This window comes from Panthera onca, chromosome C2 (genome assembly GCF_046562875.1).
Source record: "Panthera onca isolate mPanOnc1 chromosome C2, mPanOnc1 haplotype 2, whole genome shotgun sequence".
Taxonomy (NCBI): domain Eukaryota; kingdom Metazoa; phylum Chordata; class Mammalia; order Carnivora; family Felidae; genus Panthera; species Panthera onca.
Window position 1 is genome coordinate 27,480,886 of NC_138347.1, and position 72,089 is coordinate 27,552,974.

The following is a 72,089-nucleotide window of genomic DNA, read 5'->3' on the forward strand; positions in this document are numbered from 1 at the left end:
TTTGGTTCAGGTCATGATCTCACAGATCACGGGATCAAGCCCTGCATTGGGCTCTGTGCTGACAGTGCAGAGCCTGCTTGGGATTCTCTCTCCTCCTCTCTCTGCCCCTCCCCAGCTCACATGCACACACACTCTCTCTCTCAAAATAAATAAACAAACTTGAAAAATATCTGGGAGGATACCCACCAGGATACCCATGTTGAGTAGCCACTCCTTGGTAAAGGAGTTGGGGAAGAAAATGGGGATATTTTCTTTCTTCACTGTATTTTTAATACTAAACATAACCAAGTAAAACATTTAAAAAAATTAATTACACTAAGCATATGCATTAGTGAGTTGGATGATGCCAAATGTACAGGTATTTGGAAACATTTGGTTTACCCATTTGGGGTTTTTTTCCCCACATTCCTCCAGAGAGTTAAGATCATGTAGAACTTCCTCAATTCGTATTTAAGAAATGTTAAAATTTATAGCATCACCTTTCAACATGGAGTTATAGATATCATAGTACTTTTATTTATTTCTTCCTAAAATAGGGGCACCTGAGTGGCTCAGTTATTTGAGTATCTGACTTTGGCACAATTCATGATCTCTCAGTTTGTGACTTTAAGCTCCACATCGGGGTCTCTGGTGTTAGCACAGAGCCTGCTTTGGATCCTTTGTCCCCCTTTGTCTTTGCTCCCACCCTGCTGGTTTTCTCTCTCTCTCTCTCTCTCTCTCTTTCTCTCTCTCTCAAACTAAATAAATAAACTTCATTTCTCTCTAAAATAGCAATGAGTATTTCTGAGGTGGAAATTAAATAAAATAAATAGTAAAGTAATATAATGGGAAAAGTATAGGCATGGAAAGGAACCACAGATTGGAATCTTAGCTTTTCTGGTCTGAGATAAAATATATTCATTTATAAAACAGAGAAAATCAAACCTGGTTTGGAATGTCATTGTAACGATTAAATGAAGTAACATGTTAAAATATCTTCCTTGGCATCCAGCACAAAATATGTACTTGATGTATGTCATTTCCCTTAGTCTCCTGATAATCAGTATCTTATTCTAAATAAATTTTAGAACAAAATCATTTTCTTCTATTTATATGACTCAAATATCTGAAGATAAATATGTTACGGTGGTGGATGAATATGAAGAAAAGATGAAAATTTTAAAAAAATCCTTCTGAGAATTAAAAAAAAAGAAAAAAGCTCAACTGGTCTCTTGCATGTATGACCCCCAAGTAGAGGCAGATCAGGAAAGTGATGCATGGTTCGCTCTTGCATTGATGCCTCCACCAATGTTAGGGGAAAATGTATTTATACCTGAGAAAAATTTAGCCAAAGATTATCTTTCAACATATGAATTTAGACGGCAGTGTTAACTCTCCAATTTTATTTTGTTATTTTAAACAATTTTTTATTGTTTTTATTTTCTTTCAATTTTATTTTTGTTATTGTTTAACTGCTTATCTTGGTAGGAGGCTGGTGATTTAACACCCATCCAAGTATCTAAATCAACAGCCACCACTATGTATTAAACCTTCCTTTTTCAGGTCTTCACACTTTGGCCTAGACTAGATGAAGGTTGTAGCATTATCTACAAAGCAGATATAATTATAGCGTTGTTTCACCGGCTGGCACTTGCTGCAAAAGTTTGGTTTTGTCTCTTTGCATGTAGAAAAGGACACATGGTTGTGGGCAACATCTTCACTTCCAGCAACAGCTATTCAGGCTACCTTACCTGAAGTGGTGAGGAATGGTACCCTTGAACTTTCCTCTTTGTTGGGGAAGGAGGACCCTTACCTTTCTCCTTCACTGGAATGTTCCAAGAGCAGAAGGTGCTCCACTTTCATTGGGCTCCTCTCTGCCTAAAGACTTCTTTCCTGAAGAGGAAATCATGTGCTTTACTCTCTGTGTACCCAGAACATTGACTTTTCATCAGCTGGATTAACTTTTCTTTCAGGTCTCTCGCCAGGCAGTATCTCTACACGAAGTAAGATTTTCAAAAGAAAGTCCTGAATATATAATCTTGAATCTTCTCTGAGTTGCTTTCATGTGTCACAACAAAGACTTTGCTCCCTCAGGACCCAAAGAGAAAACTCCATTATCTTTTCCTAAACCCTGGTTAAAACAATTGTCTTCAATGTTCCTCAGTGTTTTCTAAATGAGGTCACTTGAATAAATCCCAGCTCTGGTACAGTCCAAAGAAAAATGTTCATTTTCAGGTGTTATTTGCCTGATGTCATCAGAACCCAAAAAACTATGTAAATGAAGAGGTTTCTTTTTTTGCCTTTGAGGTCAGAAAGAGTGAAACAAAATCTGCTGTGCAAGTGTTATCGTCTATACATGCTCTCTTCAATCAGTGGAATCTTTGGACTTGTTTTTTAATGTTTATTTATTTTTAGAGAGAACGAGTGTGCACGAGTGGGGAGGGGCAGAGAGAAAGAGGGACAGAGGACTCAAAGTGGGCTCTGTGCCAACAGCAGAGAGCCTGATGTGGGGCTTGAACTTACAAGCCGTGAGATCAGATCATGACTTGAACCATAACAGGATCCTTAACCAACTGGTCATCCAGGTGCCCAAGGATCTTTGTACTTTCAAATGTCTCCCCTTGTGCAATGCTTTAACCTCTAATCTCTCAAGTCTTTTAAATAGGTGGGGGATGTATTACTTCCTATTGCTGCTATAACAAATTACCACAAATTTTGTGGCTTAAAACAACCTAAATGTGTCATCCTACACTTTCAGAGGTCAGAAGTTCATAATGGTCCCAGTGAGCCAAAATCAAGATGTTGTCAGGGCTGCTTTCTCCTAAATGGTCTAGAGGAGAATCTCTTTCCTTTCCTTCCTTTGGCCACCCAAATTCCCTGCCTCATGGCCTCCTCTTCCATATTCAAAGCTAGCAAGGTTGAATCTCTGGTCATTTTTCCCCAAACCATATCTCCCTCAGACCCTGAAACCTTGTATCTCCAACCTGTTAATCCAGGGTAATGTCAGCATCTACTCATTAGCTTCCTTAATTCCATCTGCAATCATAATTCATCTTTGTCACATAATGTAACATATTTCCAATTCCTAGGGAACTGGGACATCAGCATCTCTGGGGACGCAATACTCTGTCTACCAGAGGACAAAGTCTTAAATTAACAATGGAAGATTAATATTCACAAGATCTATAAAATCTGAGTTGGGAAATTAGTCTAGGGTCAAGAATAACAACCAAACTTCCTGCCGAAGAAAGGAGTAGCATTTGAGGTGAGATTACCACACAGAAATTGTCTGGCGGTGGACGTGGGAATGGGTATATTCAGACAGACAACAGGAGAGGCCTGGGAAGCAGACCATCAACCATAACAGAAAGGGCCAGGATGTCAACCTCCAAGCCACTACCCTGATTTTCCTCCTCCCCCAGACCCAAAAGTCTTCCTGTGGCCACAGCTCTCTCACTGGCCTTGACTCTAGGTCACACTGACTGACTGGCTTATGCTGGGCTGGAGGAATTGCACACAAATACTAAACAAGCACCTGAGAGAGACATTCTCCCCCAGCATTAGTGGCTCCATGACTCCTGTACGCCCATTAATTACCAAGGGTTTAACCTGGACCTAAGAACTCAGGCTACCAGATTAGAGTATTTGCTCATTTACCAATAGTACAGATTGCTGAATCCAAATATCTGAAAGAATTCAGATAGACCCAAAGACCAAAAATATGAACATGTCACTGAAAATGCATGGCAGACTGTTGATAGGCTTGATATTTATTCCTTTTTTTTTTCTTCAGTAAGTGCAGCATATTCCTTTTCTGCTCTGAAAATCTGTCACAAACTTGTGGCTTAAAACAACAAAGTTTGGGCAGGGCTGGTTCCTTTTGGAAGCTCCATGGGAGATTCCATGGCCTTCTAAGTTCTAGCATCTGAAGTCTACCTGCATTCTGTGGGTGTTCACCCCCTCCTCCATCTTCCGACACTTCACTTATACCAGCCATCTCCTTTGAACTAGCATCACTCTTTATGAGGACCCTGTGATTATGCTGAGCCCACCTAGAATCTCCTCTGGAGATTCTTAATCACACCAGCAAAAATCTCTTCTGTCAGGTAAAGTAGCAAATTTGTGTTGCAGGATTTTTTACCTCAATACCCGGGTTTCGTTGTCTCACTGCTTCAAAGAATGAAGAGGTGGACACAAAATGAGCAGCAGGCAAAAGTTTCTTAGGGTATAAGATTAGAAAGTAAGAATAGTCAGATAAGCTCTCTTTACAGAGAGGGGACATTTGAAAGGAAATGCCCACGAACTATAGGCAAGGGTCCTTGTTTTATAAGTGTTTCGTTAGCACCCTCATCCCTTCCCTCTTGTTCCTTCTCAGACTCTACCCTTACTGGCTGGATAACTCTAGGTGCTGCATTGTCCATTCCTGATTGGCTCGACTCCATTGTGTGAGGAGTCAGATTGGTCATACTGTCCCTCATATAACAAGTTTTATGGTTTCCTTTTTTAGCTATGCATTGTGATTGTCAAATTCCTGAAGGAAACCTGAGGGGGAGTAGCTGGTGTTTACTACATTCTTAAGAGGGACCTTATGCCCAAAGGGGTTTGCTGTAGTCGGATACTCCCAGCATTGTTCCACAATATGTGTTTTTCTCCACCCAGAGACCTCAGGTACTAACCTTTCCCTCTCTGCCTACTGAATCCTATCTTCTCCTATAATATTTGTAGGTTGAGAAAATTAAGACATGAATATCTTTGAGGTTAGGAGACATTACTCTATCTACCACAGTAAAAGAGTCTTGATTTTCAGCCTCATACATGTCTAGATGGGATAAAAATCACATATCACAGTCTCCTTTGTAATTAGGTGTCACCGTGACTAAACTAATGAGATATAAGCTAAAGTGTTGTATGAAATTTGCAGGAAGTGTGCATAACAGAAAGTGGTATGCTCTGTTGCCTCCTTCCACCCTGTTGGTTGGGATGCAAATATAATGGTTGAAACATCAGTAGCCATCTTGGATCAAAGAGTTATGCCTTGACAATGGAATATATATATATATATAGGAACAACACATATAGTGGAACAACAAGATGGAAGGAATTTGGGTCTCTTTTGGAATATCAAAACAAGCCTGAACTGGCTTCTTAAATGTGAGATATCTTGAATGTGAGAGAGAAATATATTTCTCTGATTATTTGGAGTTTTCTGTTATGTATAGCCATATTTAATGCTAAGTAATACAAATACATTTTTGCATTATACAGGTTAGTATTAAACTTTCATCTTTTAGAAAATTTATACACTGGCTCTATGTGTATAAAATATTTTTTGTAAGAGAGGGATTTTGTTATAATGACAGCTAATGTGTTTATATGCAAGGAACCAAAAGGAAGTCTGTAGATAAAATTGGATTTAGGAAGATTAAATATAAATTTATATCATTGGTTAATTTCCTTTTTACTACACTGAGTAAAGAAAAATCCTAACAAGTTTATAACTTCAAAGGATTGGTCTAAAGTCTAGCACCAACTATTGACCAAAACATAATGCCAATTTAGAAAGACACACTTATGGATTTTTGCATAGGTCATCTGTGTCCTTGATAAGGACTGGCCTAATTCATTTTTTAAATTTGTGGGCTTAAAAATGAAGCTATGGCTTAAAAATTTGAAAAGAACAAGTATACCAGGAATGATATATTTTTATCTTCCCTTTACCTAGAAGGTTATTGAGTATATACTCTCTATAGCATTTTTCAGTCAATTTATGAGCTTAGAAAAAGAAAAATTCTACATTTGAACATGTCAACTTAGTAAACATGAATACCCAGATAGAATTTCTCAGACCAATTATTTCTGTATTTAGTTTACATACACACCAGTACACTGAAATGTGCATTGTCTCCAAATTAAATACAAGCACATAATGGAATCTTTTCTGCTACGTATTTATCCCATTTCTACTCATTCTAGTATTACTGAAGAGAGAACAGCTGGCTACCATCTTCTTAATGTTTGTTTTGTATAACTGCATGTAACAGACATATTTCATACATGTGAATACATGTATTTATAGTAATAGTATTTGTGAAAGACCTGCTTTTGCTTCTCTGTAAACAAATTTTTCAAATATTACATCTACATATGAATAAAATGTTAAAGGCAAATAGTACAGAATATAGTGTTTAGGAGAAAGTGTAATAAAATATCACAATTAACCAAGAGAAGCAAATTTAGAATCAAGATGACTAACAGCACAAGAAAAAAATCATTGCATGTCACAGATGGACTTGCCTCACTCCTAATACTTGACTTTTTTGCATCTACATAAATTATACCAGAGAAAGCAGAAATATAAAATGAATAATAATGGAGTATATACTAATAGCTTCCAACTTGGAAAGAAATGATCCTCTGGAAGCTTATCTAGAAGTGGATTGACTGCAATCAATTGATTGTTTTCCTTCCAACATTGTAGCATAAAAAATTTTAAGTTTTCAACAAAGTTGAAAGAATTTTACAATGCATAAGCATATCGTCCCTCACCTAGATTATCTTCTTCATGTTTACTATATTCCCTACATCAGATAACTCAAAATAATTAAATAATTACATTTTCATTCTGATGGTAGGCTGCTGTTCTAGGTCACATAAATTGAATTAAGCTTACAGCGTGGCAGTAATTTACATTAAGCTGTTTAACCTTCTCCAAGAGAGAGTTCCAGTGGTGCCTGTGCATTTGTGTAATAGAAAACTGGGAAGTGTAAGAAAGTAAAAAAGATCGGGCGCTTGGGTGGCTCAGTTGGTTGAGCATCCAACTTAGGCTCAGGTCATGATCTCACAGTTGTGTGTTCAAGCCCCTCCTCGGGCTTCAGATTCTTTGTGTCTCTCTCTCCGCCCCTCCCCCACTCACACTCTGTCTCTGTCTCTCAAAAATGAGTAAATGTTAAAAAAAATCAAAAAAAAGAAAGCAAAAGAGATGGACTAGCCACAATCATATGACCAAACGTAACCACTGTAAATACTTAAAATGACATTTTTATTTTGTTTTACATAAAACTCCTTTTTTTTATATAATAGTGATTATACTTGGTAATTTTCATAAGATTTACCTAACTTTCGCTGTCATATTTTCTTAAGAATTTTTTTATGTTTTATTTATCTTTGAGAGACAGAGCACAAGTGGGGGAGGGGCAGAGAGGGAGACACAGAATCGGAAACAGGCTCCAGGCTCTGAGCTGTCAGCACAGATCCCAACACGGGCTTGAACTCAAAGACCGCAAGATCTGAGCCAAAGTAGGATGCTTAACCAATTGAGCCACCCAGATGCCCCATGCTGTCATATTTTAAATGACAGCATATTGAAAGCATATTGAACACCAATAGCCTATTGAACGCTTGTCCCAAAATGTACTTAACCATTACTTAACCTTTCCCTTTTAATGTACCATTTGAGTGGTTCTCATTTTGTGCTATCATAAAAATGCCGAAGTGAATTATTTTGTGCTTCAGTTTTTCTCCTTCATCTGTTTTTCCTTTGATTCAGAAGTGAAATTACTGTTTTGGTAGGAGAAAATAATATTTTTATTTACCCAGTTCATATTATGCATTAATAAATACTCCACCTTTTACACCCAGTTTTGGTATCAAAGGATGAAAAAAACAATAACATGTTCCTTTCTGATATTTAAGATATGTCTCATTCCCATTTCAACAAAAATAATCTATTTCATACTTCTTTACAGGGGGAGGTCTAAAAATCCAAAAATATGTGTTTTGAGGTGTACAGTGAAAAAGAAAAGCTGGGGCGAGTATCTGTTGCTACAGATGGAGATTGAAAGATAGGAATATGACCACTCTCCACATTAGAGAGCCATCCATATATCACAAGAGATAAATTAAGCTAACCTGTACTCAACACTAATGCTGTACATCTCAATTTGACTTGGTGCTCATAAGCTATTAATATTCCATATTAAAATTATGGAAAATAAAAACAGAAAAATTGAAAGTAATTTATGGTAGCTTTTAAGTTGATGCTTCAGTGTGAGAGTTGTGTTAAGAGTAAAAAAGAGGAGTGAATAAAAGAGCATAGGAAATAAATCATTAGCTGAGAAATACAGTCGTCCTCCTTTATCTATGGGGGATATTTCCCATGATCCCCAGCAGATGATTGAAGCCATAGACGGTACTAAACCAGATATATACCTTTATATCTATGGTAAAGTTTAATTTGTAATGAGGTGCAGGATGAGATGAACAACAATGATAAAATAGAACAATTATGACAATATACTATAATGAACATTAGGTGAATTTGGTCTCTCAAAATATTATGTGATACTATATTCACCCTCTTGTAATGATACGTAATGATATAATACCTACATGATGGGATGGAGTGAGGTGAATGACGTAGATATGGTGACACAGTATACACTATTCTTGACCTTCTGATCATGCGTCAGAAGGAGGCTCATCTGCTTCTGGACTTACTTGATTGGGTTAACTGAACAGAAACCCAAGAAAACAAAAGCTCAGGGAAGGCAGACTAGCATAAAAGTGACAGGAAGTATTTGGCAGATTCAACACCAGAAAAAGCAATATATTAACAACTGAAGGCACTGAAACATCAAAACCTGTCTGTTACACATTGAATATCATTACACCATATGATCTTTGCCCTGGAATCTACAATTTTATGCCAGTGATTAAAAATCCTATTGTTTTCACAGGAGTTTCTTCAAACTCTTATTAATAAAAAGCATTCTGGTTCCTAAACACATTGATCTAATTCTGAGGTTCTAAAGCAACTTTTGAAAATCCTTTCAGTGACAACCATCAGAGAAATGGAAAGCATATTTTATATCTGGCTCAAAGGAAAAGGTCTCCCATTCAGTGTCACAAATGCAAGCTCAGTATAGAATACTGCATCATGAAATGTTACATTAAGGCCTGCTTATGTCTATCCCCAGCCCCAAGACACATGATTAGAACTCAACCATCACTACATTAAAAAAAAAATTATATGAATATATCACATTGACGGCCTGTTCATTCCCTTCTCTGTGTGTGACATTTCCCCATTCTTAATGGAAATTCTCATTGATTAACTTAATCTTGTTACGCTTTTGGTAAGTAAATTAATATGCTTAGGATGTTAAATTGGAGAATCCCTGTTCATCTGCTTTAACTTCATATTTTCACCAGGTTGACAGATTAATTTCTAAGAAAAAACCATTAGCAATAGTCTCCTCCCTGCTATTAAACATGACATATAAAATGAAAATAATTTGAAACAGCTGGAGCAAGACTTTCCAGGATAATGCGTAAGGACTATGCCAAGTGAAACATGAATCCATATCATTATGTTGGGATAAGGTTTTCTATACAGTATGAAGTTCGACATAACTTTTAGAGAATTGTCACATATCACTAGAATGGAATGTACAACAATGGAAAGCAGTTGCAGGTCTCCACTGATCTTAGTCAACTGCAAAATAAAAAGAGAGAGAGAGAGACTAGAAACTTAGGAGAAGTGACTAAAAGGATAATAAAGAAATATGTGATACACTTTTAGTATAATTGCTTTTTGGTACAAATCATTGCCATTTATCTAAAATCAATCAGATTTTAATTTTTATGTTTAGAAATCACTAAAAGCACACTACCTTAAGTTAAAGATTTATTAGAAATTCATTTCCTAATATATATTATTACCAACCAACTGGACTTTTTATTCTTTTTAATGTTTATTTATTTGTTTTGAGAGAGAGAGAGAGAGAGAGAGAGCACACGCAAACCTGTGAGGGGCAGAGAGAGAGGGAGAGAGAGAATCCCCAGCAGGCTCCACATTCAGTGTGGAGCCCGATGTGGGGCTCCATCTCATGACTGTGAGAGCATGACCTGAGCTGAAATCAAGAGTTGGACACTTAACTGTCTAAGCCACCCAGGCGTTGCCAACTGGACTTTAAGAGGAAATGCTGAACTCTTAAATCTTAGAGTTGCTGAAAATAATAGTAAAGTATTTACAGACAAATTGACATGCTACTTAGGATTTGCTTATTTTAAATAATCGATGAGAATTTCCATAAAGAATGGGGAAATACAGTACCCAGAGAAGGGGATGAACAGCCCGTCAATGTGATATATTCCTAAAGAGAGGATTGAGTAGAGAAGGTCCAACTAGCTATGTGTTGATAGTTGTGGAAGCTGGGGGATGAGTACGTGAGGGTTTTCAGATCCCTCAATCTTACATATTTGCCATCCACAAAATGGGTGTTCTTTTAAGGAAAGACCTCTATAGCATTTATTTAAACTACCTCTAGTGACAGCATATGTAAACATATGTTTGAGAGAGAAACAAAGAAAAGAATATTCAAAATGCTGAGATTACTTTGTTTCTCAATAAATGAGAAAGCACTTCTCAAGAAAATACTGAAGACAGGAAAGGAAAACTAAACAGATGTACGGGTCAACAAAAGGAACCTAGAGGTGAACAGCAAAACTTTACAAGTTGTGAGAGCTTCAGGAATTCTCATTCTGGTTCCTTCTGAGCAAACTGCAACTAAGAATGGAATTCCACATGGTTGGTGGTTAGTTTGTTGATTAACAAAAAGTTGTGTACATATTATGTGCCAACCACGATACTAGGTGCTGAGAATACCAAGCACAAAAGCTTGCCCTTTCATGAGAGAGACAGATATTCAAAAAATGATGACAATATAGATAGTAACTTGTGTAGCAGGATTATGACTAATACTATGGGAAGAGAGAGAACAATCTAATTCTTCATAGGTAAGACTGTAGCAGATTTATGAAAGAGCTGATAGAACACATGATGTCTTATTTCTAAAGTTATCTGTGTCAGAAACCATTGATTTGGGAAAAAAATCCTATTCAAATTAGATTTTCAAAAAGATACACCATAAAGATACAGAGATACTATATCTTAACAGAGAACTGCAGAAAATGGGAATAATTGCAGAAACTTCAGGAACCCAATTGCAGAAAATATGAAAAATATAGAAAAATAAACAATTATCAGACGGGAATGCTATGGCCACATAACTTCTCATCTCCACACCTTTTCTGTACTCACTTCCATTTCTTTCTACAAACCAGCTTCTCTCCTCACTCATATGCTTTTATATGAACCATATCATGGCTACCCCGAAGTGAAAGGAAACCTGCATAATTGCAGCCCAGTTTCCTACAATTAATGGACTTAGCCCCTAGGATCTCATTTCAAAATGTCTGGAGAGGGAATTTCATGAGTCATATTGGCATCAAGTTCTCTCCTTCAAATAATCTGCTGTGGAACAAGGAGGTGAGACTATTGGAGCTAAGCCCTTTTACACTGTGGCTCAGGTGTAGTCTCTCAGAAAGGAGCCTTGTACTGGTAACTACTTCCTGGTGAAGGGTTGTTTCCACTACTTGCTTGATATGTGTGTTATGGAAATTAATACGACCCTAACTTAAAGCTCTCTGAAACTGCTAAAAAAGCAAGCTCTCTGGTAATATTATACTACACTATGTTAACATAAGCTTGTGTTTTGAAAAAAAAAAATCAAACGATAAAAAACATAATTTAAGAAAGACAGAAAGTCCCTCATTTTGTTAAAAGGAGATTTGTTGATACTTTTTGATATATTACCAAAACAATACAGAGGTAACAAGAAAAACAGCATGAAGGTAGGAGTAAGGTTTAACTCATTTTAATGAAATTTCCCAACCTCAATTCCTTAGGGTTCATAAAGATTAGACAATAATTATATAAAGATACAAATGCCATGGTGCTATACTTCATCTTTCTTAAATCTAAAGATTATATGATATTGTATTCAGAACGGACAATGTTTTTTAATACAGAAAAAGTCATTAGTTATGTTTATACCATATACAGATTTCAACAAAATAGATTTTGTAAGCAAGAAAGGATAAAAAAGTTAAAAATTATTCAGAGTCAAATGTGCTTCAATTTCTTTGCCAGGGACAGTTTGGTTAACATTTCTCTAATACTTCAGCATACAAAACATATATTCTTGAGTAGTTTGCGGCAATAATGTGACCATAAGAGGGGCTATGTGTGCAAGAAATAATGTCAGATCAACAGAGAAGGTATTAGGAAAAATCTTGTGATGGGGAAGAGATAACCCCAAAATGCCATCTTGCCCATAGAGTATGAGACTGAATTAAAGCAAAACAAAGTAAGTCAAAAGGGACACACACATACACACAAGTACCACCACCACCAATGAAATATTAGAGATAAACTATCATCTAGATGTATCAAATTACAGAGTTTTAGAAAGTTATCTAGGCCACTCATGAAAGGGAATTCTGATAAAAATAGAAATTTAAGAATTGGCTTACAAATAACCCTATACCAAAAATTAACTGAAAAGACCAAACAGAAGTTAGAGGAGAAAGAGAAATCTCTCCAAAAGTATTAAAATCACATGCCACAAACTTCAAGGGACTTTTTATCAGATATGCACAATTTGGATAATTATACTCCAAAGGACACAACAGATAGGGTGTTAGTCTGATCATGCTACTCTTAACTGGAAAGGAGAAACAGAAGTGGTGGGTGGTACACATGTTTTTGAACTCTGAGGTAGAATTAAGACAAATTAGCTACACTTTTGGTTACATGGCTGGTTGTAGTCTTTGTCAGCAGCTATAACAGAATAACACAGCCAGGTGGCTTATAAACAACAGAAATTTATTTCTCCCAGTTCTGGAGTCTGGGGAGTCCAAGATCAAGGTGTCAGTAGATTCAGCATTTGGTGAGGAGGGCCTGCTTTCTAGTTGATTGATGACACTTTCTAGCTGTAACTTCATATGGCAGAAGGAGAAAGGATCTCTCTTGGGCCTCTTTTGCAGGGCACTAATCCCATTGATGATAGTTCTGCCCTGGTGACCCAATCACTCCCCAAAGACTTCACTTCTAAACACCATCACACTAGGGTCTTAGGTTCAACACATGGATATGATGGAGAGGACACACACATTCAGTCCATAGCATGGTTATAGTGGGAGGCATACTGTTTACAGCTATAAAGATGAAGACCTTACATGCGAGATGTATCCCAAAATGGAAAGGAAATTTTACATAGTGCTTTGATATTTCAATACAGTTAAATATTTTAAGGGTCCTAAATACATAAGATGTGGGAGAAAAGGTCATAAAGTATCTGAGAAAAAGGGACAGCTAGGAAGAAGAATTTAATCGATAAAGAATCCATTCAAATCAATAAGAAAAAGACAAAACATCCCAATTAAAAGAGGGCAAAAGGCTTGAATGGGCACTGCACAAAAGAATATACTGAATATATTTCCTATATTGAAATATGCATTGGGGGAAAAATAAAACTGTAACAAGCCATTCTAAACACCAAAAGAATGGCTGTTTTGAAAGAGATCATTAGTGAGAATGTAGAGCAAGTGGAACTCTTATTAACTGTTGATGCTGTTATAAAGTGGCACAAACACTTTGGAAAGCTGTTTGACATTACCTGTCAAAGCTATATGTTCATACAACCATGATCCAGTGATTTTAGCTCTAGAAAAGTACTCATATGTGAAACAAGACATCTCAAACGTGTGCATAGCTTTATTCTTACTGGTGTCAAACTTGAAACAACCCAAATGTCCATCAACAACAGAATGGATAAATAAATTCATACAAAAATACTAGATATCATTGGAAATAAACACACTCTTGCTGCATTCAAAAATCCCACAAATAAAATATTAAGCAAAAGTAGCTGGACACAGAAGAAGACATATTATGTGATGCCTTTCCATGAAGTTCAAAACAGACAAAACTAACCTATGGTGATAGAGATTAAGTGGGAGTCATTGGGTGGTGGTTCTACAGTTTTATATATTTACAAAAATTCATCTAGCTTACATACAACATGTGTAATCTAATATAATTATACTAAATTAGAATATTAAGAAAATGATTTAAGGAATTAAAACACTGGATGTGAACTAAAAATGACGATAGAAGTAGAAAAGTGCAGAATCAATATTACAGAAAATCAAATCCATTGACTCAAACCCTCCGCAATACAAGTGGAAACAAAAATGAAGAAAAACAAATACAGTCTATGAGAAAATAAGTATATGGAAGGCATATAAACATGATGCAATCTACAACTGTTAATTTTTTAATAACAGAGGAACTGAAAAAATAGTCAAATACATAATAGATAAAACCCTGACTAAGGTAAAAATGTGAATCTTCAGATGAAGAGAATTCACTGGATGATAGGCAAAAATGACAAAATACAAAGGACCTAGAGAGTCTTTAAAGTCTTAAGTTATAAGGATAAGTGAAAGATTCTTCAAACTTCTGTTCATTAGCATGACTCATCAGAAGTCTACCTTCACCCGTACGTTTTTCTGGAAAATTGGCAGAAAAAAAAGAGACACTAAGGACAAAAGCCAAACAAGTGCCAGACTTCCTCATGTACACTATTAGATGCTAAGATGTAGCTAAGACAGAAGAATGGCTGGAGATAATTGACAGAGCAAGTGGATTTGAGAACTCTATTGTCATTCCAGTTGACATTTGTTTAGCAAAGCAACAAAAAGATTGAAAATGCAGGAAATTAGAAACTATATATTAGAAACTTCATCGTTTCCTTTCCATGAGAAAAAAACAACTAGCTGAGGAAATCTAAAAATAAATCCCAATATAGAACAATTTTAGAAGTTGACAGAAAAACTACCTATACTAATTTGCTATATAGAATTGTTACTTTGAATTTTAAGACCAGAGTGTAGGTGAATTAAAGCAGATCTTTAGTTTAAATTGTACATGGTCACCAACTTAGAACAGTTTGACTTATGATTTCTCAACTTTACAATGGTGTGAAAGCTATACACATTCAGGAGAAACCAGACCTCAGATTTTGATTTTGGATCTTTTCCTGGGCTAGCAATATGTGTTATGTTAGCATGATGCTGGGCGATGGCAATGAGCCACAGCTTCTAGGCAGCCGCGTGATCACAAGGGTAAACAACCGATCCACTTACAACCATTCTGTACTCATACAAACATTCTGGTTTTCACTTACAGTCCAGTATTCAACAAATCACATGAGGTATTCAACATTTTGTTATAAAATAAGCTTTGTGTTAGATGATTTTACCCAACTATAGGCTAATGTAAGTGTTCTGAGCACGTTTAAGGTAGGCTAGGCTAAGCTATGATTGGCAGGTTAGGTGTATTAAATGCATTTTTGACCTAACAGTATTTTCAACTTATGATGGGTTTATTGGGATATACATCCATTGTAAGTCAAGGAAGTTCTATATGTTATCTGATATGTAATTTGAGAAAAACTTAACAGTTCAGTAGTATCAAATGGTAGAGGTAAGGTCGGGTGGGGGGGGGGCGGTGAGAGAAAACATAAGTTTGTTGTAATTGTATTTACAGGGTGCAGCTTCAGCTGATCAATTCCAGGGAATTTAATCTTCAAAATCTAAAGACACTGATGGTCGTCCTACAGATGCTTTGCAGCAGGAGATATAGTTTCCTGGGATGTCTATAGGATTTTGATTTGAGGATAACCTCTTTTTAATGGATTCTCCAGGCTCAGAGGATTTTTGAGATGACCTGGTCATAGAACTCTATGATTTATAGGAGAGTGGAAGTGATCATTTCCCCGTGGCCCTGTGCCTGCCCCATAGCCTCACTCCTTTTATCATCTACTCATGAAATATACTTCACAAAAGATATGGCTTATATCCTCTATCATATGTCTTACTTCTACCTCACTGTATGATGCTTAAAATAAATATTTATAGGGGCAACCAAGCATTAAATTAATTTTTAAAGTAATAAACATGTAAAGCTGGTTATACAGTAAATGGCAACATTAAGATGATATACAATGTACTATAACATTCAATGTTCAATAACATTAAATGTGAAAATGACAATAAACACACGGGATCCCAAATCTCAGAGCATATCAAAGTTTGAGATGTTGAGGGGAGGGGGAGCAGATAAGAGGAAACGCAAGTGTGTTAGCTATCTAAAGTTCCACAGAGGAAATTAACACTATTGGTTCTGAGAAGAACAGCAATCAAAAGGCTGTGTACTTTCCATTAATAAATGACACGGATAAACACAGATCTGCCACAAAAGTTTGTGTTCCAGTTGTGGCTGGGCTACCTAGAAGACTAGCAGATTATTTCAATCTTCCCAATCCCATCTTGTGGGGAAACACCTATAAGACACTGAGGGAGCAATATTGAAGTCTCATAAATATTCACGAATCTGACATCGTTGGTGAGAAAATAGAGTCACTTTAACCAAAGTAAGAACTATTATTGCTCACAAGTCAATAGATCTATATAAACAGAATGGAAAATACTTGCTTGTGTCAACAACCCAGGTCAGGGAATGACAGGAACTATTTTCTGTCTCCTTTCCCCCACCAAAACATAAATATACAACTTATAAGCAGAAACAAACCAACAAACTACAACAACAAAATACTGAAGTCCAGGGGCACCTGGGTGCCTCAGTCGGTTAAGCATCTGACTTCGGCTCAGGTCATGATCTCCCAGTTTGTGAGTTCGAATCCCACATCGGGATCACTACTGTCGGACTGTCAGTGGAGCCCACTTGGGATCCTCTGCCTCCCTCTCTATTCCCTCCCCCCCCCTTGCACTCTCCCCCAAATAAATAAATATTAGAAAACACAAACCCTGAAGTCCAGACCAATTAATTTCAAAGAAAGTTTTCCCTAAGCTCCGCTGAAGTGAGCATCAACTTTCAAAAAAGTTCTTTTTTGAAATTTTCACAGTAAGCTAAAAAAGAACAAAGCGCCAGGAGAATAAAATAATGGAGTTCTTGAGTCAAATGACCATTAGAGGATTCTCCTGTCTCCCAGAAAGTAGACTCAGTATTCCCGTTCTTCTACTCAGTCACTGGTTGGGAGCAGCTCTAGCAAACATACAATGGATTTTGCAAGACTAGGGCCCTTAGTCAATTACATTTCCCATCATTAAAAACCTGTGAATCCATGAATACCAAGCACTTAAGGCTTTTGCAAATAAACAAGTTGCATTAATAAAACTTTAGGATGGTATTTGCAAAAGCTTTTTCCATTAGGAAATTATTTTAAAATAAAAGTCTCTCTCTCTCTCTCTCCCTCTCTCTCTCACACACACACACACACACACACACACACTCACACTCACGCTGACTCATGTATATTGTTCTGACACTTTATTGACCACTGAAAAATTAGTCCAGCCCCTGAGGACAAATTGAAAGAAGGTGGATTTCTCTCTATAACTTTACCATCCCTAAAAGGATTATACCAATAAAAATAGGTAGATTGCTTACCTTGCCCCAAAGTTATTTAAATCTGAAGGGAAAAAGGAACCTAATATTTTTTCTATATGTATTACATATGTTATCTCAGACCTCCTCATAACACTATTCTGATATATGTATAATTACCTCTATTTTCAGAAATGAGGAATTGGAACTTCAAAGATTTTTAAATTGGCTTAGCACAATCATTAGGTTTTGGAGTTAGGTCTGACAGCCTTTAAATTTATTCCACTGTACTCCCTTGCAATCTTCCAAACACTTTTAGACATAGAAGAAATAGACTTCAAATTAACAGGGAAGTGAAATTTTATTATGCAATATAGCTTATTTTTCTAAAAGACACACAAGAAGAAAAATTCAGATAAGCATTTTGCTGCAAACATCCTTAGAGACTATGAAAAGGAATTCATTGCATAAACTATGAAAAGGAGAAAAGATGGAATATGATATTTGACAACCATCAACATGTTATTTACCCCAGAATCCTTATTAACCTACGTAAGAAGAGAATGATAAAATCTTTACACTGTGCAAACATAAAGCTATTGAATATACCTCATTTGTTTATCCATTCATCTATGAATGTTTATTTGAGTTAAGTTTTCAGCTACTATGAATACATTTATTATTAACAGAACATACAAGTCTTTATTGGACATATGTTTTATTTCTCTTTAATATCTACAAATGGAACTTATAAACTCTAACATACATATATACTTTTTAAATATTAGTTATTCTAATGGTTGTATAGTGCTATGTCATTGAGATTTTAATTTGCAATTCAATAATGATTAACAATATGGAACATATTTTTATGTATTTACTTGATGTTTATATATCTTCTGTTCAAATGTTTTTGGTTGAGTAGTCTATCTTATTATCTGTTTATAAGTTATAAAGTTTTTTTCAGTTTATTATATATTTTATTACGATGACACATACATACACAAAGAGATTGAACAAATGTATGTACAATGACTTGATGATAACTACCTAGAGTTAGGCCAACTTCACAAGTCAAGGACACAATCTTCCACATGACCGCTCTCACTTCATACACCAAGTGTAAGCTTGAGGGTTCCCAGGCCACTAGCACTTCTGACCAACAGGCTAAACACTGAGGGTTTTAGGATAGCACTATGCTTATTTTTATAGTTTTACTATAGCAAAAGGCATCCAAACAAGGACCAGCAAAAAGAAGAGACACACAGGGGAAGCCTGGAAATATTCTACCTGCACACACAAAAACTGAAGTTTTCTTCCCCATGGAATCAGGATGCATCTCTCCCCATGGAATCAGGATGCATCACCCTCCCTACACATTGATGAGTGACAATGTGCATGGAATATCATTAACCGGAGATGCTCATATGAGCTTCAGTGCCCAGTTTTTACTGGGGTTACATTATATAGGCATGGTGATTGATAGTTTGCTATGTAATTAAACTCAATCTCCAGCTCTCCCTCCCCTCCGTGGAGGTCAGGCTGGTATGATGTGGGCAAAGCCCCAACACTCTAATCACATGGTCCATTTTTCTGGAGTGTCTACCACTGTCTTGAGGCATTTTTTGAGCACAAACTACCTAGGGGCTCTCCACAAGTCATCTCATTAGCCTAAACTATTAGAACCCACCATGAATAACATAGAAACTCCTGTCACTCAGGAAATTCCATGGCTTTAGAGGCTACCTCTCAGGAACTGAGGACAAAAGCTAGTCAAATTCTTTATTATACAATGATGTGTAAAGCCCTTTACTTGGTACCCAGCAAATATTATTTTTGTTATTGTTGTTAACATTCATAAAATACTAATTTGACAGAGTTGAGAACAGGTCTATGATTTATCTTCTAGTCTCAGGCACAGCTAAGGATTTAACCTTTCTTAAAATTCTCCTTACACATTAACTCAAGGAATCATAGGAGCATACTGGACCCAAGATTAATCAGAACACCTCTAAGGTTACTATTTTCCAGACCATACACTTGCACTTCATTGTTGAGTTTGTTTATTGAGATTCTGCTACACTGGGAAAATGGGAGCCAACCATATACCTCTTCAAGATATAAAAGCTGAAAGGATCCACAGAGTTTACGGCTTCTCTGAATTGAAGTGTTTTAAACTTGACTTATCTTGTCTCTTGGGACCACATTCATCTAATTAATAAAGTAAGCATATCAGAAGACATACTTAGGAAATTCAAGACCTCTGATTTGTTGTTGCATTCATGCAGCATGGACCTGCGACATACCCCATCTTGAAGCTAAGTAAACTTAGCCCTGGTTGAAACATATTTTGACTTGTGAATTTGAGAATCAATCAGAACTCGAGAGCAAAGCTTCTGTTCAAGGGGAGTGCACATTACATTAATTTTCTGTGAATCACGGAGAGCCCACATTGTCATAAATGTGAAAATTTTACAGAAATCCTAGAAAAGCAAATTCAACTGTGTGATAATACTTTTAATGACGAGAAACCATCATAAAGGGGCTTAAACATGAAAAGAAATTTATTAGCCCACATAAATCAAAAGTCTGGAAGTATTATAAACTTCAGGTGGAAAACCATCTGGGAATTCCATCTGGTTCTCCATTCTCTAATCTTAATTCCTTCTTCATGTGCTTTCTGGCTTTGTCATGGGTATGAAATAGGTGTCATTGTTCCCAATGCTGAGGGGAGACCCTAGGTTCCTAGACCTGTTTTGAAAGTATAAGCAGAACTATAGTTGTATTAGTTGCATTATTAAATCAGCTTCACGTGCTGCTTTGTTCCCTACTTACTTATGTTTCATGCACCTTTTAACCTCATGCACAATTGATCATTAACTTTGTTTTTTTACTCCTACTCCCTGTTTACCCACTGACAGTAGAAACTTAATAAGGACAGGAAAGGAACATTTGTCTTGATGTATCTGATTGTACCAGGTCCCAAATAGTGCCTCATTGTCTGGAAGAATGTTTACTTCCATATTTTTCAAGCACCCCCCAACCCTTAAAGATTTCAAGAAACCTCTTACCCTCTTCTCATGTATATAAGCTTACCCTAGGCTCAACAGAGCCAATGAAGCTTTGGGAATGATCCCTCGCCTTCTTGTTGGGCTGCCCTTCTAATAAGGCAGCTTTCTTTGCTTCAAAACTGGTGTCTCAGACATTGGCTTACTGTGCATTAGGTGCACAGACAAGTTTGAGTAATGGTAACAGTATGGCACCTTCTTATGAAACCAACCAGAAAGAGTCAACATCTCAACTAAAAATATCAAGTGAAATTCATAGCTTCATTCTATAGACGCTTATGTGCTGCCCAACCCTTAACCATCACCATAGTTAAAGGAGTGCTGTGTACTAATGGCTTAGGTTCACACCCCATGTTCACTGCTAAAGCAAACAATGCAGGATGGGAAATAAGGTTACACTGGTTGGGTTTAGTTTTATTTGTTTGTTTGTCTCAAGGGTGGGGAGAATAGATATATACAGCAGCTCTTTCTTTCCTTCTCAAGTTCAGAAACAGAAAATAAACCATAAGGATAGACACATGGAGACCAACATTTCAGCCCTTTTTCTTATAGACTGAATAGAAAATATGGCTTAGATGAGGGCCCAATTGGTTTGCTCACATTTCATAGGTCTCTGGCAATGTTTATACAGGCAAATCCTATACTACTAAGCTTATCCATGCTGCCTTGCTGAGGAGGAGAAAATCTAACAAGAGAGAAAAGAGTTGAGTTGAGAACATGAGATTTCTTCCTTCTATCCATAATCAGCTATCAATCTTTGTCCATAGGAAAGTTGAGTGAGGAATACGGAGTGTTAGTCCATCCAAAATCTCTCCAAATAGAAAAATGAAGCCAAAAACCAGAAGATTCTTCACCCCCCACCCCATCAATGATGATGAGTAGCTTGAGTCATTAAGAATCTACTCTTTCAAAACCACACAGATGGTAACTCTGAAGTCTTGTTAACGATGGGTAAAGTCCCTGATGGCAGGGAGTTAATTGGCTCTGTCTACTACAGACAGTATATACACGTATCATGACAGAGACTTCCTGAAAAACATGGCAGACACATTTCTCTCTGTTCTCTCCCCAAACCTAACTAAAATGGAACTTACATAGTTAAAAAAAAATAAAAGCATTAACACACAAGACCAAGAAAATTGTCAAGGAAATAAAAGCACTCTAGTGAAGTCAATAAAAAAGTGGGAGGCATACGGATGGAGTAATAGTAACAGAAAGCTAAGTAACTTCTTGGAGAGATGCCAGGACAAATAAGCCAAATCACATCCTAAAATTCTAGAAAGTCTCAGGAATGAAGACACCCATTATCTCCAGAGAAAGGGGACTAGGGAGGTGGGGATAACCCATAAAACAGGAAGATAGGTAGAGAGCCTGAAACAAAAGTATTAGAACCAGAGATGCCCCTTTTGAGTCTGGGCAATGACATGATCTCTCACCATCACTGATGTGCTGATTTCTAGAGAAGCTGCCCCATAGAGAAAAGAAACAGCTGATAACAAGGACAAGATGTTATACTGTCAAAGGTGGGATGAGTGAAAGTCTGCATCCTGAATTACGAGAATACCCCTCCAAACCCTATCGATACCCTGACAACTACCTCAAACAGAAGACTGCTAGGAAAACTGACCAGTCCATAGGGACTGTTGGGCATCCCTTTCTAATCACCCTGCAGTAGATACAAGAGGTCTGTAAGCCTTGCCAGAGGAGACTGAGCTTCCCATAAGCATTTTGGTAAACTCTTAGATATAACTAGATTGCCTAAGCCATAAATATTTGAGTAAAGACTCTATTATTGAAGCTATTTTTCCTTCAGCTTCTTTTCAGATTTAAAAACAAACCGGCATGAGATTTAGTAGAATGGTAGAATAATTTATCAAGTTCTACAAAATTTAGCTCAGAATGTCCATAATTTTTCAGAAGGATATCACAATCACAATTTAAGAAATATGTGCAAAAATATAATAATTTCCATGAATGCCCTTAAGAATACATTGCTCAAGTTCAACATTTATTTACAAATAAAAACCAGTGAAAATGGAAATAAAATTCTGGTTACTTGTCATGATAAAGAATGTCTGTACTAAAGCAACTACCACTATAGACTGAAAGGAAATGTACATACCTATGAGAAAGGAAGAGACATATCATTATCAAGAAATTAAACTATAACATGTAGTCAAATATAAGAATGAGACAGGATAGTACTCAACAGCATTCCTAAATAACCAAGTAGGATAGTAAAAAAAATAAAAATGTATCTCATCACAATATTAACTAAAATTATAATTGTAATTTAAAATTCTAAAGGAGAAATACACATGACATACTGCAAACACTAAAAAGTTTCTATTGGAACAAAATTATACTTGACTAAATGCAAAGATATAACATGTTCCTGGATGGAAAGGGACAGTTATATATAATATTGGTCATTTTTTATTGTTTTAATTTGTAATGTTTATTTATTTTTGAGAGACAGAGCATGAGCAGGGGAGGAGAAGAGAGAGAGGGAGACGTAGAATCCAAAGCAGGCTCTAGGCTCCAGGCTCTGAGCTGTCACACAGAGCCTGATATGGGGCTTGAACCCATCAATGGCAAGATCATGACCTGAGGCAAAGTCGGACGCTTAACTGACTGAGCCACCCAGGCATCCTTAATATTGGTCATTTCTAAAATAACATAAATGTTTAAAAATAAATAAAATAAATGTTTAATAAAAACTTAATCAAAATCATAAACTCCTTCTTGGACATGGCATTCCAATGACAAATTTTACTTTGAAGATTAATTAGTAAAGAATATTTCAGAATAGCCTCAAAAGAAAAATGATGGGAGACTAGATTTACAATATTAAAATATATGCTAAATAATCAATAACTGAAATAGTCTGGTATAAAAATCAACACTTTATATAGAAAGGTTGGGAAAACTAAATACTAATCCATATATCAAAACAGAAGAAAGTGTTTTTAATTAAAATATGCTTAGATAATTTTGCAAGTTTGAGAAAAAGTTCTATTCAGAAAAATAATAACCCATTACAAAAATAATAATCCTTCCCTAAATACACTCTAAAACACTATATACCATTATACAAAACATTAAGAATATCCAGGATGCCCCAAATAGACTAAAACTGGCCACTTAGCCTATGGTGGAACAATGTGAAGGGTGGTCAATAACTTTTGGACTATTTAAGATAAAAGGTAGTTCTTCCCAAAAGAAATAAAACTAAATAAAAATTTGAAATTTCTGAATTATAGCCCTTAAATAAAAATCCAGAAAGGCTAAAATGAAAGTCTAGAGCAAATGTAATAGGAAAAAATTAAAATTAGGTATAATTATTGTTTTAAAATTAAACTGAGCAAGGGGCTCCTGAGTGGCTCAGTAGGTTAAGTTTCTGACTTTCGCTCAAGTCATGATCTCACAGCTCGCCCATGAGTTCAAGCTCCACATCGGGCTCTGGGCTGACAGCTCAGAGCCTGGAGCCTGCTTCAGATTCTGTCTCTGTCTCTCTCTGCCCCTTGCCTGCTCACGCACTCCCTCCCTCTCTCTATCGTATATAAATAGACATTTAAAAAAAGATGAAAAATAAGATATAAACTGAGCATGCAAAGGGCAAAGTCATGAACAAACAATTTACAAAATAAATACAATTTTAGTAAATAAGCATCAAAATGTTTAACTTTGATTGCATCTCAAATGCAAACTATAGATTCAGTGATATAATTGTGTACTATATTAGTAAAATTAAATTAAATGATGCATATTTTGACAGAAGATATCTTAAAATTATCCCAACCTGGAAAAGGTAAACATGTCCCCTTGCAAGGATGATACAGAAACCCACGAAGCATTTCATTTTTAAAATAGACACTAAGAATAGAGAACACAAGTCTCAGTTCATTCAAAAAAATGCTAAAATCACAATGAAATAATTCACCAAAACACAAAGTAATTTGATATTTACTGTAACTATGAAAAAAATTCCATTAATTCAGATCAATGCAGCAAATATTTACCATTAATTTGGTACATGTTAGGCATTTTTCTAGAAAATTAGAAGTTGAGAAGTAAATACACAGCCCCAATTTTTTTCCAGAAGCTTATGATCTGCTGAGTCTGAAAGGGGTACAGTAAAAAAGAAATAAATAAGCTTTAATGTAATACATTTTGTTGGAGAACAACAATACTAATATATAATGTATTGTGAGATACGAACTGTTTAAAACATTTTTTTGAAAAATGTTTGGCATTTCATATAATGAACCATAAACAGAACCTTTTATTTAGTAATTCTGTGTCTGGAAATTGTATCTAGGGAAATACATTCAAAAGGAGGAAAAATCATAATAAATTAATATCTTTATTGCAAGGTCATTTAGATGGTAAGAAACTAGAGAGGGTTCCTTAGAAAACTAGTTACATTTAATAATAATTATGAAGATTACAGCAGCCAAGAGGAAATTTTAAGACCTATGTAGGGAATACTTGAGATACATAATTTTAGTATTCTGTTAAATACATTTTAAGAGTAAATTTGGGAAAAATCTAGAAGGAAATAACATAGTAGAACCGTATGTGCTCAGAAAAGAAGTGATTTTCATTTATACTCAACATTTTTAGCTTGCCAAAAATATACACTTCCCCTGGACAAACATTCTCTAGAGCTATTTCATATGTTGGATTCTTTAATAATTAAAGAATTAATTTGTTAATACAAATTTTAGGATCCCAGAGTCCCACTTTTCTATTCCCGGGGGAAATTATGTCTTAACTTGCTACCCAGCTAACTGCTGGAGAACTGGGTGGCCGAGAAGATGGTTAATAGAAGGGAAGCCTCCAAGGATTTGGCCGACCCCTCCACCTCCAACTTAGTCCCTTGAAACTTGCCTCTCAATGCCTTCAAAACTGGACTTGGATTGGAAGGCTGAACTTCATCCAAGATTTAAAAAAATCAAAGGCAACATAGTCTTGCCCAAAAGTGTGGAAAAAGAGGGAATGGAAAACCATGTTCAATGTTGTGTATACAGAAGGAGGAAAAGCATAAAAATTCTACATATATTTACAATGTGTTCCTTCAAAAATTTACTGTGAAAAACCTGAGTACCAAACCATAGCATTGACTGCCCTACGCCCAGAAACAGTCTCCCAACCTTCTGACTAGTTAATTCCAAGAGTGGATACAGTCCTTTTTCTTGACATCTAGCCCTCACCTCCATAGCACAGCCAAATGAAACCCAAAGACACTTCAATAGTTCATAGTATACTCACAAAGTCCTAGGTGTTTGTCCTTTAGTAACCTGCATTAGGCATATTTAGTACAATCTCAATTTCTCTCTCAGGATAACCATTTTTTTCTACTTTCTCAAAGAAATGACTGATATTAAAATTTAACTCAATTTACATTACTTAAACAAGCATTTCATACCCTGCTTGCAGATTTAAATGATCTTCCATTTCTCTAAGGGCAAGGAGTAAGAGATTACTTAACTTTGTGTAATTAAAAGTCCATCTTTTTGTCATTTTAAGTCACATAGTCTTAGAACACAAAGAGAATCAACTTCATGACAAGGGATGGCATTTGGGTTTTGATGGGTTGGAAATAGAAAACATGACTCCAGAATGCATTGACTGGAGGAAAAGGACTTAGAGGCTTTATTCTGTTTTGTTGATTCAAGGAACTATACTTGGTTTAGAGTGATTTGGGGTTTCATGTGCCTGAAGTAATAAAGCAGAGAGTCAGGTTGGTAGCTGGCCACAGAAAAGTAAAGGCACTACATAGGAACCTACATCACTTGCATTGTGTGACAGGTGGCCACTCCCAACTCCCTCTTCATTTGTACACCCAGAGTGCAGGGCCGGGCCTGGTAGGTCTGGAGGCATACCAGCAACTGAGCCAGAATGGATCAGGAAGTCAGCCTGTGCCAGTTAGTATATGACATTCCCTGAACCACAGAGACCAGGTTTAGAATATGCATATGACTCAGTCTGGATCAAGATGCCAGCTATGAGGGTTTCCTAAAGAGGGAATGAAGTTTTCTCACTCTCAAAAGAAAAGTACTGGAAGATACTCTCTCTTTTGCTGTCAGGTCCTAAGGATGTCCAAACAGGATCGCTTCAACCAGTTTGCCACCAGTTGGGAACACTATTGCCAAAGGACAGAATCCATATAGAGAAGAGCAAAACCAAAGGGGTTAGAGAGAAATAGGTGGAGACACTGGCTGAAAGTTGCCCCAAATCTCTTCCTGTTTCTGGGCTTCCATGTACAGGAGCCAATGAGCACAGTTGTACTTAAAATACAAAACAACTTGTGTGTTGTGATATATATGTACATATAAGCCAACATAAAATAAATTATTTACATATATGTACTTATATATATTGAAGCTGCTGATTAAGTGAAATATGTTATAAATATAACTCACAATATCATTCTAATAACTCATAAAATCGTTCTAGTAACTTCCAAATTGCTTGATTTTTAGAAATTGGATCCCTAATATGGCTGCCTTTAGCTAAATGATGGCTCTATTTGAGTCATAATTTGACTTAAGAAACTTTATCAGACTTCCCCATAAATTTTTCATTACTATGTGACATAGTCCAAGTAGAGAAATGTTATTCATTATATTGAATCCTCTCTGTCTCTGCTAAATTAACAAAAGTTATATGCAAAATATTTCTAGCTTATAATACTTTGTGATTTTTATATATTAACTTTGTCTATTACTAATTCATGAAAATTATTTAAATATAACATTTACTGAATCTAATGTTACTGATGTTTATTAATCATTAATCCATAAACAAACTTAGTATTATTTGAAAAAGAGCTAAGACTCGATAAATTGAAAGTACTCAGAAGTGTATGTAATATTTTTTTTTAATTTTTTTAATGTTTATTTATTTTTGAGAGAGAGACAGACAGAGAGACAGAGTGTGGTGGGGGAGGGGCAGAGAGAGAGGAAGACACAGAATCTGAAGCAGGCTCCAGGCTCCAAACTGTCAATACAGAGCCCAATGCAGGGCCCAAAATCATGAACCATGAGATCATGACCTGAACCAAAGTCAGACCCTCAACTGACTGAGCCACACAGTGCCCCAAGAAGTGTGTTTAATATTTTGCATGTGATATCAATTTTATATGATTTATCAGTGAATATAATAGCTTTTTCATTGGAATTACTTTGCTTCAAATGCTATAATATGTGCCTTTATCTCTATATCTTGTTCTTTTTCCCAATTTTATTTAGTTTTATAGATTTAATAATTTTTAAAAATTATTTTAGAGATAGAACGCACAAGTGGGGAGAGGGGAAGAGGGAGAGAAAGAATCTCAGTGCAGAGCCCGATGTGGGGCTCTATCCCACCACCTTGGGATTATGACCTGGGCAGAAATCAAGAGTTTGAGGTTCAACCGACTGAGCCACCCAGGTGCCCTGATAGATTTAATCATTTTTATCATGCATTCAATTACTCTGCCAGCTTTAATAAACCAAATTTTAATATAAAGCTAAACAAAATAGTGAAAGCTATAAGACTATTGTAATTCAAACCTGAATCTCTAAAAAATTAAGTCCATTTTCCAAGTTTTTAATTATTCCTATTTCAAGTTTTTCTGGTAGTGAATAAACAACACTTAAATTTTCCAAGCCACATTTGTTCTAGTGATACCAGCTGCCCATAGAAATGCAAATACTTTCAATTTTCATTATGTGAATTCCTAGTAAGTCACTCAATTCTAATGTTCATCTAACATATGATAAGTATAAACCTCAGCAAGAAAGAAATTTAATGATTTGTGTTATTTACATCTTCTAGTGCCTTATCCAGAAATAATTAAATGTGATAATGTAGTGCCAAGTTGAAACATCCAGAAACTTTTATCAAAATCTGTCTTAAATTCCACACTCTCTCTTTCGTATTATATTATACAACTACGGAAAAATGTATCATAAGATTTTCATGCAGATATTCCTCATTTAATTTTTTTGATGACCAACAAAAAAGCTGATGGATTATTTTATAGAATATTCCTTCTAGTTTCATGATTAATGAAAATTATAAAATTGTCCTCAGCATTGAATTTTATGTTTAAGTTAATTATCAATCCCTTTTTTGTAAAACAATTGAAAAATTATCCAGGAAAATCAAAATTCTACTACCTTATGTAGATTTTTCCAAAAAAGTGACAAAGTTCCAAAAATGTTTCCAGAAATGATTATATCTTTCCCTAAATGCAGAGCCATAAATCTAGGTTATGAGAATATATATAATATATATGTATATATATACATTATATATATTAGTATTATTTTATGAAATAATGCTAATTAGTATTTTATATCTAGAAATGCTTGAATATTTCTAATATAAATTAAAGTTTCTAAATTTTTTTTGCTTCATTGATATTCTTTCAAAAAATATTTTTGGAAGTTCATATTAGTTCAAATCACTTATTATATAATAGTGATTGATGTGATATTATGTAAACTGTACTGATGACTGATTGATCATTTTCCCTCGATGATGCTTGCAAATTTTCTTTATTTGAACCATGAGCTTTAATGGAACGTGATTAACATTCTGATGAAATACATGCGCTTAGCCCTTTCAACTTTATTGACAGAAAATTTAGCATTTTTTCAATACTAAAGCAATGAAAAGCTACTTATAAATTTTGTTAATATAATCAAGTTGTTTTTCATTCAAGAAATACAAATGATTTATTTTGTATTAATTCTTGCATGCTATCAAAATGCGTTCCAGACATTTCTGATTTTTGTCCAGCATCAGAAGATAGTCCAGGAAGCAGTTTATTATTTTATTTCATAAATCTTTGTGCTCCCACAGATTCTAAAGATTCATATTTGTAACACAGGCCTCTGCTGCTATACAAACTCTCACTATCCCAATAGATTCCTATAGTAAGAGATACATGTATTTCACCGCAATAATGCTTAAAGAGCAATGACAAAATGCTGATTCTTCTAAAACGCAGAACACGTTTTAGATAATGCATATACTATGACACAGATACCCACAGTAGGTACAACTGGAAATGTTTTGGAGAGGACTAGTTTATCAATAGATACTGTGACATCAATAGATACTATGACATATCCTATAGCAACTAAGTTAATGAATTTATTATAGTTTGATTTTATCAATGGACTCACTAATTTACCACTTGCTGTATCTGTGTATTTTTTTCCATGTAACTTTGTAATGCCACCCTACCCTGCCTCTGGGCTCCAAGTGATTTGCTTGGGCCAATGTGGTATTAGTAGGTGTGATGCAAATAGAGACTTGAAAGCATGTGTGTGGCTATCTTGCTCCTCTGTCTTTACCATGAGAACATACCTGAGCTGACCTTCTGGAAGATGACACCTGTGTGGAACAGAGCTGAGTCACTCTATCCAGGCGAGGGCCATCATGAGAGATAGGAGGAAGGCCAGGCAAGATCAGAAAGACTCCTAGCTGACATGGAGCTGACAGCAGCTATCTGAACAAATCCAGCAGAGATCATCTGAGCTCAGATGAAATCATCTGAATCCTGCAAAAATCATAAGTTAAAATTTTTTATTGTTGTATGCTACTAAGATAGCAGATGGCCATAGAAAGCAGGTATAAGTTTTATCTACAAATTTCTTTTTATTAATTAATTTTACTACTTATAGCCATTACTATTATGGTCTTTAGCAATCACGGAGAAAGCATTTTGAGTCTTAAAAAACTAGTATAGCTATTCTAGAATGAATTGGCTAAACATCAGCCCAACTAATGAGTCTTAGAATGTAGTGCTGCTTGAATGGGTTTTCTGTAATCTACAGCCAAAAACAACGTGAGTGATGCTATCTGTGCTTTCATTATGGGAACAACGAGAAAGCGTTGAGTGATGGCAACACTTCAGTCTCACCAGTAAAATGGCCAATACTTTGCCTACATTTTCCACACATCTACTTGGTCTGGAAGCAAATTTTCTAATTTGAATATCAGTATCCTGCCTTCTTGCTTCCTATTGTGAGTCAAGATGATCACATGACTTCTAACAACCTAGAACACGCATAATCACTGAGATCAACATCCAATGAAGTCATATGAGGCCAGTAGAAACTTCAATACAACCAACTTACCTTTCATAAATTTGATAATTACAGAGCTAAAAATATTGGAAAGAGACAATTATACCTTAAAAGACTTTCAAAAGCTATTTTCTGGCAAATGAAATCAACATCTGTGCTGCATCTTTACACCTTTTGAGAGCAAATAAACCTGACAAATATTATCTAAATTCTAGAAAAAGAATCTGAGAAAAAGTTCACTCTGACACACGATTTGTTTCAATAAAATGACATCTAAAAAAGTAATGATATCATCAGAGTGAGGGGGGAAAAGCTTTTAAAATGCTGCACCTAAAAATTAAAACAAAACACCAGTTATCTTTTATCAAGTCAGAGAATATTTACAGTAGTGATAACCTCAGCTGGAGAGGGTAGCAAATTGTTAACAATGGTTTGGAGAACAACTTATCAATGTGAATCACAAGGCTTAAAAACGTTCATTCTTTCTGGCCAAATAGATTGTAGACGTGAGTTTTGCTGTAAAATAGCACCTCAAAACTTACTTATGTAAAGGGACAGCCATTTATTATTCTTGTCGTTGGGTAGTGGTGGTCATTCTGGACTCATTCATACATCTGCTTCAGCTACCATGCAGGGAGGCAGTTCTGCTTTGGCAGCTGACTGACATTCGGTTGGAGCAACGGGGGTAAATGGGCTCTGTGCCTCTCACTGGTCAGCAGCGGGTGTGATAGCATCTAGGATTCGAAGAATGAACAGAAGCTATAAGGCTTCTGGAGGCTTAGGCTCGGAAGTGGCACGATTGTCACTTCTGCTATATTTTATTGGTCAAAACAAGCCACGAGTTCTGAAACAAGTAAGTAGGGGAACAGATGTTCTCTCTTGATGAGTGAAGCTGAAAAAATGACATCACAAAGGGGCACGGGTGCACGAGGTGTGGAGACCCACGTCCAATTCTGCAAATTACTATCTATATTTTGACAATATTTTCTGTGGAATTATCCTAAGTATGAAGGCTGGCAGTGCCCAATGCACAAAGATAATTATACAGTAAAACTGGGGGAAATGACATTTCCAATTCTTTGCAAAAATGATCACAGAAGTTATGAAAAGTTTACCTGCAGATAATGTTAAAAATATGAAAAAGAAATACTTGTGTTATATAGTTGAAAAACAAAATAGAAATGCATCAATGTAATGAGATTACAGTTAAATCAAACACCTTGAAAGGAAATATATAAAAATGTACATAGTCAAAGTGTTTGAGGAAGAAGACTATGGGTTTTTTCAACTGGCTTATTTTCCGAAGTTATATTTCTCTCTAGTGAATATGTTTAGCCTCCAGGATGTCGGACATAAAGTGATTAAATGATAAAATCTCCTCATCTTATTCTCAGAAGACATTTTAAAGATGATACATGGAAGGTAACATCACACTTCAGAGTCGGGAGAGATGTCTTTTCTTTCTTTCCAAGTAGGAAGTGACCAAGACCACCTGGAACACCAAACCTATCATGATACTAGAGCAACCAAAGAGAACACAGGTATAGACATAGTGCACTATGGGGAGAAAGGCAGAGTACTTCAGTAGAGAAGTCCACAATTTCCATTTCACACACAAGCAAAACCTCATAGATGTTAGCTGGGAGAGACTGGCTACATCAAGCTCTACTTCGAGGAAGTACGTTAGCAAAGATTACGAAAATTCTGTCATCAGTAACGGGCGTCTTGAAGCCAAAGCACTTATTCAGCCCAGATCAAATTACACAAATCAGTAGTAGAGAAAAGATCAGAAGGACAGAAAAGTAAGGCTTTAGCTATTCCAGTTAGGAGTTATAAAGGTATGTAGTGAGAGTGATATAAAAATTACATAGGCTTAATAGCTTCTCAAATACAATTATATATAAATAGCATATAGAGCCCATAATCACAGTCATAGTCAACAAAGTAGGAACTTTTGAAGACGTAAAAAGTGGGGAATAGTAGAGTTGCAGCTTTGCTGTTCTGTGCCCATTACAATGCATAGTTGGACCCTGAGCAACTGTTTTGTTTTGTTTTTTCTTCCCTAGTCTACCTGTTCTGAGCATGTTTAGGATGATGGAGAAAATGATCTTCTGAGATCCCTTCTACTGTTAAACTTCTATGATTTGAAGACTGAGGATTGAATATTGGTTTATTAAGCACTGGGTCCTATTGGGACAGCTCAGTCATTCCTTGACTTGTTTAAATTAAGTTTAGGATATGGAAAGGTAAGCACCTCTTCCTACAGAACTATGCCTCATTCTGAAGAGAGTTGTCTTGTGCTTTTAGGTTGTTCTAGAAACAGTTGACTACAAACATTAGGCTGTAGACTATGGTGAAATAATCATGTTATCTTTGTGGCCAGTCCTCCATCTTGGTTTCCCCGTTAGTCCCTGGTCCAGAAACCAACAGCTCCTATTTCTCAGCTGGACATGTATTTTTTATACATAGCATTGATCTTGATGCCCTGCAATGCCAGACAACTATAGTTGTTGTGACAAACTAATCTGTGCTAACCCATGGCCTGTCCAACAGTGTGACTTAAGTCAAGAACGTTAGCATCAGACTGATGTTTGTGGCAATTTGTTATGACAGTGATAGAAACTAACACACATAATACAAAACCATATGTGGTTCTCTATTTCTACCTACACTTTTCTCTTTAAAATGGACTTGACCAAATTTTTAAATAGCATAGAGTAATAGATTCCCCTGTGGCACTGTATTAGAAAAGTTGTTTGTATTTTATTGCCCTGAATGTATTTTATTTATGGGAAAAACCACTTAAGGAGGAGTGACAGGAAAATAATAAAAGTCTTTAGAATTCAGAGATACACACAACAAACTAAAAATCTTCAGAGGAAATAAAAATAGCTAAGAGCAACCAGACTTAAAATATACATTGTGATGGACAAAGGAGATATATAAAATGAAAAAAATAAAACAAGCAAACAAGAGAAAGAACACTGTTTCCATTTCTACTTGATGTTTTGATTATATCCAGTCTTACAATGATTCATGTTTTATCAGATAGACCTTTAGAGACAGACATATTTTATGAGATAGATGGAGCATCTTCAGCTGTTGAACTTTTTTTTAAGGTTTTTACATAGTTAAATTGATAAATTATACTATTTCTAAATGAAAATCTGGCCAATTCATTTTTATGCCAGCTGAAATAAACAAGATTGAAATATTGACCTTTTCTCACTGTAGCGATTTTAGCAATTGTTTTATGTTCCAAGGAGGAATTTTTTTGTTTGCTATGAAATGTTTACTTTAGAAGAACACTAATCATCTCAAGTTTATCAATTATGTAAAGAACAAGATAAGGAATGAGAAAAAGCATCTGAAAATTAATTTCATAACTTTTCATAATCACTTCATCCAGCTAGCTATAGAGGACTTATGTGACAGAAAAGAAAAATCATATTTTGATGATAGAAAAGAAATAGAACAAAGGCATTTGCAAATAGTTTAAATTCTATTTCTGACCTTTCCCACAAAATACATAATTCAAATCCCTACACACTTAAGACTGCAACGATTTTTCTAATCCAACACATTTTTTTCTAGATTCTGCTTGCAGACCATATCTTAAGTCAGTAAATTAGATTCTCAAATAGGCTCTGAAGTCAGTAGAGGCAAAACTGAAATGCTAGATTACATTTAGTCTTTTAAATATATGGTGCCTTCTTTCTTTTAATAAAAAAAAACCCTTAAAAATATCAATTCTTAGATAATATGACCACAGTAAATTATCAAAATATCATATGATTCAAGTTACCCAGTTTATACCTCCTATCTATTTCATAGATCACAGCACAAGTAAATTTTCTTTGTCATTTAATCAATTCAAAACGAAAAGTATATTTTGCCCCGTCTATTGGTAAGCCAGATATGATGGCAATCTTTCATTTAAAAAACTCCCATGTGTTTTAACAGTTGAACATAGTTCATAGGGAATTAATATAATACTGTTAAAGTGGAAATTTTAATTGGCAGTCTTCATTAGAATGGTGAAAAGTTGTATCTCATTTAATCCTCTACACAAACCAGATCTTCTTTTATGTGTTTATATCATGCACAGATGCTGGAAAGAATATGTGAAAAAGGAGGATAAGAACAAAAGTGAGAAGAGGGGTCTGACCACTGAAAATCTTTGATGCCATACAAAATGAATGTGAGTTTAATTCTGAAGGCATTGTGAAGCCACCGAAAGATTTTAAGTAGAGGTATAGCATGACATATTTATATTCTAGTAAACACATTCTGGAAGCAATAACATGATAGAAGAGAGAAAATGATCCTCAAATCAGGGAAAAGAGTTATGCGAGATATGAGGAAGTTCTCTACTATGATAATAGTAAAGAGACTTGACAAATGATTACTGATTCAGGCCGGGAGCTAAAACAGAGAAGTAGAGAATTACCCACTCTTTCTCCTTGGGTGGCTAGTTGGAAATGCTCACTGACATAAGAAATACTAAAATCAGAAGTCAGAAGTAGTGTCAGGGGCAAGGGGTGGAGACAAAGAGTTTGATCTGGGAAGGCAAGATTGCATATGCCTGTAAGTAGCCAGCAGGAAACATCCTATAAGTTGGCACTTAGTAAGCAGGTTGAGGATGAAAACATAGATTTCATGATTACAGCTGATTGTTGATCCCATGAGAAAGAATGATGTTGGTTAGGATGTTTGTATAATTAAGAACATGTCCAGAAACAACAGCCTGGATGATACAAATACTTGAGGAGTGGGCACAAAAAGAGAATCCAATGGAGGAATCAGAGAAGAAATAGTTCACTAAGGAAGAAGGAATGATCAAGAAGAGTGGTCAACTCTGTCAAATACAAAGAGGTCAGATATGATAAGGACTTAACAGAATTCATTAATTTCATTCTTCATGTTTTAAAGAAGTCTTCTGAGATATTAAGTATCTTGCCAACTCTTCAGGCACAAATATTTTTATTCCTGTTTCAAAGAATAGTAGACAACATTTTAGCCCAATGTGAAGTCAATTTTGATGAACCATTATGCTCTTTGTTCCAGCTCTGTATTCCAGCTTTCTGAAAATCTTTAGTAGAAACAGAGGTCCTGGACATCCTTTTTAGTATGTATACACAAAATATAAACAAATACAAATAAATATATCTGTTCGTATATAAACAAGATATCCACCTTCCACTCACTAGGTATTCACAGACTAATATTCACAGACATATGCATTATGGTCTTGTTTTCCTAATAAGAGATGCTGACCCAAGTGCCAGTGATGAGTGAAAGCTAGAGGACAACAATGGTGAAACACTCCATGGGCCTACATAGCTCTTGAAGGAAACGAAAGTGATCAGTCTAATATTTGGAATTAGAACCAAGAAACCCAGCAGTAGGGGGCAGTAAAAGAGGATGTAGAGAAGGTCACCAAGGCCATGCTAGTCAAAGGAGAGAGGAACAGAAATGCCAAGCAGATAAATCACGGAGCTCAGATTTAACAGCCCAGGCTGGCTGAAGGAGCCAGCATGCCTGTTCCATTCCTGAGAAGATTCCATTTGCAGGCTGTAAGGACTCATAAGAATCTCCCTTGTACTTTTAGGTAGCTTGAATGAATCTTTTCCCTGCAACTAATCTATCTAGATAGACAAAAACTATCATGAAAGTTGACAGGCAGGGAAGAGAATTTTCAGCTCTGGCAAGATAAATAAATGCACAAAGGAACAAAAATAATAGAGCAAAGCTGTTTGGAGAAGGTAATATTTGAACTAAGCCTTAAATATGTTGGTCTGTCTGGCAAGTTGCTTTTCCAGTATGTCTTTCAGATGGGACAGTTTGAGAGTCTTGAGATCAGGCCCATGATCTCCAATGAAGAGTATATTGCATTTATGAACTCGATAAATATTTCCACATTGCATAAAGAATAGGGAAACATGAGAAATTGTCACAAAAAAGTTCACTTTAGTACAGCTAAATATAAAAATAGGTGGTTTGGTTATAAAGACAATTTGAGAAACCACGAACAAAGATGTCTCTCCCTATTCCTTCAGTCCTGGAATTAATAGACCATTTTCACATGAGAAATGCCCCAATATCTATCTGAATGTTGTAACCAACAGTTTATTCTACTGAAGACAAAAAAGAATAAAAATGGTCCCCAAACCTTTTTTTAAAATGTTTATTTATTTTTTGAGAGAGAGAAAGAGAGAGAGAGCAGGGAGGGGCAGAGAGAGAGGAAGAGAAAGAGTCCCAAGCAGGCTCCACGCTGTCAGTGCAGAGCCTGACAAGGGGCTCCATCTCATAAACCATGAGATCATGACCTGAGCCAAAATCAAGCATCAGACGCTTAAACCGAGTCACCCGAAGCCCCAAGTCCCCAAACCTTTTTATACATGTATTTTATGACTGTTGTATCTTCCACCTCAGATTTTAAAATAAACCAAACAAGTAAAAACACCCTTAGTCCCACCAAGCCAACCTAATGTTTGTTAAATTCCATGTTGCTTGTAAGCTTATATGCAACTACTACAAAGATTTCGAAAGCTAAGCAAAATAACCCTGTAAACAAGAGGACTTAGAATGGAAATCTTTAAAGTTCCTGATCACTAATAGGGTTACTATTGGGGGCAATCAGAATATCTCACAAAGGATTCTAAATATATTGTGTCACATTCAATAAGCAAAAGTATTTTATTCTTCCACATGATTCCTTAGCAAACAATCTCATCCCCAAATATCATGGCACAGGGGAGAAGTGGTGTTGGTTTAATTTAGATTTGATTTATGTGCTATATCATCAGGAACAGATAAACCTGCATAATAAACAGCATATGTTGGCCTTAACCAAGCATGTGGATTCTGTTATATGAAAAGCAAATGTTCAAGAAACAAAATTAATATTAATGTGTTTTGCAAAATCAAAATCAGGAGCTACTTTTGGAGGAGCTGAATAATCACAGACCCTACTGTAGGCTAAATCCCACTTATTTCACATGTTAAAAGAGAGCTGGTGGTCTTCAGTACTGAAGCCCACGGGTCTAATAACCAAAACTAAGGTTTTTATTCTTCACGTAGAAAGTTGCTCCATAAGAAAAATAAGTTTTATAAAAACTGCAATTGCAGCCATTGACAACAAAAATGGCATTATGCAGACGATGACCACCACTGTTGCAAAATTCTTGCAGGCCATTGTCACAGTAACTCTGTGTTCCAGTTGCTCGACTTCATTTTGGAACGTTCAACTGCAAAAATCATAATGGGCAATAATAATAAGCCAGGAAAGAGATTCCCTTTAAGGACAAGGGACGGAGTAATCGTGTTCAATGTTACCCAAATCTTGGCTACTGGAGACACATTTGTGATCACTTAAAACTTCTACAAATTCAAAATGAATGTTTAGGGGCGCCTGGGTGGCTCCGTCGGTTAAGCGTCCGACTTCAGCTCAGGTCACGATCTCACGGTCCGTGAGTTCGAGCTCCGCGTCAGGCTCTGGCTGATGGCTCAGAGCCTGGAGCCTGCTTCCAATTCTGTGTCTCCCTCTCTCTCTGCCCCTCCCCCATTCATGCTCTGTCTCTGTCTGTCCCAAAAATAAATAAACGTTAAAAAAAAATTTAAAAAAAAATGAATGTTTAAAAATTTTAATGTTGCTACCCCAAGAGGCTAGTTTTCCTGAAATCCCTTATTCTCATCTCATTTTTGATCTCTGGAATCACATTTATTCATATAGATCATATGCACTCTTTTCCATATCCAGTGCTTCTCTTCTTGGGTATTTCTGTATCTCACTCTGTCCACTATGACAAACAACAGTTGTCAAGGCTCCATTATCTCCACAGATGGTACATGGAAGTGGTGTGTTTTGTTTTGTTTTGTTTTGTTACTTTTTATAAAGCAACTCCTCCTACAGTGGGCTGACAGCCAACCTGATTAGAACCAAGTGTTCCATTGTTGATATTTCTCCAAAATAGTCAGAAATAAATTTGTCCCCTTAATATTAATGTGTACTCATATCCTAAAAAAATAAAAAATCAGAGTGTAGCGCCTTGGAGTTCCATCATTTTATCTGACAGAGAAAATTTCAAACATATCCTGTGGCTTTCCTGGTTATTAAACCACCCAAATAAATCCCCTATCTCTGTGATTCAAAGTTTGTATCTCTGACCTCACGTAAGCATGAAGAGTAGAAGAGAAGCAAGCTGAGAAACTCCTGAAAGCCTCCCATGTTTAGTTATTTACAAAAGTAAAAAAAGAGGACACTAGCTTAAAAGGCATTTGTTTGTAATAATTTCATAATACCAAACAACTCTTTTAAGATGTGGTTTGCTCAAGATTTAAAAACTCTGAAACACTGTCTGCTGTTGAGGTCCTATGTCAAAACTCCAGGTATTGATGATGTCATTCATTTCTTAAAATAACCTATTATTTCTCAAATATAAAAAAATATGCATTCTACAGAGTAATTCATAGGAATAAAGCATGAATGAAAGATAGCCTGTGATCCTTTACCCAGATAGAGCCATTGTTAATGTTTTCATTTATACAGTTTTATAATATGTATTTGTGCATGAGTGTGTGCATGTGTGTGTTACAAAAACAGGATCATACAGTTGCATAAACAGCATTTTGTACTCATCAACGAATGTATTATGGGACTCTCTTGCCTCTACTAAATGTATGTGTATGTCACTTTTATTATTTTTTTAATTTTTTAAAATGTTTATTTCTGAGAAACAGAGAGAAACAGAGTATGAGTGGGGGAGGGGCAGAGAGAGAGGGAGACACAGAATCTGAAGCAGACTGCATGTTCCAAGCTGTCAGCACAGAGCCTGACATGGGGCTCGAACCCACGAACTATGAGATCATGACCTGAGCTGAAGTTGGAGGCTTAACCGACTGAGCCACCCAGGCGCCCCTGTATATATCACTTTTAAAAACTACACTATTCCATGATATACCTATTGTATAATTTTTAAATTGGCAATTAGGATGTTTCAATTTTTCCCTGTTGAAGACAAAGTTGTGCTGATGGTAGTCAAAAATACAGCTTGGTACACAAATCTCATTACTTCTTTAGCATACATTTTAAAAAATAATCTTTTTTTACTTTTAAGTTCATTTATTTATTGTAGAGAGAGAGAGAGACAAAGCAAGTGAGTGGGGGAGGGGAAGACAGAGAAAGAGAGAGAGAATCCCAAGCAGTCTCTGCACTGTCAGCATGAAGCCCGAAGTGGGGCTCAAACTCACCAACCAGGAGATGATGACTTGAGCCGAAACCAATAGATGCTTAACCAACTGAGCCACACAGGCGCCCCAGCATACATTTTTAGAAGTGAAATTGCTGAGTCAAAGAATAAGCACATTTAAAAAATCTGAACCATGTTGTCCAACTGTCTTCCAACCAACAAAAGATGGTTCTGCCCGCTTGTCCTGTCTCCTACTCATTTTTCATTGAGAAAACAAGCCATTCATTGCATGCTTCCTATGTCCTGGGGTGTGTACTCCGTACAAGATAAGGAGACATGGAAGGACTAAATACGTTTCCAGCCAACTCCTCCCAGAGCTCATGGTTTAGTAATAGGATACACACGTAATTTCAATACAGTGTTATAAATGACAAAGTTGTAGCAATGTGTACACAGTTGATTGAGGAAGATGAATAATATTCCCTAAACATTCACTGAACATGCTCTAAAATGTGTTACCTCATTTTCTACCACAAACATCATAAGACATGGGTCTTTATTATCTTCATTCTACATAGGAAAAATCTAAAACCCAGAGAATTTAAATAAATTTCACTGGCGTGGCTGCTCTAGTCTCAGTTCTGCAACTCTCCAGCATTGTGATCCTGGACAAGTTAACTTCTCTAAACCTCAGTTCCTTCATGGGTAACTTGAGGATAACACAAACTTCCAGATTTATAGCAAGGACTGAATTAAATGTGAATTCTTACAAAGCATTTAGCTTAGTGCTTAATATACAGTAAGTACTCAATAAATGCTAGTTCCGTAACGCCTCCACTGACTTTACTAACATCCCTGTCACAAACAGGGAAGAAAGACTACTCTGCTCATGATCTATTTCATAATCAGAAATATTTTTTCAATGTTCAACCTAAATACTCTCAATGGCCTTCAGTGACATGCAGTGATATGAACTTCTCTTTCTTATATAATGGAATATTTGTTTTCTTCCCATTCATTATTTACTGATTCTTAAGTTATTTCTATGAAAATTCCACTGTGTCTTAAAGATGTACCACAGCCCTGCACTTGGTTTTGAGCACCTGAAGAAGTTACTATAAATCGAGTTCCTAGAGCAATTTAAAACATATATTTTAAAATATTGTATGACAATTAGCTCATGTCATTATCCAAAGGCAAGAAGGACAGACTTCAGGAGAGTTAAGTAAGTTACAGATGTAGAGTTTTAAGGTAAAAAAAAAACCCAAACATCTATTAGGTATTTCAATTTTAACATTTCTCATTTATGTAAGTACATAAAAATTCATAAGTGACATATTCTGAACCACTCGAGTAATCTATTAAAACAGATCCTTTTTTTCATGAATTGTTCTAGAAATTGCCTGCACTGCAAGGCATTGCTGGCATTTGGTTCTCTTGTTTTAATTTTGACAGTGTTTCTAAATAAAAATAAACACGTTACTTTTGCTTATTTTTTTGTTAAATGGAAAGATTTGGTTGAGAGAGAAGTTTTAAGTTGTATGAATGCCTATAATATTCAAATTTATCAGCTAACAGGCTCTATTTTGTTTTAGAGCATGGATAAAATAGCTCTCAAAGTGAAACTACCTCGAGCTTTTTAAAAATATAGAGATGTTCCTCATGAAATATGTACAAATACAGGGAAGCAATCTGACTAAAAATGCTCAATTTAGCAGCAGCGGTGAATCTAAGAAAGGTTCATGCCAATATCTTGAAAATTTACTACTTTCGGCATCTGCCTACTTTAACCCTTAACTCTTTGTCACTTACCTAAAGTTAACTCAGTGGGGTGTTTCTTTAGTAGGCTCTTTAATTGTCCTTATCATTTTTGAAACATTATTTAATTTTAAGATTTGGGGTAAAAAGTTTTGGTGGAATATTTTTCCCAGAGTAAATATAATTTTGCTTTTGTTTTCAATAATTTAAAGACTGTGGATCACTTATCCTTATTTATCACAACAGCAAAGACATACATTTAAATCATCTCAACAGAGTATTCTCCTTAATGTAATATTATTACATTGGGAATTTGTGGAATCCCTTCCTACCTCACTAGAAAATATGATACAAATGACTTGCAATTAACGTAATTCATGGAATAACAGATAATGTTTTTGATCTGTTACCATAATCATTATTAGCATGAATATTGGGTTTTTAAAACCTTTTATAGATTCAGATCGCAAAACAGCAATACAAACCTACTCCTAAATGAATAATATTCCCTTTCCTTTTTCTCATGTGAAGTACACTTTAGAGAGCCTCTCTGACCAGAAGAGAACCACATTACCCAATTGTAGTAAACATTCTTTTCTTAGAAAGAAATATCAACCTTGCAAATATAGTATCAGTGAATTCACTATTACTTGGAGCTTGAAGGCCACCAAGCTCTGACTCAATAGGGGGAAAAAGATTTATTTTCTCTAAGTGTCATACATTCCTTCATTGACTTCAAAGTCAGACCCATTTCCAGTTCTCTAAGACGTAAACTGCAGTACTTACGTCAAGTGGATTTTCTAGTGGGTTATTTATTTCCATCTGTCTTATATTTGTGGGCAGGTTGAATAGATCTGAGTCTGCTGGAAAGAGAGATGAAAGATAGACTTTAAAGCAAGAGCTGAGTTTAAGCAAGAAAATAAGGTTCAACAATAGCGGATTAAACTTGAAACCTTGGGGAAATTCTTATTCAGGCAATTTTATGTGCAACTTTTAACTTGCAAATAGGGAATTTTGACAATCTCTACATTGTTCCATATAATGTAGTGAGAAATGATGATTTATGTAAACGAAAGTGATAGGTTGTGTATTTCCTAGGAAGCACATTCAAGTTTATTTTATCTGTTGAATTTGTTTCTCATTGTTCTTGTAAAACTGCTTCAGTTTCCTAAGTTCTCCTTCAGTGCACACCATCCACTCTTAACCTTCTCACTTCCTTTGGTCTGGAGCTCCATTCTTTATTAAAAGTTCACACCAACAACTAAGCAGAAAAAATTAATGTTCTGGTGGAGTCACATGCTGGTTAGAGGTTCTTCACTCTTCATTGCACATTAAACCTGCATATAATTTATGTTGGTGTTAACCACAGATTTATGTCCTTTGCACTTTTTTTAATAAGTGAATGCTTTATCTCCCTAACGTAAACACTGTTGTTCATTCCGATTCTTATAAATTATTTGACGAATTACTCTGGTGTCTTTAGGTAAAAATAAATTAACTTAGAAAATGCGATCAGCCTAATTAAATCATGTGCTAGGTGACTTTCTATCTGTCCATAATTATAAATGAAAACCAACATCTTGTGCTAAAAAGAAAATACATACAGTATTAATTAGTCTTCTAAGGGTGGCTAAAATGTGAAAAAATGGAATGTATTCAGAATCAGGTAACTTACCTCCCATGACTTAGGAACAATTGTCGGGGGCATGGAATACAGGTTTAGGGGATCAGAATTTGCTGAACAGCAGCTTTTAGCTTTCTCCTAGCTTGAACCTATATTAAATAGTCTTTGTATTGGGCAGATTTACTTTCTTTTTTAAGTGATCTACACTAATGTTTACTGAAAATAACTCCAGGTGAGTTTTCCCACTATAAAACCCTTATAAAATTGATTGGAAAAAAAGAAAAAAGATCAACTCCAGATCTCAGTGGCTTAGCGCAACCAAAGTTCTCTTCTTGCACACATGTAAGTCTGACATGGGTTAACGGAGGTTTCTCCTCTGGGTGGGGTTTTAGGGACATGGGCTGATGGAGACCGTGTTAGCTTGTGATGCCGCCATCTTACACACGCTTCAGCATTTGCCATCGTAAGGGGACAAAGAGCTTAGAGAACTCAGCTACTCTTAAGAGAAGCGCCTCATTTCTGAGCATAGCTCATTGACGTTAACTTCGAGGGATGTTAGGATGTTATCAAGCAAAGGGAAAATAATCAATTATGGTAAAGACTGGTAATCATCATCACCTTCTATGCGCTAAATATTCAGTTCCCTCTTCTTCGCACACATAGCACATACTCAGTACCTCAACACGGAATGGCCTAAAGCCCATCCAGTCAGTGCCTGAATTTCAAAGTCCAGCACATCTAGATGAAGTTCAAGCTCCTATGTGACTTCTCCGAGTTTTAAGACCAATGAATTTAAAAGCCAAATTACCTACTCCTACACACACACACACACACACACACAGACACACACACTCAATCCACAAAGGTGTGACAGGGTCAGGATAATTACAATAATACACTCACTTTTAGAAAGAAGACAAATGGGACATAATCAGCAGTTCATATAAATCCCAAGGTCCTGCTGAGCACACAGTAAAGGCTCCCTACCAGTGTGTGACTCTAGTCTCCTTGTGACAAGTTCTTTTTTATTTCCATTCCCTTCTTTGACTGTATTTGAAAATTGGTCTCCTCAGGGCTGCACAGCTTCCTTGGCCCCCTTGCTCACATGAGGTTGTGTCCCCAAGGGCCATTGTCAGCTTCATACAAACGCATCGTTAGTCCAGGCTTGTGGTTTCTTTGGCAGTACATTTCTCTCAAATACTTAAGAGGCTTCCTCTCTATTTGTTTCTAGTCAGTTCCATGTGTCAGTAACCACACCCACACTTTAAAATACCTAGTTCTCACATCTCTAGCAGCTCTTTGTTTTCTCAACCCCTGTCTTTTTTCTACCAAGTTGGTGGCTACCTGAAGCTTATCTATAATAACAGGTGGAAAGACCCCACTTTTAAAACTCTCTACCTTGGGTCACCTGGGTGGCTCAGTTGGCTAAGCATCCGACTCTTGGTTTTGGCTCAGGTCATGATCTCACGGTTTGTGAGTTCAAGCCCCCTCATTGGTCTCCATGCTGACAATGCGGAACCTGCTTGAGATTCTCTCTCTTCCTCTCTCTGTCCCTCCCCGGCTCATTCTTTTGTCTCTCTCTCAAAAATAAATAAATAAACTTAAAAATTAAAAACAAAAATCTCTGCCTTAAGTACAGTACTCAACTGAAATATTTTGTTGAATGGAAACTTCCTTTGTGTTCCATTTGGGTCTAGAAGCAGTTGGCTTTTCCAGTGCTGTATGAGTCCATATTTCTAGATCCCCTGTATTTGTTCTAATTTCTGCTTGTGAGTCAGCCAATTCTTCCCTGGATTCATCTTTATTTTTGTAGTCCCTTGCCGAGCACAGCCAATGGCAGTAAGCAGACATTGCTATAGTTCTTTTTTCGCCTCTTACCTAGGAGCTAACTTTACTTGAGCATATGCTCTGCTTTCCAAGTGCTGATGTACAATAGTTTCAGCAAATGTCTTAACACTATATGACACACATTTTCTTCTGTTTCCACCTGGGTCATTTTTCTCACTTTCTGTCATTGCCTATATAGTACACATCAAGTATTGTGTTATACTAGAGCCCCATTTCTAATATGACTTTTTCTATTCATGAGAATGGTTGAGGTTACAGAGATATGACAAATTAGCCACAGAACCTGAGTGACTTATCATAACACAGGTCAATTTCTTGTTCATATAAATGTGCAAGTTATGAGGAAACTGTCCTCCATAAGTCATTCAGGGACCTGGGCTATTGGAGGCCACACTGTCTTTAGCTCTGCCATCTCAACCTTTGGCTCCCAATGTTGCCAGGTCAAGAGGAACTTATAATCACATTTAAATACCTCAGACTTGAAGTGACACATGTCACTTCCTCTCACAACTATAGTCCACAAACACCTGTCCTGCCCTAATGGCAAAGGAAACAGAAATCTTTACATGAAGAAGGAACAGAAGAAGAGGAAAATTAAATTTTGTGGTCTCTAATTGTTTCTCTTTGTATTTTTAATGTTCAGATAAATGGAAACATAGGTAAGCCACAGTAAAATTATTTGATCACCATGATGGAGAAACATTTGTCAAACAAATATTAGATCATTTCATAAGTATAATTGGGAAGCACAAGTTTGATCCATTTCCTCACATATAAAAATACCTAGTGACTAATAGGTATAAAAGAAAGCTACATAGCAATCAAATTGGCCCTTAAATTAAAAAAAAAAAACAACTCCCTCAGAACTAGTTATATGACATGGAAAACAGATTGAACAAAAACAGTCACTAGCAGGAAATAGTAGGAAGTGGAGCAGCAAAAAAATGGATAAAAATAAATGAATGAAAAGAAGAAAAGAAGGAATAAAGCCACATAAAAGTTCAGGAAAGATTTTAAATGTTGTCAGATATAAGGAATTATTTTGAATAAAGTTAGGAGTCTATATAAAACATTGCTTTACAGCTTCAAAATTTTATCATAGCTAGGATATCAAGGTTCAGTACAAATAGAAGGGTCCTAAATGATTCTCAGAAATGGATATTCCTTAACACCTAGGTCAAGAATGAGGGTTGTGAACATATTGGTGAGAGAGTGACGAGTCAGATAAAAACTGGCCCACCCACAATCATGGTAAAAAGGGCGATAGCAGCCCTTCTAAGTTAATGAACAGCCTATGTATCATTCTGGCACACCTGGTTCAGGGGGTTTGAGAGAAGAAGGGAACAGGAATCCCTTAGAGGAGGAAATCCAGCAAGAAAACCACTTGAAATAAAATATTTCCAAGAATTATTTCAAACAAGAGTTAAAATCTTTGCCAAAGAAATAGCTCGTTCAAATTGATAAAGGCATTTCTTAAAAACTGGACTGCTAAAATCTGAGAAGAGAAAAATTTTCTGCAGAAAATCAGAAAGTAAATATTCTAGGCTTTGATGTCCATACAATCTCTGTCATAGCTACTCACCCCTGCTGTTAGAGCAAGAAAAAAACACAAACGATAGGATACATAAATGATGGCCCTGGTTATGTCTCTATGAAACTTTATTTGCAAAAATAGATAGCAGCCTATCTGAATCAGCCTACAGCCCATAGTTTGCCAACTCTTGCTCTCAGAGAGAAAATGGCAAATAATTCTAACAAAATTTTAAAGTAAACTGGTGAGAACAAAACAATGATCAACCATATTGACAGCTCAAGACATGCAAAAGAAAACAATGAAATTCTCCTTTTCCCTAAAGCATTACGAAATACCATGATACATGACTAAAGGGGGGTAGAGCATATTGACATAAGGTTTGCAAAATTTCTAAAGATCAAATGCATATATGGGTGTATACGTATAGACACACACATATATCTTACACACACACACACACACACACACACACACACACACACACACATATATATAGACACACGTATACAAAAACGTAGAATTAGAATTTGGAAATCTTGCTAAGGGTGCATAGTATTTAGTTTGAATTTTAGAATTTTAATTAGTACAAAAGCTATTCAGAGATGAATCAGGAAGGAGACAATACTTCTTGGTGGTCATAGTAATGATTTATTTGGTAATATATATATATATATATATATATATATATATATATATATACACTTCCCTACCCCATTATTTTTGGAGAACAAAAATAGGGAAGAACTGGGAAAAGTCATGCAATCTCTCTGTAGGTACTAGGAGTTCTTAACACTGGGAACATGAGGTCTCCTACTCAGTCTCCTCTTTATTGCCTTCCTTCATCCCATGGACTGAGAAGTTTCTAGAGGAATCAAATTAAGCAATAGCAAAAAGCATGTACTTTTAGCCTTAGGAATGTCCATCCCATATTAGGAGTCCTACTATCCTCAACTATCCTGAGTCCAACAATTCTTGTATAAAAATATTTCCCTAGTACCTGTGAACTGTAAGCAGAGTAATTAGAAAGTTCTGTGGGTACTAAAAAAAAATGAATATTTCATTAAGGAGTAAAATTCATTTCTGATACATTCTCAACTATTACAAAAAACTGATAAAGGTTTGTAAAGAGTATCATAGCAAATAAATCTTTTTTCCTTTTGAAATTTTCTTTGTTCCCTGATCACAAAAGTAACCATGCATCACTATCAAATGTCACAAAGAAAGAACTTAAAAGAAACAGTTACCCATGATGCCAGTACTTGGAGACAACCACTGTCGGTAGTGTGAAGTATGTTCTCCCACATTTTTATATTCATACATATGTGTGTATTTACCAACCTAAGATCTGCTAAACAAACTATTCTTTGATTTTCTCTGTTTCGTTTAAAAATATGAACAATTTTAATGTACACAAGGAAAAATGGGTTCCTTCTCTTTTAACCACATTGCATTGCACTGGAAGTATGCACCATAAATTATTTATGTCATCTTCTACTGATGGACATCTTGGCTGCAAAATTATTTTCCCTATTTTACACTGTAACATGAACATTTCAGTACACTTATTTGAGTGAGCTTACCCTATTATATCCCTTAGGGTAAATTCATAGAAATGCAATTTTCTATGTTGAAGAGTATCTAAATTTAATGTTTTGCATTATATTAATAAATTACCTTCTAGAAGAGTTGTAACAATTTCTCTCTCCCTAAGTTTCCAATATGAGTGTGCTTAAATAAATTATGGTATTTTCACAGACTAAAATACTATGTTTCAAAAATTAATGACATGGCAAGCCATACATAGGATTATATCAGGTAAAACAAGATACAAGATATAATAAAGTACACCATTGATATATCACTATATAAATTGCTATATATATATATGTATATATATATACATATATATATATATATACATATATATATATATATGGAGAGGAATATACATATTATATATATAGTGTGTGTGTGTGTGTGTGTGTGTGCGCGCACGCTCCAAGGAGCGTCACAACATAGGGAAAGGACTGGAGCAAATTTTTAACTGATATCTTATGTTCTTCTACATTTGTTAAATTTCCTAGAATTTGTGCATATTTTAGTTGTAATCTGAAAACCAGTATGTTAAAGAAATACTGGAAATCACAAAGCTGAAGAAATGTGTTTTCACATATTTTGTAGTTTACCTGCTATTAGACATACAATTATAAAAAAAACACCCCTAATGTGCCACAATCAGGAATATTTAAACGTGCTAAACTAAATTGCTTTTTCTCAACAAAGGACTTGTTTTAATTCGTGAAATGTCTTCATGCCTAATAGCAAGCAGAAGAAAACCTTGCTCTCCTCCGCTGAGAAGACAAGTTAAGAGCAAAACGGTGAGCCCCTGAAAACAGAGAAGAAACTAGCTCCTAAGAGCTAGCTCTTACCCTGGCTGCAGGCATTTTGGAAAGCTTTTTGGAAGGGAACAAATCATTAATAAAGACTCAATACTTACAGTGACCTTTGAGCAATTCCAGATGTAGACATGCAGATTTTTCCACAAATAATAAAGAAGGGCTGGCTACAAGAAGTGACAGTCCGGAACAGATCTGCAGGAGACTAGAATTACATGGGACACAGAAAAGAGACTGAGCAGAAATGAAACAACACAAAAAGGATCCAGATCCTTCACTAAACAACCAGAGATTTATTCTCTTACATGATTTTTTTTACCAATTTTTTCCTGAGTGAACAGGAAATGTATGTTATTTTATATTTTCTGGATATGATTATGGCTTTATCAGTCTTTATGATGCTCTTCTTCTCCATCCTAACACTATGCTAAGTTTTTATACAGAGTGACTCATTGAATCCTCATATAAACCCAACTTGGTAAAGACTATTATTCACATTTTATAATTAGAAAAGGGAGGCACAGAAATTTAGGTAGCTTAGCCAAGATCATGCATCTAGAACAGAGGTCGACACACTTCTTAAAGGGCTAGCGAGTAAATATCAGATGTGCTGCCATAAGGTCTCGGTCACAACCATTCCACTGTGCTGCGTAGTGCAAAAGCATGCAGAGACAATACTCAAACCAGTGAACGTGGCAGTGTTACCCAAACAGGTGGCAGGTTCACTGGCCATGGTTTGCCAACCCTTGACCTACCTACAAAGTAGTAAAGCAAGATTCAAACTTAAGTCTACGCCTTTAATAATTAAACTGTCATACAATAGGGGAAATACAATAATTGTGGTTCTCCTTCCATAGTCTGGGCTCACTCATTCTCAAATATTCTTTTGGGTCTCTATACAGTCTAGTTCTAAAGAAACTTACCAGTTAATGTGAATTGTCACTTACAGTGATTTGCTGGGCAAACAGTTATGGATTCCTAGGGGGCATAAATAAGGTAGGTAACTTTTCTAACAGAATGGGATTTAGCCCCTTCTTGTCAGGATAGATGTGCAGACCTGAAATTTAGAAGGCAATACTCAGCTTTCCAAAATGGAGAGAGAAAGGAGATGACATTGGGCCCATTTTTAATTTAGAAATATTTAGTTTAACGAGTCCTATGATCTCAATATTTTTCCTTAATTTCCAAATTATTGTCACTTGGTGAATTTGCCTCATAAGTATAAAAACATTGGGCAATATGGCTGTACTCATTTTAAATTGCCTAAAATTCAAAGTTGTGAGAAAAAAAATATTTCAACAATATTTAGTTTTCCTTGAGTTCATGAAGTAGCATTGAAAAATAATCAACAATTTGTGCCAGCTTTTTGATTTTTTAATAGTAGGTCTTTAGCAGAATTTATTTGACAGCCGCATCCATGAATACAGAATGAACCAAGGTTACATAAGACTGCTAAAATAATTGAGAAGTTACATGATCTATGGGCAGGAAAAAGAAGACTCAGAAATTTAAACTCAGTCTTAATGTTATTGTGGCCCAGTCAAATGACCTTGAGCCAATTCTCTCTAAATCTGAATCTTCCACAGGAAAATGGCATTAATATCACCTGCTAATGTACCAGGGCTATTGTGAAACTTATATGAAAAAATTCATGAAGTTACCTTGTAGATTTAAAACACTATATTCATTAAGGTAGGCTTCTAAGACTTACAACTTATTTTTACAAAGAAAAATATCTTTTTTTTTCCTGTATCTTTCACAGACCTGTAATTTTCACCAGAAACGTAGAAAAGAGGACACCCAGAGTTCCAGATCTTTGCCAGCCCATCACTGTGAAAAAGCAAAGTCAACCCATAATCCTATTACCATTTCATTTTTCGAGACCTGTAAAATTTTTCCTTGCTATCAATAATCACCAACATTTCTAAATGCTCCATTTACTAGATTCCTAAACTTTTTCTAAGACTAAAGAGTAAATAACAGTAACATTTATAGAACAGAAGTAGTTTTCACAAACCAATTGACTAAAATTTTAGCTAGATTTCTAAGAAATATCGTAAAGACACTGTAGCAGATTGTGTTATTTTCTGTAAATATTTGCAGCCCATCTCTTGGGGAAGATCATACTCCCCCACTTCACTGATGTCAATCTTGGTCATATGACTTGTGAGGAGTGAGCAGAAGTGGCACGTGCCACTTGCAAGCAGAAATTTAAGGGCCACTGCAGTTTGCCAGTTTCTTTTTACTTCTGGGCTAGACCAGAATATTCCAGATAAGGGCTCCATCAACCAGGGGTCCAGAGTGAATACAACATGGAGCAGCACTGGGACCAACCCAGGAGACTATGTAGAACAAGTGAGAAGTAAACTTTTGTTCATGTTAGTCACTGATGTTGTGGGTCACCTGTTACCACAGGATAACCTAGGCTACTGTCCTAAATGACTAATTAGAGGATGTAAAAATCCTGTTATATTCTGTGCCTGGACCTTTTAATTATAATGATACAAAGATGGCGGTAGCAAAAAATACCGCATTTATTCAGAAAGAAGCATTTCAATGTTTCCTATAGGTTAATACAATTAAGACAGGGTATAAGACTAAATTTTGTCTGCACTGAACAACAAAAGTGTTGCAAGGGATTCAGAATCCTAAAGAATTTTTGAGTTATTTAGAGGATACAAAAGCATGTAACCAGAGGATCACATCCAGAAATAATGTTGGCCATTATTTAGGGATTATCTTTAACCTGGGAAAATGGGGCACTCACCATCCTTTTTTCTTTTTCTCTTTTTTAGCCAAGAAACTTCAAAATTATTTTCAAGGAAAAAAGAAGTGACTTTCAAAATGCATTAGCAAAACTCCATAGATTTCCTAAATCCAAAGACTAATAATATATACAACATTTCCTTGCCTAAAAGCTATGTCCTAATATGACACAAGTCCTGTCAAGATTTCTGTTTTTAATAAAAAGTTAATCATGTTTAAACATAATATCTCTAATATCTGGCTCAACACAAGAAACATACAATTTCAGGGATAACGTTAGATATGCTTTGCAATATCAAGAAACTATCAACACAGTATCAAGGATACCCTGCCCTCTACTGTCAGTATTAAAATTTTGCATGTTTAACTAAATAGTTAAATCACTGTATTTAAAATCCCTCCATACTGTGGTGTTTAAACATTGTTTCTATTCTATTAGCTCTTTTCTTATACAATTTAACATGTATGTTCACTTAAACACTAAAGCTAATTAATCTTTTCATACTGCTCCTCAGAAAAGGAACTCAGAATGCTTTAATGCTATTTAGTCATTTCTCAACTTGGAGTCTCTTGTTATTCCACACGAATTTCTCTTACTTTAATCCCATCAATTATAAAATGTAATTATTTCAGTATGGTAAATGTTTGCTTATCATCACACAGTTATTTTCTATTTTATTTAATCGCGATTCCTCCTTGCATGTTAGACCTTCCTTCGAAATCGCTTCGTATTTAATGCAGATCTGCTGATGTGAAAGGCTCTCCATTTTTATTTGCAGAAATCTCTGGTTTGTTCTTCTTCTTTAAAGGTTCAGAAGTATACAATTCCAGGTAAACAATGATTTTCCCTGACTACTTGAAGATAATATTCTCCAGTCTTCTAGCTCCCTTTGTTGCTGTTGAAACCACTCACCTCCAAACTCCAGCTGGCCTCTCTGGCTCCATTTAGCAATATCTAAGCTCTTGTCACTGCCAGCTAAAGGGAATTTTCCAGAGTTTTGTTGGGAAATCTCACTTTTTCATTGGTTCTCCACACCACCTGTACCGTGGGTTCCTCTGTTCTGTTCCTGTCTGAATCTGTCATTTATTATGGTTTCTAGAATTTTCCTACAAATGTGATCTCTAAAAGTTAGCTTAAAACATGTGCAGAGTTAAAGGGTATGGTTTACACCATCTGCATTTATGTCAATGAAGAGGAAACATGTTCATGCATCACCATTTTGTATTTTACATTACCTTGGTGTTCTATATATGTATTGATGGTGGTCTTGTATAATAATACTTAAATTTTTGAAAAATCAAATACTTGTATTTGTCTCAGAAAATGGAATGTTCCCTCAATTATCATATTTTTTGTGAGTTACATGCATGTACTATTAATCTTAATATTAAATAGTATCATTTTTAGACAAATAAATTTAAATATAATATATAGAATAGATTTTGCATATAATCTGAATTGCATGTACCACCAGGTGTCATAAAGGGTCTTAGAAACTTATTTATGCAGGCTTTCCATTGAGCAATCCACATGACAGTAGAGCTAGCTCTGTCCTTTGGACACTCTAGATATTTTCATACCCTTTTTAGATAATTCAAGAAATAAGTCTGAATGAATGCACACAAAGTACTATTTTCAATTACTAAATAAGTTACCACTTAAATAACATTATGTCGCAGCCAACATGCAAAGGAAATAGGTGATATACTCCTACTCGTCAAAGTAATCCTAATTCAACAAAATTTGTTTTGTACCTGCAAGGTGCTCGACAGAGATACAAATGACAGACCAGGAAAAAGGTGGACCTGTCTGAGGTCACAGATTGTAGTCTCCTACACAGACCAACAGTTATCAAGCCAGTAGAGTAAAGCGTGATGAGAGTCACAATACAAAAAGTACAGTACGTTGTGTGAGTACTTAATTTTAGAAACATTTTGTAAAGATTCAGGCTCTTATGACTGGGCTTGAGATCACACCATAGATAGAAACTTGAAAAGCATCTGTTTTCTTTCTTAGCCCTGAAAATCACGTCATAACTCGTTTGTTCCCTCTACATTATTTGAAATCATAGATGGCCACTAAAAACAGTTCATGAAAAATTAAAACTTATTAAAAATGTTAGTGATGATTTACAAACAAAGCTGGGTACAGATTGTTGCAAGTCAATACAATTTTGAAAGGACATCTGCTGTGATGGATGGCTTCACTCAAAGTGCAGATTATTGGAGATTTGGTAAATCATACAAATATATCAGAGTTCTCTAAAATCAAGACAGAGTGAGAACACACAACTAAAAATAGGCAGTAGATGATATATGAACCAAATATACTTTTAAAAGTGTATGTAGCAGTTTAAATGTAATTGGTGTAACATAAGCCTGCACAAACTTAAAAAGCATACAAGGTTATCAGGATTAGAGACTCATTAAACTATAGGTTCTATTTTAAGTAAAACAACCCAGTAAGTACCATTTTGCAATGAAGTGAAATGACCCATTTCCTTTTTCTTTGTCTTAACACAGGAAAGTTAAGGTAGCAGGGGGTAATGCATACACATACTCTAAGAGGTATGTAGTGATGTGTTTGGGAATTTACCACGTTGGAGTAAAAATAGAGCTCACCTTCCTGGCACAGAGATTTACCTAAGTGCATAGAATTGAAACATTTAGATAGATTATATAGAATACACATATTTGTATAACATGTTGTGATTGGATATATGACTGCATGGATATATAACTACTATTTATGTCTGTGGTTGGCCATGTCTGGCTGTGGCCTTTTCTTGGGCGTAAGTGATCACAGCCTATTTGGGTGTATTTCAAGAGATCTAAAACAACTGTTACTACGTAGGAGCACTCAATCAGACACAGAAGCCTAGGTCTGAGGATCCCTCTTACACTAAATTGATGGCTGTGGACAAGGCCCTGAGCCTCTGGACTATTGGTCACAGTGTCCAAATCCCTAAAATGGGATCTCTGAGGCCCTTCCTACTCTCACTTTCTGTGTTCCTGTGTGGCTTCTGATGTTTATTGAGTCTCAAAAGCACAAGAAATCTACCTTCCTGACAAAAGTTGTTGAGTACCCCAATGTACTAATGAACTATGTTTATTCACTGCCAGCACATGTTGAAGGCATTTATAAGGTTGGTGGCAACTGAGAACAGTGGACCAGGGTCACCAAGGGATACATGTATATAAGTATCTACACTCAATATTGTCTTTTATTAATCTTCTAATATTTATTATTAGTCCGTTTATTCATAAAATCATTTCATCCCAGACTGTAAACCTTACACTGTAAGAATTATACTCTATTCTGCCAGCCAGACAGCAAGTTCTCAGCAACTTCTTAATTAACCACTAAGCCAGCTTTAAAAATAATCAAGCAATTGACACGTAGAGTATTTCCCCGCTTTACTTCAGACAAAACTCTGAGGTATATTTCTTAAATATAAAATAAGAAGTTAAATAATATTTCTCACTTTTATTCTGACCCACAGTAGTTCCTGGAGAAAAAAGGTAAAGAAAAGAAAAAGAGTGAAACATTTCATTCCAAAACAAGGGTGGGCAATACTCTCTCATTTTATTAATACAAACCTGTACCTGTCATTTTCATGTTAAACATTTATTAGCAGTAAATTGGTACATAAATTATTGCTAAGGAAATTTTTCATGAGGAAAATAGCCTTTAAAATAAATCTTGTGTAGTGTATAAGAATATATGCATAAGGAGATGGAAAGCATCTCCCAAAGGAGAAACTTGTCTGAGCTCTTGGGTATGAATATAAAAAATCTCCCCTCATTTCACCTCTTTCCTCGGGGCCAGACTGTTCCATGAACTGGGCCCATTCCAACCTGAATATACTTAATATGAATGAACATTATAGCAAATGTTAACAAGGCCAAATTCTGCTACCACAAAAATTTTAAAACAAATAATCACCGTAAGGAAAATAGTCATAAACCCTGGCTTATGGCCCATGCTTGGTTGAGTTTTTAAAATATGCTTCTCAAAATAATTCCACACCATTTTATCAAGTTCTTAACACTCATTACTCCAGTGGCTTTTAAGTTTTTACTCTTCCAGTAAAAAATATATTTTACATCATGGCCAAATATATGTATGTATATACATATACACATGCACATGAACATATACATATATATGTAGAATTATATATATGAACTTTATATATTTATATCTATATATATGAAATTATAAAGCAGAAAAATGTTTTATAAAACATACCTACCCTTACTGCATGCTATATACGATATTTTATATTCTATTCTATTTTCCTTTAAAAAAGGCTGTTTGAGTCCAGTTAAATGATTTTGCAACTCAGCACTATATCATAAACCAATGCACATTAGAAAACAAATAGGACAAAATATTTTCCCCAAGAACATGGAGTAAGAGCAAATGAAGAGGAAAAAAGAAATGGGGTAGAGAGAAAGAAAAGAAAAAAAAGGGCTGAACATTCAATATTTAGGACAGTCATAGAGCACTTTGGAAATGGATATGGCCAAAGAGAAGAAAAGATCATCAGCTAAAAAAAGAGAAAAAATTACAGAAAATTGATCTTTAGGGTTTAAAAAATTCAAACAACCTTTCCCCCCCAGATATATGAAAACGAACAACTTCAAAGATTAACCATTACATTTATTTGATGCATAAACTATGTACAAACCACAGGCCAGCTGGAAATCAAGAGACCCTTGTGATTTTTTATTCCTTCTCTGAATTCATTTTCTGCGCTTTCCTTTCATGCATGCCTCTCCAGCTGCATTGGCTTCCATGATGTTCTTAGAAGCTTCAGATATGATCTCAAGTCATGTCCTTTATATTGGGCTCTTCTATTTGCTAGAAATGCTTTGAAACACTCCCCCTAATACACCAAGATACTTCTAATGGCTTGTCTCTCAGTTCCTTCAATGGTCTTATCTGTTCAAACTACTAAAATTAGAATACCTTTCCTAATCTCTATACCTCTTTCCTGGTTATCTGACCCATGGCAGTTATTAACTTGTCACCATCTGATGTGCTGTAGGTTTCGTTGTGTGATTCTCACCCCCACGAAAATGTAAATTCCATCAGCGCAGAAATTTTGGGTTTGGTTTTGGTTTTTGGCTTTTTTTTAAGGTTCCACTTTTTTTAGCTTTACGGAGCTTTAATTGATAAATTGGAAGATATTTATAATGCACAATATGATACCTTGTTATATGGTATATATTTTGAAAGGATGATTCTCTTCAACAAGTAATTAAGAAATACATCACCTCACTTTTTTTTTTGTGAGAACATTTCTGTTCCAGTCTCTTAACAAATTTCCTTTATACAATATAGTCACCATATGATACATTAGATCATCAGAACTTACTCCTCTACTAACCAGTTGGTACTCAGTATTCACTTGTCGAATAAATCAAAATAAGTTTCACTTTGTACTGAACACTTGAAACTTTTAAATTTGTACCTAATCTACAGATTGATAATCTCTAAATTCCCTATTGGTTCTAAAATTGTATGCCTCTAACGTGAACATGTGCTCAGTCTGCTTGATGATCCCTTTCCTGATTCATTGTAGCCAAGTTAGTTCTTGCCCTCCTCTTTCCTCTTTTCTCCTAGAGCTCTCCATTCTTGGTTATAATATTAACATTAATCATATTTTACCACAAATTAGACCAAGAGTTAATCAAGGGTAAGGTGTGTTTTTATGTTTCTTCACATCCTCACTGTAATATACAATGGTGTCTAACACTCGTAGTGTTGAGTTTTCAATAAATACTGATTCAGTGGGTGAGACTTTGATAAAACAATGCTTTAGGGGCCAGAAGAGAGAGAATGTTTCTTTGTTTATTTTACTTTTTCCCCAAATTAATACAGCCTTTCTTGCATCTTTAAAATATTACAAATAAGTCTGAAAAATCATCTGTCACCTTGCTGTTTTGTAGCTGGACAACTTAGATCTTATTCATCAACCTGCCGAACTGTTCCTTTTTCAGAAACATAGATACTATCCAAAAGCTTTCTGATATCCTTGATTTTAACTGTTGTGGCTTGCTGAATCAAAGCAGCCGAATGTGATACAAGTTCAATGTCATTTCCTTTAAGAATTAACCCCTCTTTCGGGGCTTGATATACAAAACAAGCAACACCTGGCCTCATCTGAACCCTGCATATGTATTTTTCACCCAAGAAATTTTGGATTTCAACAAGAGAACCATTCCCCTGGATAACAACGTTGATGGGGAAGTGAGCATACACAGACCTCATCTTGCAACAGAAGCCCCATGTAACACCCTTGACCATGATCTGTATATGACTACAGATAGTGCACACGGTAGCCAGTTCTTTTGTATTTCCCCACCATTTGTCAACTTGGAGCCTCTTCTTTTTCTTTCCAGGAAGACTGAGTTCTACATTGATGTGATTGAAGTCCCTTCCCAGGGTTCCTCTGGGGCACTTCACAATAACAGTGCATCCCTTCAGAATGATGTGGACATTTTCTGGAATGTCGACAGTCTGACTGCTGAGAATCGTCTTTATTCTTGTAGTAGATGTGGCAGAGAGAGAGCATCTTTCGTCATCATGTTCTTGTAGCCCATCTCTTTGCTTCTTTATTTTTTTAACATCTACCTGAAGAGCATAAGTGCGAATATCTCTATAGTAGGTCATTGAGAAACTATGTTAGATTTCCACTATTCTCCAGTCTTGAAACCCAAGCAACCAAGCAGCAGATTTTTTTCTTCTCTAGCATGTTTTCCTTTGGAGGAATTTAAAAGTCATCATATCCTCTACTGGACTGTTAGGAAATTAGAAGTATCATTTAAAAGGACAGAAGCATATCTAAGTCTTAACAGATAAGTGAGAACTAATTCTAAAGATTTCAAGAAATAGATATTGCCTGAAACCCATATTTTTTTAGTTTATTTCAATAATTTTTTTGAAAAGAAACAAACTAGGAAATACCTATCACTGAGCATCCTTTTAATTGTTTAACTAACAATATTTTAAGAAATAAAGGGAAAGACATAACTTTGTAGGATAAAATAAACTTTAAAGGATTTTGGTCTAATCTTAAACAGTAAGATTTCTGTATTTAGTTTTATTGTACATCTACAAGATAAATTCATACTTCAGTAGTTATTGCAATACAAAATATCATTATTTTTTCAAAAGAATGAAGTTCAAATATGTTTAGTTTGAGTTTAATCATTCCTTTACTAAAACTTACCTGTTGTGCATATGGAATAAACTAAACTTATTTGCAGTTGGATTTTCTCCTCTTTGAAAATATCTCACCTTCATTGAAGCAAATTTCAAGTTCTCTTTAGTTCATGTTTTTTTTAACTTTTCATAACTAAAAGTACTGATTCACCCCAATCGTGTTTTCCAGATATATTCAAAAGGTATAAAATCAATTATAATACTAATAGAACTCACAATCTAAACATGTGCTTAAGTTAAGGAAGATCTTACAAGAATTTATTTGGAATTTGCACTCAAAGGCAAAATAAAGTTGAGGGTTAGGGATTTTTCTGATAGAAGTTTGTCTTTACATTGAAAATAGTCATTATTTTTGAGACAGAATTTATGTTTTTTATCACAACTGGGGAAGGATGAAATCAAAAACCTTATTTCAAAATGTCTTCTTCAGGGCACCTGGGTGGCTCAGCTGGTTGGGCATCCAGCATGGCTCAGGTCATGATTTCGTGGTTCGTGAGTTTGAGCCCTGCAGCAGGCTCTGTACTGACAGACCAGAGCCTGGAGCCTGCTTCAGATTCTGTGTCTCCTTTCTCTGCCCCTGCCCCACTCACACTGTCTCTCAGAAAGAAGGAAGGAAGGAAGGAAGGAAGGAAGGAAGGAAGGAAGGAAGGAAAGAAAGAAAGAAAGAAAGAAAGAAAGAAAGAAAGAAAGAAAGAAAGAGTCTTCTCTAAGCCAAACAAAGTTATGCTTTGATTGGAGGATTCAATTATCTGAACTACTCAAATCAATATTTTCTAAATTTTTCAAAATGGTTAACTGTTGTCATATAAAACTTTCCTCTAAATAGCTCAATGATTCTCCTAGTGAAAGTGGAGGACTTTGAGAGTATCTCTCTAGACCATCCCCAAGCTCTGTTGGACACTCACACATCCTATAATATTCTTTATCAAGCAACTTTTACCATTGTGCATCAAGTTTTAAAGAGCAAAAATCTTGTTTTCTTACATAAAGGAGTAACAAACAGCAAAAATAATTAAAATAAAATAAATGTTACTAGAGTATGAAAAGTGTGCTACACAGGATGATCCATGTTTTATAGGGCTGAAACTTATTCTATTTGAGGTAACCTTTTTATGAAAGAGAATATAAACTTACAAATATAAAATTAGACATGTATGTAAACATTTAGAATGAGAAAATAAATAAAACTGCAAATTATTTTTTAGATTTTTAAAAAATTTTTTAACATTTATTCATTTACGAGAGACAGAGAGAGACAGAGTATGAGCACGGAAGGGGCAGAGAGAGGGAGACACAGAATCTGAAACATGTTCCAGGCTCTGATCTGTCAGCACAGAGCCCAACGTGGGGTTCGAACTCATGAACTGCGAGATTCTGACCTGAGCCGAAGTCGGACGCTCAACTGTCTGAGCCACCCAGGTGCCTCAAACTGCAAAATTTTAAAAAGCTGAACACAAACTATGAGATCAGCTAATTCTAGTATCGAGACCAGTCTTTTCACTAGTATAATTGAAATTATATTGAAATTATTATTGAAATTTTATTTCAGTATTGATCATTGAGAAAACTTTTATCTTCACAACTTATTATTGGTAATGCAATAAAAATATTTAGGGTTGGTATCCAATTTTGAGAAACTTTTATCAAGTTTCTTTCCTAGAAACAAGATTTCAGAGGTTCCTGGATGGCTCAGTCAGCCAAGCATCCAATTCCTGATCTCAGCTCCGGTCTTGATCTCAGGGTTGTGGGTTTAAGCCCCATGTTGGGCTCAGCACTGGGTCTGAAGCCTATTTATAAATAAATAAATAAATAAATAAATAAATAAATAAATAAATTCAGACATTTCAAATGTGCAAATGTACACTGACCATCTCATAATGATGTCCAATCAGCAATGAATTTAAGTCTTTTCCCAGCGTGTTCGTATGACTCTTTGCTTTTTATTAATATGATTATCTGACAATTCTGTAGCTATTCACTCCCTTGTCCTAGAAAATATCTCCGTCTTTTACTAAGTTACTCTTTTAGGTATGATCTCAACATGTTTTTTTACAATTTACTTCTCATTGCCAAAATAATATTAGGTAATTTTATTTAATTTACTTAATTATTCCTCCCCTTTTTCCTTTTGTTTGCATATTTTATTATTTTTACATGAATTTTCTGTAACTTTTAAAAATAAATGTCTCAAGTATCTATAATTTCTCACTTGTTAGATCAAAGCATTCCAAAATGTATTTCCATAGAATAGCTAAATCTCTCCCCCTTAGCCTTATCCTAAAAATGCTCTAGTGACTTCACTGAGTAGAACAAGACTCAAATCATAACTAATTGCAATTGAACTGTCTTTTGCTTCACAGTAAATATGCATTTATGGTATGAAAAAATGGAAAAGAAAATCAAATTGTGCTAGGTAAGCTCAAGGAAGGCATCACAAGGTACATGAATATGGATGCCAACTCTTAGAAAATAAGGCCATGTTCATGAGGTAGGGAAGACTGTGGGCAAGGATTTGTGCAAAAGTTCAAAGCCTCACAGCACTAACCACAAACTCAAGGTTCTGCCCTGACATCACCATTTTTCTCTTCTGGTTAGTTACCCAGCATCCTTGTTTCCCAATTCCCACATACTCATGTACCGTAGCACTTGTGGTTATTGTAACTTAAGGACAATTAAGATAAGCCATGTGACATACAAATTTCTAGGTGAAAACAGAATAAAAGCACTTTAAGATTTTGGTAAAGACCCTGAAAGGAATGTATTTGAAACATATGAAACCATGAAGGACATGTTTGTTTTCAAGTCCATGGTACCAAAATGGAACCATGTTCTGGAGACTTAAGGGAGGCCACTTGTGGAAAATGAAACACACTTACTCAGTGGGCTTCATCAGCCTGAAAGGTGACAAACATTAAAGTCAAGAATTTCAAGAAAGCTTAAATGATATCATAGATGAGAGATCTGTATAAAAAAGAAATTGTATCTACTTTTTTTTTTTTTTTAAAGCAATTTTTCTTTTTTTTTTAAATTTTTTTTTTCAACGTTTTTTATTTATTTTTGGGACAGAGAGACACAGAGCATGAACAGGGGAGGGGCAGAGAGAGAGGGAGACACAGAATCGGAAACAGGCTCCAGGCTCCGAGCCATCAGCCCAGAGCCTGACGCGGGGCTCGAACTCACGGACCGCGAGATCGTGACCTGGCTGAAGTCGGACGCTTAACCGACTGCGCCACCCAGGCGCCCCTGTATCTACTTCTAATAAGCTTCTAATGTCTACTCTTTGTGATAAATATCAAAGAAAGGATATGCCATCCTCTCCACATACATGATCTTATCAAAGTCAGATGCTCTGGACTTGGATGGGCTTTTGGGGAGACAATATGATTCTGATGTTCTTAGTTTCTCAAACATCTTTAAAGCCCCTTAGAAAAATAGATGTTGACATCAAATTTCAAATATTAGGAACACATGCATAGTGCACATATCTTTTTTGATCAAGGTGATGGTTAATTTTATGTGTCAGCTTGACTGGGCGACACAATGCCCAAATATTTGGTCAAACATTATTCTGGGTATGTCTGCGGTAGTGTTTTAGGATTTGGAGACTAACATTTGAATCTGTAGGCTGAGTAGAGCAGATTACCCTCCCCAGTGGGCCTCCTCCAGTCTGTTGAAGGCCTGAATAGAACAAAAAGGCTGACCCTTCCATGAGAAAGAGGCAACTCCTCCTGCCTGATTAGTGGATCATTGGTCTTTTCCTGCCTTCAAATTAACTGAAATATTGTCTCTTCTTGGGTCCTGAGTCTACCCCTCCTTTCTCCTGGTTCTCAGGCCTTCAGACTTGGACTGGAACTACATCAGAGGCTCTCCTGGGTCTCCAGCCTTCTGACTGAAGATCTTGGGACTTCTAAACACCAATTTTTGCATGAGCCAATTTCTTACAATAAAATGTTTCTCTCTTTCTCTGTACATATATATAGATATATGGATAGGTAGATAGATTGATCGATCTAGAGAGAGAGAGTTTTGTTCTGTTGATTCTTGTTTCACTGGAGAATCCTAATTAATACAACTTATATAAACATGCAGAATTTAATAAGGTATCTAAGAAAAAGATGTTTAAATTAATATTCACACATACTTAATCTAGTCTGTATGTTTGGCCAGAGATATGGCATAAGGGAACAAAGGCAAATCCAATCTATCAACATACAATCATGGAAGTTAAATTTGGCCTACTTTACAGATAAGGAAAATGATACACAGTGAGTTTAAACATTTTACCAAAGTTTTATAGCAGTCAGCAATAGAACCATAAGTAACACCTTTTCTGAATTCTAGGCTAGTGTTCTAGCCTTTATAGCAGGCTACTAATTTCACACTTGATTCTTTTTACATTTCAGTGGTTTAATGTGTAAAATGATCTCTGACACTAACTCATACTTACCACTTCATTTATGGTACACCAATCCTCTCTTTAGAGTGAGGGTGTTCTACTAAACAAGACAGGTCGTTGGGCTGGACGAGAAGCATGCTTATGTTTTGGGAGAGGTATGGCAGTGAAGGGCCAGGAGAGATGAGCAGAATGCCTCTGGCTCATGAGAGTCAGTCACAGAGAACACTTTGTTGTCCACTCTAAGATGGGAAGGGCATAAATACTGAGCTGGTGCCAAGGTACTCAACTGCAAGGAGCGGGGAGGAGCTGAGATGCCAAAGCCTACAGAGAGGCATTATCCTGGTACCCTCCTTAAATCACCCCATTTCCAGAGAGGGCTCTGGTGACCTGAACATGCCATAAACAAAGTGGACACTGCCACTACTAAGAAGCACAAGAATTTGTTTCAAGACACTTTCCCTGAATATTCTTGTATGAGGCTCTCACTGTCCATCAACGAACTGCTTTTGGTAAATTTTACCGCTGCGTTATTCAATTTTCACATCCTTGGAAGTCTCACTCAATATTTAATGATACACTGGCTTGGCAAAATAAAAGAAACTGTAGATTATTCCTGCAAAACACATCTTCTTGCTCCAGAAAAAAAGTGTGGAAAGAAAAGTAAGACATTGATTCAAATTTCCCTATATAGTTTTTAAAGCCAGTTGAAAAATAAATCCTATCAAAGAATACTTTCTAATTTCTAAGAAAGCAAATAAAACAGTCATTTGGTAAGTGTATTTATCACAACTAGCTATACATTTTTAGTCAAATCTATAATAAAAGATTTATTTATATAACTGATATGTTCAGTATATTGTCCCTATTCTATGAATTCGAGCAAGATTTTGAAAGTTTAAATTATCGGAGATGTTTACAGTTATATGTTTTGCTGTGATTAATTTTACCTTGGGTCCTGGTCAGAAATGCACCTACCACCCGTTATAATTGTTCCTGTGGGAAAAATCAATCTTCTTGACAACGAAATAAGTCATGACAATTTCCATGAACATCCTCTAGTGAAAAACGAGGGGAGCTTGTTATGTGCCTCTACCACATAGAAAGGACCAGAGGGAGCAATATCCTAGTGTTTACTTTGGATAAATCATTCAGATTTTATGAGTCCTTGCATAGATCCATTCCCTGTGTCAGAACCAGCCATGTGTCCCTAAGGGGGTTTCACAGCCCTGCAGGTGCTGCCTGTCCATAGGCAGGAAGGTCAATATACGAGACTACTTATATGAAGCATTTGACATACTCTATGGTCAGTAAGCTGTGAATCCTGGGATATATTCAAGAGCTAGTTATTAATGATCCTAACTGTAGACTCACTTCTGATGTCTCTCTCTCTCTCTCTCTCTCTCTCTCTCTCGATGAATGAGGGATAAATCTAGGTGGGTACACAAATGGAATCAAACACTTAATCTGGATGGTGGTGAGATATCCAAAAAGAGAAGCAATTTTGTTAGAAATATTCAGATAATGAAGAATAAACTATATTATATACACAAAAGTTATTTTTCCAGAAGGATCTGTGGTTTACAAGGTGTTGTAATATCTGGATATTTATTTTCTAACTCCTCTCTGTCATAAAGCCAAAAAACCTAAATAAATATATCAAGACTTAACAAATAAGGCTCTACTCAAGACTTTCCTTCCCACATGATGCTAACTTCCATTCTTACCCATCGCACCAACCACTTAATGCAACCAGTCTATCAGTTCCTTATCTGGAGTCTTGGACATCTAACAGTGGATATTGATTGGTAAGTGAAATGAAAAATTTTGTAAAAGATGTGGAGTTTCATGAGGTCCATGAAAGTGATTTTGAAGGACTGATTTTAGTATATGCACAGAAACTGACGATGAAAATTTGGCTGGTTTACTCTAGTTAATAATCGGGGGAAAAATTGACTCAAAAGAAAATGACTAAACATCAAAAGGTTAAGACAGGATTAGGGAAAAAGAAGATTTAGGAAACTTCTATTTTCTTTCTGAAAATATTATCAAATAGCTTTTTTCTATGCAGACACTTTTCAGTTTCCTTATCTGTACATGGAGAGAAGGCTTCCTTATGAAATGAAGTAAGAATAAAAATTTGCTTCCTATCCTACATAGAGGTTCACTCAACCAGTGATCCGTAATATAAAACAAGGTGGAGGGGGACCTGGGTGGCTCAGTCAGTTAAACATCTGACATTTGATTTTGGCTTGGTCGTGGTCTCACAGTTCGTGAGTTCGAGCCCCGCATTGGGCTCTGTGCTGACAGCGATGAGCCTGCTTGGGACTGTCATTCTCTCCCTCTCTCTCTCTCTGCCCTTCTCCTACTCTCTTTCTCTCAAAATAAATAAACAAACTAAAAAAAAAATGTTGAGAGAAGATATCAGAATATTAAGGGAAAGGTTGAGCGAACAAGAGATAGGTAGTTTGAAAACCATATTTAGTATGATATATATTTGAAATTTTGCAGAGCAAAAAATATTTTGTATTATCAAAATAGTACATAATAGAAACCACAGGAAATAAAGCTTATGAAATCTTCATAAGTGGAAATATGCATATGATACTGTGATTTTAAGAAGGAAGGTTTATCATAATTAAAGAGAAGGAAAATTTGAGAATTTTTTTCTAAGATACATATGTAAACAGGCAAAAATATTTTAAAGTTGAGAGAAAAAAAGTAAAATGCATTTGGTCATTTGAGGTTGGACCAAGCTATTCACTCCTGTCGTTTCCTCTAATATAATGATAAATAAGCTGATTCAAAGGTGGTGGATCTATTTTGACCTTCTCTCCCCTCCTACCTGGATACAGACCTCGCCTCCAAAATTGACTCCTTTATTTGATGAACAAGGATGGCCAGGGAAAGGCAAACACACACACAACCTCTTTGCAAGCTCAATCTATGTTTCTATGTTCCTATGAAGAAACCCTAGTGTTTAAGGCAAGTCGTGTATTTACATTGGTCTTAACTATATTTATAAAAGCAAAGCAAAGTTCCCCGCTTGATCCTATAACTCATTCTGAGTTCTGGGACGTTCGTATAAAGGTCAGCTGTCATAATTGTTCATTTATATGGGAAAGTATTTTAACATTTTTATTGAATTCTTAGGATTCCTGATACAGGGATATATAATTTCTTTTTCTTTTCCTTTTTTTTTTTTTTTTTTTTTTTTTTTGCTAAATGCTATAGACAGGCTAGGAAATAGTACAGGATTTAAGCAACAGAACTAAGCTAGACCAGACTTTAGAGATCATCCAGTTTGTTCATTTTTATAAATACAGAAACTAAGTCTCAGGAAACGAGAGTCCCAAGCTCATGCTAACACAGCAATGCTGCAAAGTAAAAGCAAAGACTGTAGGATTTACAACCCTAGGCATCTGCACTTAAATCATTACTCCACCATTGAGAAGTGTGAGATGCTGGGCATATCATCCCATCCCAAAGGAAGATATTTTAATGTGACTAAAGTTAAGTCATTTATCCATCTATAAGATTAGAGCAATAATACCTAGTTTTCAGGATTATTGATAGAAATGTAGATAATATTTAAAACTGTTTTTGAAATGTTAACTGCTATTTTTACTTACTAGACAAAATTCTAAAAATATTGAATCTCAGCCTTTTGCTCCAAGAGTATGATGTCAGTATGAGCTTTAAAAGTCTGATTCATATTTTTCAAGTCCTTTTAGTAAAAACCTATTTCTTGATAATGACCTCCAACAATGTCATAATTAGGCCAAGATCATTGTTTGACATAGAATGGGTCTTAACAGTACAGTCAGAATGCTCCAGGACAAATTATGCAAATAATTCAGGAAATGCGGTATGCTATGGCTCTAAACTAAAGAGAAGCAGAGTTTATGAACATCCAAAAGGTTTCGAAAAATCCTGCAGGAAAAACAAAATCTGCATATACTAGCTTAACCAGTTTCTTTGCACACTTAAAAAGTAATATTTACTAGTATCTCCATAAACTCGTGTTACCTGGACAACCTCCTTCCCAAAAAATAACTTACAAAAGTGGTGCTGAAGGCACAAGTTAGCTAAAATAATATGGATAACTGCAAAATAATGGCTTTAATTCCTTCTAAGTGTTGAGTATGTAAAATATCAAGTCAATTGACTTATTTCTACTTTGAATATTTCACAACAGGGCTCGGGGGTAGGAGCCTAGGGGGATTCTGCCTGTGGGTTCTGCGTTATACCCTGGGGTTGTACAACATTATTAGTGTGCTAAATGACACTAAATTACTTACATCAAAATGGTTCTATTTATTATGTGAATCTCAACCTCAATACATTATCTTTGCAAATTTCACAAATGCATAAAAACTTCAAAGTATTAAAAGCTAAGTAGTTCAAGTGTTGTGTGAGAAATCTACAAAGTTTCACAGATTTAAAACGTGTATTATCACAAATATCAAATCATTATGTTGTACACCTGAAAGTAATATAACGCTATGTTGATTAGACTTCAATTTTAATTACCAAATCAAAGGGCAAGTTTTCTAAATGGTCCCTAAAAAGACTGTATTTTATTTTATAAAAATAAAAATGAATATTTCTTTTAAGCCCTTAAATTGCAGAAGCTTTACAATCAAGTCAACACTAGAGGGGAAAAAAGGTATTTTCTACAGGTAGCTAATATTTTACAGGCAGATTACAAACCATCACAAAACACATATTGACAGAGATTGACTGTGGCAGCCGTAACTTGATCTCAGCAGTCGTGATCTCAAACCTCTTGAGTCTCACTTCATGGTTTATGATATAGTTACATCACAATCCCTCAATAGAATTACAGCTTTGTCACTAATCTCTCCCTATCAGTTATCCTGTAAGGAAGGAAGCTGCGAGGCACCACTAGAAAGAGGCAATGGCATGAATGATTGCATTCAGTCTCTTTCCACAACAATATCTGTAAGTCTGGGAGTGATAAATGGCACCCAAGTTATAAACGAGCAACAAGGTCAGTAGCACCAAGCAGCCAAGAGTTCAAAGAAAAGTCACAATTCTGATGGGTTCAAGAAAAGGCCACATACTGCCGGCGTGCAGATAAATCCTCAGAGATGCCTTACTGCAATTACAAAACAGAATTAGAAAAGCCTGTTATGGAGGAACTAAGATTTTTGTCCAGTAATTGAACGAAGACTTTTATTAGCATAAAAGTCATTGTTTTTATGGAAAAAATTATGGATTGAATAACATTCCATGACCAGTCAAGAATCTTGGTGGAAAATCTCTTCAAATCGTTCAATAATTTTTTGACACTGAAATATATGTAACTGAACAGCACTAATTTTCTTCTTGGTCTCTTCTCCTTAATCTCTTAAAGATATCTATAGAGTCCAGAAGAGACATGGCCTCTCTAGAATTGTTTTAGGCTGTGTCTACATCTCTTTGTACACATCCTTAGATGAAGGTGATTTTCCTTATAAATTATAATATGCAAATCTTCTAACAATATCACAAATAAAAACTACTCACAGAATGTTTTAATGTAAAGTCACCTGAGAAATCTTGTTTGACCCTTTATGTAATAGAGACCCAGAAATGTTGAGGGTCTTTCCCAAGGTCACATCACTAGTAACTGGCAGATTAGGGTTAAAATCATTGAGTTCCTGGGGGTACTTGGGTGGCTCAGTCAGTTAAGCATCGGGCTCTTGATCTCAGCTCAGGTCTTGTTCTCAGGGTTGTGAGTTTGTCCCTGCATTGGCCCCTCATTGGGCTCCATGCTGGGCATGAAGCCCACTTAAAAAAAAAAAAAATCATTGAGTTCCTGATGTCTACTTCTATATTCTTTCTACTTAATAAAAGTTCCAATAGCTCAAATAGATAGTTACTGTAGTGTCGAGGTCTCTCATTGGATGTGCTATAGTCCTCAAACTTTTATGCTCTATAGATTTGTAATAGATTTCAATAATCTTTGCTATATGTCATTTATTTGTTCATAAGGATCAAGACAAATTATACTGTATCTGAAAATTTGTTAGCCCGCTGTGATGCAAGGCTGAAAAAGAATACAAGAAGAGACAGTCTCTAAAATCTCTACTACTCCTCAGAGAAAGAGGCCTTAAAATGAATAGTCTTGACGATATTGAAAGAGCTTCTCTCCATTTTCACTCCATTTCCTCATGAGGAGACTCACCATACTTCTGTGATGGTCATGGAGATTTCCCTTCTTATTTTGAGCAGCCATGCTTAAATTAGGATATTTTAATGTTTTTATAAAATAGAACAAAAATAAAGGATAAACAAGGAAAAATTTTGCATCCCTCCTATCTCTCATGAGTGATTAACATCAGGATTATGATTTTCACAATGCCTTTCCCTGAAGCAACAGAATATGGAATGTTAAAAAGCCACTCATTGCATCAAGCAATGGAAAGTTAAGGCCCATTTTGTATATGTGTACTTTTAAGATTCAAGATGATTTTACAAAATTTTAACAAGACACTAACAAATGAAAAAATATATACTATATTTTCAACAGCGGATAAAACTGTAAATTAGGGCTAATCAAAGGACATGGGAGCTTTTATTATCCAAATTAGGGGACAACCCAAGAATGACTTACTTATCTTTAAAGGCTATTTTTATATGCAGTTATTTTGTGCATGTCTAATGTTCTGGAAATACTTCAAAGTGAGTATTAAATTTTTCTCATGAAGCTTTGAAGATTTATTTTCTCCATTGTGTCCCATAACTGCCTCTACAACACTTTCCAACTCACCGTGAGAGCACCTCTCTGCCTGGCGTGTGATCAGGCCCAAAGAATTTCTGCAAACTTGCTGACTCACACCTCTCCTGAATATGTATAATGGTTTTGCTTCAAAAGTATCTCTTTTCTTGCCATGCTAAACTTGAAAAACATGAGTATTTCAATCAAGAACATACTTAACAAGTCTAGAATATGAAAGTGAAAAAATTTTAATGGATAATGAAAAACTTGGGCAATCAATAGAAAGCCACACAGCTTCAAATACATGTGACAATTATGAATAGTTGTGCTTGGATGGGACAGTAAGATCAATAGAAAATGCAACCGCTGATGTGTTCTGTGTCCTCTAGATTCTAGAAAAATTACAGTCCAAGGCAAATCCTTCTACAACCACTTCAAAGAATGTCTGAATTCTTTCTTTGTGCTGGAATGTTCTAATTATTATGGCTAGAAAAACCAAGTTGCAGGATAATTAATCACCTCCTCCATCAGGATCAGACTAAAATAAAACAGACCTCAAGTGCCCCAGGACTTCTCTTGGCACCTTTTCTTTAATTTGAGTAGGTTCCTTCATGAATATGCAAAATACAGAATTAACCATAATTTCTTTAGTCCAAGAAATAAATTGCTCCTGCTAATTTATCATGCAAGCGATGCTGTGTGTACTGCTTTGCTCCTCTTTGGCTGTGGGAGTCCAGAGAAGCTGTCCCCCCCTCCTCACTCAGTGCCACAGTAAACGCTTCCTTTAGTCCTTGCTAAGCTAGAAAAATCTACGCTTCTTTTTCAAGGGTGGGGGACATCACAAACAGAGACATACTGGACAAAGCACTTTTCAATTTCATTAAGACTGGTATTGTAATGAGCACATTAAAGCATAAATATTGTTGGCAATCATCTGGAGCCAAGAGACTTTTTTTAAACCTGTGGTGGATTTTATTGTTGTTATAATGGTTTTTACCATAATGAAATTTAATGCATTACCAGGAAAAAGCCATGCCCTGTGGTAGGGCGCTGCTTATATTTCGAAACACGTTAGTGTGAAACTACAGTGAGATCTAATAATAGAAATGAACTTACCTAAAGATGTATTGATTTTTATATTAGGTCATGTTGAGAATTTACAAAGAACATCTAGTCCATGAGAAAACAAATCCTCTTGAGAATAGCATTGATTGCAAGAAGGGTAATATTAGAAAAATGGAAATCCTCTCCTCCTGAAATGGTGTGCATTCATATAATGGATTAAGTGCACTAGGTAGTTTAAGAAAGGTCATCTTTCAGATAAATGATAAATTTGATAAATTTCAGTAGATTTAATCACCCCCTGAGATTTGATCAAAGCAACAATGGGCTGAATAATAATATCCCTCTCACCCATATAATTTGTTTATTAAAAACACCTCACCCACATATTTTGCTTACTTATTCTAACTTCTGAAATTATAAATATTATTTCTATTATCATGATCTATTCAGTAAAATTCCGCACAAAATAAATGTCTATCATTTAAATACACACTTCAGTCATTGGATGGTTTCAAAGAAGGTAAGATTGGCTCTTAGGCAAAAATGCCCAAAAAGAGAAGGAACAGACCATTAAGGCAATATTCGATTCTATCTTTTATAAAACCAGAGATCCTCCCTAGGACCTAAGAGACTAGAGAGGGAGGGTTACTTTCTTATGCCCACATTATTAGAAAGTTGGAACCAGGATTTAGCTGTTTATACCTATATATTTAAAAAACATTTTGCTAACAGTGTTCTTCAGAACAGCATACATCTGCATTTTTGTCATTCTAGTTTATGTTGTGTATCCGCATACTCGATTATGTTCTTAATGTATTTTGTTTTGAAGTATTAGGTTACAGTTTTCATTTCTTTGTGGGCATGCCTCTGGACTGTTTTCCTAATCTGTAGGGATGTTCTGCTGTTCCTTACTGTCCTTTTTCCAATATTAAATTGGTATGAGACTCAACTCACTTTTTCTGTTGCTCAATTTTAAGTAAAAAACCCTTTCAGGTCCTTTTTGAAAGAAGGGATGAACCAAGTTCATGGCTCTAGAGCTCCCTCTTTTGTTGTTTTCACAAAGTGATGAAAACAACATGGAGTCCTACCTTCTGAGAATGGTTT

At 35.7% G+C, this 72,089-nt stretch overlaps 1 long non-coding RNA gene and 1 pseudogene across 2 annotated transcripts; one reads left to right on the forward strand and one right to left on the reverse strand.

Moving 5' to 3' along the window:
* The first annotated feature begins 3,862 nt into the window (after positions 1-3,862).
* Positions 3,863-51,800, forward strand: LOC132683876 (uncharacterized). Of its 2 annotated transcripts, XR_009612445.3 has the most exons (6): positions 3,863-4,085; positions 31,925-31,990; positions 32,516-32,695; positions 34,558-34,650; positions 48,688-48,782; positions 51,596-51,800. It is a non-coding gene; the product is annotated as an uncharacterized LOC132683876 (long non-coding RNA). The 2 variants fall into 2 exon arrangements; XR_013557752.1 differs by lacking the exons at positions 48,688-48,782; positions 51,596-51,800 and adding an exon at positions 35,517-35,617.
* A 5,644-nt stretch (positions 51,801-57,444) lies between these two features.
* Positions 57,445-58,290, reverse strand: LOC132682783 (large ribosomal subunit protein uL6 pseudogene; annotated as a pseudogene).
* Between the last annotated feature and the right edge of the window lie 13,799 nt (positions 58,291-72,089).